The 72,089-nt window shown below is 37.4% G+C and overlaps 1 protein-coding gene across 1 annotated transcript; it reads left to right on the top strand.

Annotated features, from left to right (window-relative positions):
- The first annotated feature begins 15,488 nt into the window (after window positions 1-15,488).
- Window positions 15,489-31,362, top strand: LOC141582921 (ubiquitin-like modifier-activating enzyme 1). Its single transcript, XM_074392383.1, has 25 exons — window positions 15,489-15,605; window positions 15,757-15,815; window positions 15,916-16,084; window positions 16,174-16,308; window positions 17,248-17,354; window positions 17,611-17,701; window positions 17,809-17,941; window positions 19,702-19,799; window positions 19,889-20,035; window positions 20,682-20,858; window positions 20,973-21,077; window positions 21,161-21,241; window positions 21,594-21,749; window positions 24,426-24,591; window positions 24,705-24,901; window positions 26,595-26,659; window positions 26,968-27,163; window positions 27,756-27,830; window positions 27,947-28,136; window positions 29,796-29,884; window positions 30,092-30,184; window positions 30,309-30,500; window positions 30,774-30,875; window positions 30,988-31,088; window positions 31,227-31,362. Exons 1-25 carry the CDS (start codon window positions 15,489-15,491, stop codon window positions 31,360-31,362), a joined length of 3,177 nt encoding a protein of 1,058 aa, XP_074248484.1.
- The last annotated feature ends 40,727 nt before the right edge of the window (window positions 31,363-72,089 follow it).

Raw genomic sequence — 72,089 nt, 5'->3', positions numbered from 1 at the left:
GGGCTGTATGGCCATTTTCACAATGTTGATTACTCGTATCTATGAAGATTTTCTGATTTTCCGTTTGTTTTTGTCCTTTCTTATTTCCCTGAATAGTGGGTTGTAGTTGTCCTTCAAGAGATCTGTCATAACTTTCATTAGCTCTATTCTCATTTTCTTATCTTGTAGCAACAGTAAAAGGGATTTCACTTATAATTTGTCTGTTTGCATATTGTTAGTATATAGAAATGCTTGTAATGTTTGCACATGAATTTTGTATCCTGAGACTTTGTTGACATTGCTTATAAGCTTAAAAATACTTTTAGGTCATAATAATATAGTTTTCTAAATAGTATCATGTTATCTGAAAACAGAGACTACTTGAATATTTCTTTTCCTGTTTGAATAGTCTTTATTTCTTTTCCTTTAGAATAACCCACAATAACCCACAATGTTATGTGGAATTTCAGATCTGAGAAAAGCTGTTCTTGTCTTGTGCTGGTTTTTAAAGGAAATGCTTTAAGCTTTTGTCCTTTTAGCAAAATATCACAGAATCTAGAAGGGACCTTTGTAAGCCTATTGATGCTTGATTAAAACAAATATATATATTCACCCCAAAACCTAGAAACAGGCTATTAGTGGAAATTCTTTGTGATATGCTGCTTTATACAATGAAAGACAACCTGTGTTTTTATGAAACAGGTTCCAAATACTTATTTTGTAGAATCTCTAAAGTGACATTTCCAAGCTTATTGTGCTCTTTAGGAACATTCTCATGTTCAACCCTAATATAAAAATATTTAATATTTTAGTATTAAAAACTAAATACAACTTACTTGAAAATGCTCTCTTATGCACTGTTTTACATCAGGTAATAGAAAATAATTTATATGAAAAAGTTTTGGAGACTCTAAGAAGGAAGATTACCAAGCCTATTGAGGACTTATGAAAACATACAATTTATTCAGCCTGCAAAATAGAAATATGGTATCTGTAAAAATACTTTGTGATATGTTGTTTTACATCATGAACTGTACCTATGTTTTGATGACAGATGTTTATAGACTCTTTTTGTAGAATCTACAAAGTATCATTATGAGCCTATTAATCCCTAATAAACATAAAAATATTCAGAAAGCAAACAAAAGAAAACAAAACAACACACACACACACAAACAAAACAAAACAAAACGAAACAAAACAAAACAAAAAAACACACTTACAAATCTGTCCCTAACTCAACGTAATGTGCTGTCTTATTTCAACAACTTTAAAGCACTCTTACTGTAGAATCAAAAGATAAAGTTTCCAAACACGTAGCCCTTTTAAGACAATAAAAATATCCAGTTTTAAAAGCTAAAGGCATGCTGCACATAACAGCACTTTTGGTACACACTTTTATATCACCCAGTTAAACCTGTATTTGGATAGAAATGGTTTAAACACCCTTTTTGTAGAATCTAAGATGTGATATTTCCAAGCATATTGAGACCTTATGCAACAAATAAATATTTAGCTCCATAAATTAGAAACAATGTATCTGTGGCAATACTTTATAATGTGCTATTTACCTTAAAGAGTTAATTATTTGTTTTGATTCAACAAATTTCCTATGCTCTTTCTGTAGACTTTGAGAAGTTACATTTTTTAAAGCCTACTGAGCTCTAAGAATGAAATGCAAACATCTAGTCCTAAAATCAAGAAACAAGTTTCCAGTGACAACAGTTTGTGAAGTTTTACATCAAAGAATGAAATCTATGTTTTGATTAAAAGAGCTTAAAACACTCTTTTGTAGTACCTAAGATGTAATGTCTCTGAACCTGTTGAGAATATTCAGCCCTAAAGACAAGAATCAAGCTACATATAAAAATTATTTGTGGTGTGCTGTTTTATGTCACATAATTAAACTTGTGTTTCTGTAAAACAGCCATCCAGACAGTCTTTTTCATAGGATCTAAAAAGTTACATTTCTGAGCTTTTTGAGGCCACCTAAGCATATATGGACATTCAGTTCTACATACGAGAACCAAGCCATCCTGTGAAAACCTTTTATAATGTGCTGTTTGATATCTCAGAATAGAGCCTTTTTTTTGATTAAACAACTTTTAACCACTATTTGCAAAGTTCCTAGGAAGTAATGTTTCCATATTATTGAACCCTTATAAGAACATGAAAACATCCAGCCAAAAATGAGAAAGAAGATATCAGTCAGAATGCATTGTGATGTGTTATTTTATATTAAAGAATGCAACTTGCGTTTTGTTTCAAAAAGACCAAGATAGTCTTTGAATTTAACAGTTACAATTTTTCAACCTCTGATAAAAAATATGTAAGCATTCAGCTTCAAAATCTACATCCAAGAAATGTGTAAGAGCCACTTAGTGATATTCTGTTTCATATCAAAAAATCAAATATGCATTTTTATAAAGCAGGTTTCAAACATTTTATTTGTAGAATCTAGGAAATGACATTTCCAAGCTTATTGAGCTCTTGTAAGAACTTTTAAAATATTTACTCCTAAAAACTAGAAACAATCTATATGTGAAAACATTTTTAGGTATGTTGTTTTATGGAATATAACTTGTTATGTAATGCAAAAGTTCCCAACATCTTTTTTTCTTGTAGAAACTAACACGTGATGTTTCTTAACTGATTAAACCCTCTTAGAAACCTGTATCTTTGCAAAACCAATAACTAGAAACTAGCTCTCTATCTGTTAAAATACTTTGTAATGTGCTATGATATATCGCACGAATGAAACTGGTGTTTTGATTAAATATGTTTCCAATAATCTTTTTGTAGGATCTATGAAGTGACATTTCTGATCTCATTAAACCTTTATAGAAACACTGAAGTATCCAATTTTAAAGAATAGAAGCAAGCTCTCTGTGAAAACACTTTGTGATATGTTGTTTTATTTCAGATAACATAAACTTTTTTTTTAATTTTGACAAGTTTAAAACACACTTTTTGTCAAATCAAAAAAGTGAAGTTTTTGAAACTATTGAGTCTTTATAAGAATATATAAATTAAATGCCTGAAAGCTGGAAATAAGTTATCTCTCAATAATTTTTTGTTATGCTGTATGATCCCACAGAACTAAACCTGCATTTTGATAAGAAGAAAATAAATGGTTTCGACACTGCTTTGTAGAATATGGAAAGTGACGTTGCTGTATCTAATAAGTACTTCTAACAAAATTTAAATTTTAAAATTCAGTTGTAAAAAACCAGAAAGAAGCTATAGGCAAAAATGCTTGGTGACAAGACATTTTGTACCACAGAATGAATTATGTATTTTGATTCAACAAGTTTCAAACACTGTTTTTATACAATCTAAGAAGTAATATTTCTGAACCTATTGAACCCTTAGAATACAATATGAATATGCAGACCTTAAAAAAAGAAACTACTACTACAAATACCTTGTTATGTGCTATTACATGTAAGAGAATTTATCCAGCATTTTTATGAAACAGATTTCAAACACCTTTTTTTGTAGAACGTAAGAAATGCCATTTCCTAGCATATTGAACCCTAAGAGAAACATATAAATAGCCAGTCCTAAAAACTAGGAATAATGCATCTTTGAAAATGCTTTGTGATGCCTTTTTTATATCACAGAATCACATCCGTGCTTTGATTTAACGTTTTTGAAACACTGTCTGTTGAATCTAAGAAATCATGTTTTGAATAAAAACCCATCCATAAAAACTACAAATAAGCTATCCCTAAAAATTCTTTGTGATACAGTGTTTTACATCAAATAGTTAAACAAGTATTTGAATATAAGTTTCAAACACTTTTTGTATGTCTATAAATGGCATTATTGACACTATTGAGACACTGTAGGTATGTACAAATATCAGGTCCTAAGAACTATAAACAAGATATTTGTGAAAATGCTTATGATGTGATATGTTATATTACAGGATAAAAACTGTATTATACTGTAAGTTAGAACCAATTTAACTTGTCAGTTGGGTCTGATACTTGTCTGGAGTCTGTGTCCTTGCAGCTAGCTTGAATCCTCATTCTACAGTGGCTAAAAAGACAGTAACTTCATTGTGCTTCCATGGCTTACTACTGTGATCAGAAAGGATGTGGCTTTCAGAGCTCTGATTAATCTGCTGCCCAAGGGGCAGGTCTCCAATGCAAGAGCAAGAATGGGACAAGAAGGCTAGGAGCCCCAGGGTGGTGGCTGGTGGGCAAGAGCACACTATCTCCTGCAGATAAGTCACTTCAAGGGGACTGATAAGAATGGTCAAGCTAGAATGACGCAGGTCAGTTGGAGCAATAGGGAATTGCATGCCTAGCACATCTACCATTGCAACCTGTGTCTGGCTACTCTTCCTCCTTCTTAGGTCTAGAGTTCACAATGGCTGTCCCCACTCAGTAGCATCTGAACTTAGAATCAATTTTTCTAAAAACACAATCTAACTACATGATATCTGTATTAGACACTTGTTAGAGTAAAATAATTTTTAAGTAAAAATATGAAGAAAAGATTTCCAAACAAATTTTAACCAAAAGAGTGCTGTGGTGGCTATACTTACAAATTTTACATTGCACTTGAGTAGAAACCGTATAATAGACCAAGGAGAATATTATATTTTGATACAAAAATTAAATAGTCAAAGTCATAAACGTTATTAACATATGTACAACTAACAACAGTGACGCAAATACATGATGAATCTAGATCTGACAGAATTGAAAGGAGATGTATAATCAAGTAGTTCATTTACAATTGCTAACTAGGTTCAATTATAAATTGCACAAAATCACAAATAAAATAGAAAACATGAACTCCCATAAACCAATTGGTGCTAAGAGAAATGTCTGCCTCTAGTTCTCCTTTTTCATTAAAGAGAAATTACAGTCATTCAATTTGTGAGTAGAATAAGTTTTAGGTTCATTATACTTGGTTTGATTCCTTGCATAAAATTCAACAAGGATTGATTAGTCATATATGCTATTTTTAGCTTGCCTTTGCTGCAATATTACCTAATAATACGTTATTGTTGTCAAAGCCATCTTAAAATACCCAGTGTCTCCAATTGTTCTGTTTGAAAATAAAAGGCTCTCACCAAACTTATGCAAGAAACTATAGGGTTATAAAATCAGAATACTCATGAACAATTTCTGAATAATGGAGGACTCAGAGAGAAAGAAATATTTGCTTACAAAAACATATTTCATCTAATTGCTCTACATTATAAATTTTTTTTTAGAAAAGATTTTCTTGATGAAAGCAGTAGGCTTCAAAATAAAATGTTTTTTTCACCTTAGATCTGGTCCTCTCAAGCTAAACAACTCTTGCTAGATGAGAGTTATCAGGTACTGTAGAGTATGGCAGCTCCTCATATGGTCAGTAAGTCCTAGTACAAAAAGGATGCTCCCTGCTCAGAAGTGTAAGTAATAAATGCTGTATTTAGAAAAAATAATGACACTTTATGACAGAAAATTTTAAAAACAGTGATGGTTTGGAAAATAATAGACATCAACATTGCATTAAAATTTTACATAAAGTGTAGTAATCATTTAGAGGTGAGAATGATTCTGAGCTTAGTCCTTTGATCCACTTTTGCTTTTCCATACTTTTTTTGATCATTACTCCAATGTTTTCTTAAGCATCTGTATCACACATAGTGGACAACAAATTTGATAACACCTCTCAAATAGTGGAATACCACCATAGGAATAATATCAGTGAAGTTTCTTGTATAAAGGAAAAGCCTTGGTTCCCGAATTTACCATAACCTGAATACTAGGCATACTCTGTGGGAGAATGTCTTAGTTGTTCTAAATTAAGTACCACATAGCTTGCATATGATGCATGTAAGGTGATTCATCTGGGATGTTCCAGTTAGCATTTTATTTGGGAGGCGTTGGTAGACACTTCTAAAGGGAAACAGAACTAACAGTGGTATTTATCTGGTCCACTAGGCTGTTGGCCTCTCAGGAATAACTTGTGCATTTGGATTACAGATATATTAATTAGCAATAATGAGGTGTGCGTACTGCATCATTGGAAACAAGCTCTTTTATATTGTAATATTTATAATTAAGTAAGTATTTTTGTGATTCATTATAGTAATGGTTTCTTGGGAAGCTTATAATACTAATCTATAAAATAAAACAATTCCTATTCATCATACACTTTGATTTTAATAATTACTTGGTTTTGCTTTCCCTCTTCACTGACTATCATCTTGGTAACCACAGCACTCAGAGGAACCTTTTACTGCCTTGGATTAATATTTTCTTTAGTGGGTAGCTTTGAGGCTACTGGTCTAAGATGAGAGAGACCAATATCTTACTTGGTCCAGCCTTAGGGTCCTAGCCATCACTGTTTTACTTTCATGTTAGTTGTTACAGACAACAATAATGTCGGGGTTGACAATTTTGCATTTTCCATATAAGTATGCATGTCTGTATGCATTCAGTGAACTCACAACCCAGGGATATCATCCATCACTAAATTCTACTGAAAGTTTTGACCTTTAGTAACTGATTTCAGCTATTCGACAGCTGCTTAAGAGGGGTGACTACATGACCACCCAGAGGTCAATGGTTTCTCATTTTCTATCCTTATTTTTTTTCTTGTTGATACATTTAGTTGATCTACATTATTTTTTTCTTTATTTTACTGTGACTCTTAGTCTCCAAGCTAGAAATAAATCTTTACATTTTCTTCAATAAAAACTACCAATGTGTTTTATAAACTTCACTGAAGCCATCTTTTACCCTTTTATTATTTTAACTCATTGTAACCAAAATTCCCAGTGAAAAAATCTGAGTTTACTTAGATTAACATGATTTTAAGACTTTAAAGTATGAGAGGAAATTGTCAGATTAAATTTACCTAATTAATCTGACCAAAGATTATGAAGTTCATGTGAATTAAAAGTCATCTGAAGTAGCTTTTAGTAGCATGTTAAGCATGTACTTTTTTTTTTTTTTTTTTTTTTTTTTTGCCATTTGACTAGAACTCTTTCATACAGTTTGGTAGTGAAATGTCACTTCCACATGACACATATGTATAGATATTACCGACAAACCAACAAAATTAGTTCTAATTTTTTTTTTATTTAAACATTGTCAAAAACTCTCTCTCTCTTACTGCAGATTATCAGAAAAAATAAGTTGCAAGAGCCAACGAAACATAAAGAGAGTTGCCATCTCATGCCAACTCTAAAGAAATAAAAATATGAAGCAGCAAGGCACAGCTTCTGAGATATCTGAATAATTTCAAAAAGAAAAGGATTAGAGAACTTAAAACTTAAGAACTTCTTGCATTAAGTGAAACATTTTTGGTTGAACACGGTGGCACACACCTCTAATCCCAGCACTTTGGGAGGCTAAAGCCAGTGGATCATGAGGTCAAGAGTTTGAGATCAACCTAAAAAATATAATGAAACCATGTCTCTACTAAAAATTTTGTTAAAAAAAATCAACTGGCCATGGTGGCACACAACTGTCATCTCATCTACTCCACAGGCCGAGACAGAAGAATTACTTGAACCCAGGAGGCAGAAGTTGCAATGAGCAGAGATTGTGCCACTGCACTCCGGCCTGGGTGACAGAGTCAGACTCCTCTCAAAAACAAAAACAAAAACAAAAACAAACTACTAAAAGAGAGTAACTTAAAATATTATTTTTAACAACAACTTGTTGTAACTGGGTTTTTAGTTTTGTAATTCATGTAGTTTTAATATTAAAGTCCAATCTTAAGAAAACAATGTCTTATAATTTTCTTTAATTACAAGCAACTTAATTAAATAACAATTCTATGGATTTTCTTTTAAGCAACATTATCATGACGGACACAGTCCATTCATGACATGCATGATATTTCTAGTTTGTTGTAATTATTCCTCTTTCATGAAAAACCAGTCATTTTATTTTATGACAAAATTCACTATTCAAAATTCTGTCTCATATAAGTATTCTTACCATAAATACTGCTGTATCACATTCTTTACATTTATCTTATTTCCTGATTCCTTTTACATCGTTTCACAAATAACCTTTAAATGACAATTGAGTGAGACAAGTTATTTACTCTTTAACAAAAATAATAACTTTTAAAAGTTTTCCATAATTTTTAATTGGAAATTACAAACTTTGTTGACATTTAGTATTTAATATCGCTTTAGAATCAATTACATGAAATGCTTATTTAGAAGTATTTATTTAATTATATTTACCTCATTAATTTATACTATTAAGTTTACCTAAATTATTTATCAAACTGTAGTAATCATCCTTTAAATTACTTTTCTGTTAACCAATTAACAGCTTATGGATTTGAGGTGTTTTCACCTTATGTAAGAAATTTAAGGTTAAATATATGAGTATTTTACCAGTAAGTCAGGATTTAACTTTTAAGTAGACAATAATATTACATGTCTTACTTTTCAAAAATTATGCAAACAAAAACCATTCTGTTTTGGGATGAGTTTACAGTTTTTGAACAATTATGCCAAATATATCAACTTACAGAATTTGGCACTGATCATTCTGAAAGCACATGATCAAAAGATGCAAACAAAAATGTATACTGACAATTGTTAAGACTTTTCCAATATTGCTTTACTAATAATTTTAAGACTGATTACTTATTAAGTATTTTACTTTAGCTGCATGAACTTAAAAAGCAGTCAGGCTGGGCCGGGCGCGGTGGCTCACCCTGTAATCCCAGCACTTTGCGAGGCCCAGGCCGGGGGATCACGAGGTCGAGAGATCAAGACCATCCTGGTCAACATGGTGAAATCCCGTCTCTACTAAAAATACAAAAAATTAACTGGGCATGGTGGTGCATGCCTGTAATCCCAGCTACTTAGGAGGTTAAGGCAGGAGAATTGCCTGAACCCAGGAGGCGGAGGTTGTGGTGAGCAGAGATCATGCCATTGTACTCTAGCCTGGGTAACAAGAGCAAAATTCCATCTCAAAAAACAAACAAACAAAAAAAGCAGTTGGGCTTATTTTTAATTTATAAATACTCTTTAACGTTAAGCCAATTTGATACCTTGTATCCAGAAACATAAAATATGTGTACATACACATAATCACACACATACAGACTCATATAAACTATGATTGTAAAGCTTTCCTTAAGAACTCTAGCCAAGAAATATTAATAAAAAATCACCAGTTTGCAAAATCAAACAAATACACAAAGTGATTAGATTCCATCAGTGGTTTTTATCTCAGCTGAAAAGTAACAGCAGATGTTAAAAAAAAAAAAAAAAAGGTAAAAAAGAAAACATAGAAATAAAGATCTTAGGTATTCTTGAGTTTCAAGTGGATCTTTGGGCCCTTAATTTTCCTTGGTGTAATTTGCCCAGCAGTTTAAAATTTGCACAACAGACAATAATATGTAAACCTTCCGGAGACCTTGAAAACATGTCATGACTTCAAAATTTTCAATTGTACAAAGATGCTTTCAATTGTACAAAAATACACCAACATGAAACAGATGGGGTCCTTGAAAAGGCTCATTATCGTTTTCGTTTTCTTTACTCCTTCATAGATTGTTTCCCATGTTTTGTTGTTGTTGTTGTTGTTTGTTTGTTTGTTTTTTCTTAAAAGGAGGAAATGGCAAGAAAAAAGAAAAGGCAATGGAGATCTGTTAGAACGCACCTTAAAGTTGAATTCGGATTCAAACAAACAAACAAACAAACAAACAAAAAACAAAAAGCTGGCTGGCGGAAAATAATTAAAAAAAAAAAGTGCTAAGACCGCTTTCTATAAATGGTCCTCTGCCACTTTTAACTTTGCAGTGTATCTGCTATTACACACGCCGTAGTCAAATCTCTCACAGTATAATGTCATCTCTTACCCTCAGAGCTCAAGAAGTCAGGTCATAAAATACAGGAGAACGGACCTTTAAAATCTGCCAATAAAATTCTGCCAATAAAACTCATCACAAAATACAAAACACCCCAAAAGAGGTGAGTGGCATTTTTCTTCTGAGTTTTTCAAGGAGTATGATTTATTAGAAAACTTCTCTTGATTCTGAACATAGTGAAGGGGGAAGAAGAAATAGCATGCAAGAAAAGTAAATGGGAAAAGTTTTGTTTTGTTTTTAGATCAAAAGTGAACACATAAAGCAAGTACATATTTTTGGGTTTTTTTTTTTTTTTTTTTTTTTAGTAAAATCTTAGAAAATAAGTTGTACAGAAAAATAAACTTTAGATTTCAGTTACATTTGAAGATGAAAGATTAGTGGTCTCTTCCTGAATCCAGGTCATAGCAAATTGTTTTATTAGTTTGAGCCACAGGATAGGTCAAGTTGACACAAAGCACCCATAGAAGATTTGTCCAAAAATCAACAGCATTTCCACTCAGAATCCTTCATGGTTACCAATATGTGAACCTAAAAGTATCAGAGACAGACCTCAAGCAGTTTAGAAAGTTTATTTTCTCAACTTCTGCATATCCAAGACACAGAATCAAGAGGAGACAACATGTGCCCACGGAGGTTGGGGTACAGCTTGTTTTCATATACTTTAGGGAGATAAATACATAAACTGATACACATAAGAGCTTACATTGCTTCAAAATGGAAGGGCAGAACCACTTGAAGTGGGGACTTCCGGGTTGTAAGTCAACTTTATTAATCTTTTCAAAATCCAATTTTTGTTTTATTGGTTTTCTATACTAGGTAGATAACTTCAAAAATGCTGATTGCCAATTAGTTGAAAGAGTAATCAATGGGTTTTTTAAAAAAATATGTCTGAGTTATGATAGGTAGTTGTAGAGATTAAGGTTTTATCATGCAGATAAAGTCTCCAGGTGGCAGGCTTGAGAGATAAACTGTAAAGGTTTTTTTTTTCATTTATCAGACTTAAGGTCTATGTTGATGTTAATGCTGGTGGGCTTTTTTGAATTTCAAAAGGAAGGAGGATATGTCTCAAACTTCCCATCATGGCCTGAACTACTGTTTCCGTTAACTTTGGAATTCCCTTGGCCAATAGGAGGGGTCCATTCATTTGGCTGAATTTTAATTTTAGTTTACAAATTTATACCAAGTATGTTCTGTGACTGCATTGGAATAAAACTGTAAATTAATAACAGAAAGGAATTTTTAAAATTTGTAATGACATGGAAATTAGCACACTCCTAAGCAATCAATGGATCAAAGAAGAATTCTCAGGAGAAACTAGAAGATACTTTTAAACGAAAATGAAAGATAATATAAGAACTCATGAAATGCAGCAAAGTCAGCACTTATGGAAACTTTATGACTAGAAAGACGTACATAAAAGGAAAAACTCAAATCAATAAGCTCTCATCAAAAAAAAATAAAAAAAATAAAAAAATAAAAATAAAATAGAAAAAGTACAAACTAACCCCAAAACAAAGAAGCAAGTTTAGACTACAACCAAATATACAAAACCAAGAAAACCAAAACTGGCTATTTAATTAGATTGATAAAAATTCACAAACTTTACCTGAACAAGAAAAAACGAGACTCAATATAATCAAAAATGACTAGTAATGTTAAAGAAAGAGGACTATAGAAGACTATGGAAAACGTATACGTAAACTAAATGAAAGATTCAAATTCCTGGAGAAAGACAAAACATACTGATATTACCTGCAGGAACAAAAAAGAAAAAAGAAAATCTGATCAAATCTATAACAAAACATTGAATTAGTAATTTAAAAAATTTCCACAAAGAAATGTCAAGTATCCCAGGCCCTAGAACTGTGAGCAATATATACCTGTTGTTTATTTAAAAAAAAAAAAAAAAAAAAAAAAAAAAAAAAAAGGGCAAGGATCAAATGACTTCCCAGGTGAATTTTAGGGAAAGCTTTCTTGATGACATCTGGGAATATGCATGTGGAAACCAAGTCTACCTCTTGTTATCTATCAGATAATGATCTATAATTGTTATTAAAATAAACAGATTTAGTGTTTATTGTGTACGTTGTGTACCTGGGGCTTTCGAATGCTGGTGCCTCTGGTGACCTGGTACCTGATATTCTGTTTGTTTGTTTCTATTTCATAAGAATTGCTGGCATCAGCATTGTATGTTATAGTGTCCATCTGGGTCAGTGTTTCAAGTAAAGCACAAGTTTACTATTCCAAGTCGGAGGTTTCTTTGGTGTCTGGGTACCTTATTCATAATTACTTTTATATTAAGAAGTGAATTATATAGGTAAATATCTGTTTTATGCACGATAAACAGATATTTGCCATTTACTACATATCAGATAGTATTTGAAATTTTTCACGTAATGTTGGTTTGTTGATTCTGAAGATGGTGAATCTATATTTAATTTATAAAAGTAATTTTTTCCTTCTCTCTCTCTCTCTTACTTCTTCCCCCTCTCCGCCACCCATTTTGTTAAAGCAGTGCAGTGGCACAATGTCCGTTTAGTGCCTGCACCGCCTGGGCTCAAGAGATTCTCCTGCCTCAGCCTCCAGAGTAGCAAGTAATATTTCAAATTGTATAATTAATTTTGAGGATATGCAATGGAATCTGTTGCCACAGTTTTAGAGAAGAGTGTGGCTCTGGTACCTAGTCAAGTATTAACTACAAGAGTGAAAGGGAATGCATGCAGCCCTAGTAGCAGATTAGGAACACAGAACTCTTCAATATGGGCTAAGAGCTTAGGAACAGTTTCAGAAAACTTTATTAAATCTTTGAGATTGTCTCCCTGCTCTGCAAGTCTTCTTTCTGCTCGGGGTTTCCTCTGACTTGCCTCTGTCTGTCTTATGTGTAACTCATGACTAAAAGGAGATAACTTTTTATTTTTTGAGACAGACTCTCGCTGTGGCCTACACTTAAGGGCAAGGGCATGATCTCGGCTCACTGCAACCCCAGCCTCCCGAGTTCAGGCGGTTCTCCTCCCTCAGCCTCCAAAGTAGCTGAGACTACAGGAAGGCACTACGCCAGCCTCATTTATGGCCGTTTTTTCTAGATACAGCCACTAGAGGGAGCTGCTGTCTTCCTACCCAGCCGTGCGTAGCGCCACGCTCGGGCAAACGACGTCATACATAATTCATGAGTGGGCGTGGCCTGGTGGCCGGCCGAGCTTGGCGTTCTGTGGCGACCTCTGACTTCGTGGTCGCCATTTTTGTTCACCGCTGAAGGAAAGGCGGTACCGTGCCAAGCTGTACAGCGCAGGAAGGAGAAAGCAGCCACCGGTGGTCTCGGTGGGCCGAGTATGGGTAAAGAAGAGGAGAAGGAAGAGGGCAGTGGCCAGGTTTGCTTTCCTTTTGCGACGACGACGACGGGCGGCGGGCGGCGGGGGAGCCTGTCGCGGGCCGGGCGGGCCGACGGCGGGGGCGGGCTGCCGAGGGCGGGGCGCGGGGCCGGCGGCGGGGTCGGGGGGCTGGGGCTGGCCGACGGCGGGGGGCGGGCAGAGTGCCAGGGGCGGGCCTGTGGCGGGGTCGAGGGGCTGGCGGCGGGGGCGGGTTGCCAGGGGTGGGCCCCGCGGGGCGGGCAGCGGGCGGGGTCCGGGGGGGTCTGGGGCTGGCCGGCGGCGGGGTCTGGGGGTGTCCGGGGCTGGCCGGCGGAGAGGGCGTGTTGCCAGGGGTGGGCCGGCCGCGGGACGGGCAGCGGGCGGGGTCCGGGGGTGTCCGGGGTTGGCCGGCGGCGGGGTCCGGGGGTGTCTGGGGCTGGCCGGCGGCGGGGTCCCGAGGGTCTGGGGCTGGCTGGCGGCGGGCGGGGCGGCGGCCGGCGGCCGGCGGCCGGCGGGGCGGACAGGTGTGGGCGGACTGCCGGAGGCGGGCCTGCGGCGGGCTGGGCAGGCCGGCGGTGGGGGCAGGGGGCCGTCGGCGGAGCAGGCAGCGGAGCAGGCGGGCGGCAGGCGGCGGGCAGGCGGCGGGCAGGCGGCGGGCGGCGGGCAGGCGCTGGGTTAGGCGGGCCGGCAGCAGGGTCAGGGGGTCAGGGGGTCAGGGGGTCGGGGGGTGGGGGCTCGGGGGTCGGGGGTCGGGGGTCTGGTGCTGGCAGGCGGGCGGGCGGGGACGGGCAGGGGGACGCGGTTGAGCAGGAACAGGAGTGGGTGGGCCAGCGGGTTCGGGGCAGTGGGGCGGGGCCTGGGGAGGTGGAGTTTTGGGGGATGTGGGAACTGGCGGCGTTGGTAACTACCTTCCAGTTGCCTCGTCAGGGGGCTGGGAGCAGGGGACCGTGGAGTTTGGGGAACTCGGGAACTGGCATGGGTAACTATTTTCCAGTTGACTTGCCAGGGTTAGAGAGTTCAGAAGGCCTCTACCCTGAGCCTGAGGTGGTAGGGGTCTGGGCCGGGCTGAGGTCATAGCAGACTATTTTGAGGCTGGGTGGGGACGAGGGGATGCTGAGACAATGCCGAAGTTTCCCATCCTTTCTCAGGGTTTAGAAAGCTACTTCAAGACTGTAGATGCTCAGCGTTGCCTTTTGGAGTCACAGGCTCAACATCGCTAGCCAGAAATCTTTCCCATTCCCTGGCTTGTGTTAGACCTTTCTGAGCCAGTAGATTTTTAGCAGTTTAGCGTCTCTAGTCCATCTACTTCATTAAATTATCCCGGCTAGAATTATCCTTCAAACCTCAGATCCCCGCTCCCCCGGTTTTTTGGCCTCCAGCTTGCAAAAGGGGCTACGTCCCAGAGAGTGTCTTTGTGTCTGGTCTTCATTTTCCCCCAAAGACAACTTATCCAGCATTCTCCTTCAGACATCACTCTCTTTCCTGGCCTACTTTCCCGCAGTCAATCTTGAGAGCAAAAAAAAAAAAGATAAAAATCAGTTCTACACTTTGCCTAAGACTATTTGGACCTTGTCTCTCTGTCGTCGACACCTTTTCCACATCTCATCCTGACTGTCCTGTCTTACGTGGCAGTCTCCTTTGGGGGCTGCATTTTTTTATTTTTTATTTTTTTAATGATTTAGTGCTTGGCTTTACAGATATTTCTAGTTCCTACCATCATTTGGACCTACCACTCAAAGCATCTTCCCCAATCCAGGTATCATCTTATCTGTGAGAAAGGAATATTAAACATTGTTAGTTAGAGGTATAGTGCCAGTATCTACTTTATGGAATGCCCCTTTTTCATGATCCCGACAGTCACTTCAGATAATCCTGACTGTGTTTTCTCATAACCACTCAGAGGACCACTTACCACGTATGAGTGTTCGACTACACAGTCTTCCACTAGAAATCTATTCCCATGTCCATCAGTTTTGTTATCACAGACTCTTTTAGATTTGGTTCTAACTACCATTGTCAGAGACTCACCTCCCGAGCATTATTCTAGGCCCCACCTTTTACTTCAAAAGCAAGAGTTCAAAATGGGAAATCCAGTCCTACCTCAGTATCTATCCCATATCTGCTCACTGAGCTTATTCATCCCTTAATTGCATAAGCTCAACCTGCCCATTTTCCCCTTTAGCTTTATTACCTACTGTGTCTCTGTTTTAATAAAATAGGATTGCCACAAAACTCTCTCCCACAATTGCCACTAACAGAAAAGCCTCCCCACATTTACCTCACCTTAAACACTCCCTTTTCCTCCAGATGTCCAGCTCACTGCTCTCCAAGAAACGTCGTGTGTCTGGGTCCGGTTCAGAGTTGGATTCTGACTGTTCCTCTGCCTACTCTGTGATGTCTGAAGTGCCCTTGGGACCAAGCCAGGTGAGGATTTATTTCTGGACACCGACAGATGAGGAGGTAGAGTGACTGGTAGGAAAGTACCTCTGCCTGTTTGTCTGTCCCATTCCTGCCTGTCTCCTCTCAATCTTTTTTTTTTTTTTTTTTTTTTTTTTTTTTCCCCCTCCATCTCTAGGGAATGTCCCAAAATGGCAGTGGAATATACATAGATGAAGATCTTTATTCCCGCCAGCTGTAAGTGGGGCCATGGCTGGGGAACGACAGGTGGGAAGAGACACAGAGAATATAGGGTTGGGTTAGCCAATCCTGACCAGAGGCCTCCATAACCTGCCAGGTATGTGCTGGGTCATGAGGCAATGAAGTATCTCCAGACATCCAGTGTGCTGGTTTCAGGCCTGCAGGGGCTAGGTGTGGAGATCGCCAAGAACATCATCCTCGGTGGGGTCAAGGCTGTCACCTTACATGACCAGGGCACTGCCCAGTGGGCTGATCTCTCCTCCCAGGTAACCTGTGGACCCTTTGCTTTTCCAGGGAACCAGTCTTCCTGGGCTCTGCATTCACTTACGTTCTCTCTTCCTCCATCCTCTGATAGTTCTACCTGCGAGAAGAGGACATCGGTAAAAATCGAGCTGAAGTATCACAGTCTCGCCTTGCAGAACTCAATGGCTATGTGCGTGTCCTCAGCTACACAGGACCCTTAATTGAGGACTTCCTTAGAGGTTTTCAGGTACCTTGGGGCATTACCCACCCCCCTGCCCTGCCTGATTTTTTTCAAGTCTGGTTTGTTTGTTTAGCATTGATTTAATGGCTGCCCCTTGGTGTCACATTTCATGCTGGAGGGCTAAGGAATGCAGACAGGAATTACACTGGGGACCTATCGTTGGGGGATTCATCTCTTTTCAGGAGGGAAGATGTGGTTGTACACTGTGGTATAGTGATTGTGAACATTGACCTTGAGCTGAGCTATACTAGCTATACTTCTTAAGAGTCTTGATGTCTTTTAATGGTATGACTATAAGCAAGTCACTTAAATCTCTGCCTTAGTTACTGTCTCTAGAAAAAGGAACAATAGCACCGTCAGCCTTACAGATTTTCTGAAGGCTAAGCTTAGAATAGTAGCTGGAGAGCATTATATAGGTGTATTTAGTAAACTGTATCGGAAGGAGGAGCTGTGAGTACTGATGATCTGCCTTAAGGTGTCCCAGAAGAGAAGGGCACTGAAACTCCCGAAATAAGCATAATAACTTTTACGCCAGTGAATTAGCGGGAGAAAAAAATAAGACAATTCCCTAATACCATGGCTGGACAGGCCTTTTACTGAAATTTAAAGCCAGTGAATGTGATGGGGGCAAATAGAGGCTTTGAATGGGGCACACTGTTACTCATCTTTTTGTTTCTCAGGTCACCACAGAGCAGGCAGCAGTTTATTTGACACTTAGATGTTTGTCAAATAAATGGATTCAGTGGTCTTCAAACTCTTTCCTCCCTGTATCCCTTTATCTGACACACATAGATGCTTTACAGGTGTTTCTAAATGAGGGCCAAATCAGCAAAGCCTAGGTGAAGCTATCCAGTCCATCCCTTCCCTTTAGCCTTTATCTTCTGTTACCTCACTCCACTGTATTTCAGTACCAGGCCCTCAGCCCAGGTCTTTGGCTCTTCATAGGTGGTGGTCCTTACCAACACTCCCTTGGAGAGCCAGCTGCAAGTGGGTGAGATTTGTCACAGCCATGGAATCAAGCTCGTGGTGGCCGACACCAGGGGCCTCTTTGGGTAAGTGCCTGCCTCTTTCTTCCTCCTGCAACCCCTGCCAAACTCAGGCCAAGAGGCTCCCATTGCACTTAGGTTACATTCAGGCACCTGAATTCTAAATTCTGCATTTTTGCTCTTCCTGTTTGACCTGAGTGTCATATGATTCCTGCTATTGATAAGCTGAGTTTCCTTTGCAAGAGTTCATTGTACCTTGAGGGAAAAGGGAATACCTAAGTATATGGACCTGAGGCACCAGTTCTGTTACTCCCCTCTGCAGGCAACTCTTCTGTGATTTTGGAAAAGACATGATTCTCAGAGATTCCAATGGGGAGCAGCCTCTCAGTGCTATGGTTTCTATGATCACCAAGGTAAGGAGGCCCTCTAAGAGTTCAGGGAAACCCTGGTGAGCAACAACAGTTTTGCCTATCTACTGGCACTCTGGTCTTTCTCTAACGTCTACTCCACTTCCAACTAGGACAGCCCTGGTGTGGTCACCTGCCTGGATGAGGCCCAGCATGGGTTTGAGAGCGGCGACTTTGTCTCTTTCAGAGAAGTCCAGGGCATGAGTGAACTCAATGACATCCACCCCATAGAGATAAAAGTCCTAGGTATGTCAAGGCTGGGGATGAGAAATGATTGCCTGAAACAATGAGAAAGTTGTCCTTGATGGGGGTTTACCCAGAGGCCAAGAGATGACACGTATCCATAGTCTGAATTGAACTGAAGGCCAAAAGGAGAACTCTGGAGTATGAGGTGGGACTGAGGAGAGAGTCTTACGAGATCTTACTGAAAGGAAAGGTGGTGAACTCCCTGCTAGAGGCAATAGAGTTATATGCCAGTGTTTGATTTCATGGTTTCATTTCTCTCTCTCTAGTGATTCCATTTCTTTCTTTCTTTCTCTCTCTCTCTCTCCACACACACACACACACACACACACACACACACACACACACTAGTGTATGTTTTTATTGGCCATACTTTTAAAATTAGAATGGCTTTAGAATTTGTAGCGTACATTGGTAATATGTGTGCACAGCATGGTCTCCAGTATTTCACCACCTCACATATAAAAGAAACTTAATACAAAATATTTTCATTTCCTAGTTTATTATTTGCTATTATGATACCATTTTACTTTTTTATGTGTGGTAAGGTGCTCTACATTTTTAACAATTAAAAATTTTAAAGGCATATAAAGAGTAAAACACAGCTTTTTTACAGACATAATTACAGTTTTCAGTGTTCTTCCTTTCTGTTACCCAGATTTTTGCCCAAAAAGATGACCTTTTACATTTTTCCAAGTGTGAGTCTGCTGGTGAATATTCTGTCATCATTTTTGTGTCTGAAATTGTGTTTACTTTGCTTGTTTTTTGGATAATTTACACATCTTGTTTTTGTTCACCTGAATGTAAAGTGCTTACTTTCTCTATCACTGATTTTAAGCGATGTGATTATGATGTACCTTCATGTTTTCCTTGTGTGCCTTTTGTTTGTGGCTTTCCGATTTATGTATTCCGTATATTTATAGTTTAATACATTTGGGTTACTTTTTTAAAAATACTGTTGTAACTCCCCCTTTGCCCTACACACCTCTTCGCAGGACGTTGTCAATTATAGGTACTTTAAGCCACTTTATCTTCTACAACTCAGTTGCTTATTTCTTTTTGTTCTCTTACCTCTTTATTGTATTTTGGATGTTGGATAATGCCTTTTAATATTTTGTATTTTAAGTATCTTAATCTGATAATCTTAGCTGGTGTATAAGATTGGTAGAAAAGAACATTGAAATAAATATTGAAATAATTTCTTATGGTCCAGGAAGCTCTAGGAAATAATGAGCTGTTCAAGTTATTTGAAAAAAAGCTAAAATAAAGTGCTTATGCGTGAAAAATAGCAAGTTTGATGGAATACTCAGAATACAGGTTTGATGAAATGCTAAGGATGGAATAGGTCCAGAAAAGTTTTTGAAGAAATAATGGCCAAAAAAAATAACATGTTTGTTGAAAACTTAAGTCACAGATTTAGGAAGCTCATTGAACTGTAGCTGAAGAAATATGCTTATCTGACACTTGGTAGAGAAAGAATACTTGTGAATGTTAACATCCATGCTTCAGGGTTTCTTTGTTTCTCCAGAGTGACATTTAATTATGGGGTCTCTGTGCAGGATGAGCTAGATCTGGGGCCAAAGGAGATGCACTCTCATGTGTGAGTAGAGAGAGCTGCTGGCAGAGGCCTCCAGTGTCTTGAGCTAGGGAGAGTGTGGCTTTTTAATTCTCATTTTGATGGTGCTGTTATATCTTGAGTGGCAGGCTAAAAGGGTTACTGCATGGATAGAAAGATTACGCTGTATCCTTTTTTAATATCCTAGGTCCCTATACCTTTAGTATCTGTGATACCTCCAGCTTCTCTGACTACATTGGTGGAGGCATCGTCAGTCAGGTCAAAGTATCTAAGAAGATTAGTTTTGTGAGTAGTGGTGGTGGGATGTGGACTATGCGGTTCGTGAATTTCTAGTTTTCTCACAGCTGTGGTACTAATAACCTGGCTTTCCACAGAAATCCTTGCTTGCCTCACTGGCAGAGCCAGACTTTGTGGTAACAGACTATGCTAAGTATTCTCGCCCTGCTCATCTACATGTTGGCTTCCAGGCACTGCATCAGTTCTGTAGTCAACATAGCAGGCCACCTCGTCCCCACAACAAGGTATGTGAGTGGGCCAGCCAGCCAGGGTACTTATCCTGAAGCCTGTCATACCTCTCCATCTGTCTGCTGATCCTGCTGCTCCCGCTGCTCCTCCCACTCCTCGTCTTCATTCTTCTTCCTCTTCCTTTTCTCCTCCTCCTCCTCCTCCTTTTTCCTCTTCTTCCTCTTCTCCTCCTCCTCTTTCTTCTTCCTCTTCTTCCATTTCTTCTTCCTCTTCTCCTCTTCTTCCTCTTCCTCTTTTTCTACTCCCACTTCTTCTTCTTCCTGCTCTTCCTCTTCTTCCATTTCTTCCTCTTCTTTCACCTCTTCCTCTTCCTTTTCCTCTTCTCCTCCTCCTCCTTCCTCCTCTTCCTTTTCTTCTTCCTCTTCTTCTTCTCCTCTTCTTCCTCCTCCTCTTCTCCCTCCTTCTCTTCCTCTTTCTCCTTATTCTCCACTTCTTCTTCTTCTTCTTTTCTTCTCCTCCTCCTCCTCCTCCTCCTCCTCCTCCCCCTCCTCCCCCTCCTCCTCCCCCCTCCCCCTCCTCCTCCTCCCCCTCCTCCCCCTCCTCCCCCTCCTCCCCCTCCCCCTCCCCTTCCACCCTCTCCTTTGTCCCTCTCTTCTACCTTTTCCCTAAAAAGGCCTCTTTTGGCTTCCTCTGGCCCAACAGAAGGATGCAACAGAGGTAGTGACTCTAGCACAGGCTGTGAATGCCCAAGCCTTGCCAGCAGTGAAGCAAGGCAGCCTGGATGAGGACCTCATCCGGAAACTGGCATATGTGGCTGCTGGGGATCTGGCACCTATAAATGCTTTCATTGGAGGTCTGGCTGCCCAAGAGGTTATGAAGGTTAGCAAGGGGTGGTAAAAGGGAATGTCTGGGTGTGGTCCAGTTTCTTCCCTAAGATTATCAATTGGTGTTCATCTGTTTTAGGCCCTGATTAACCTGATCATTCTCCCTTAGGCCTGCTCTGGAAAGTTTACGCCAATCACACAGTGGCTGTACTTTGATGCCCTTGAGTGTCTCCCTGAGGAGAAAGCAGACTTCATGGAAGACCAGTATCTCCCGGTACATAGGTGGGGCCCATGGGAAAGGCACTGGGAGCGTGTCTAAGGCAAGTCCTCTCTGACCTTCCCCTTTTCACATGACAGCACCAGAATCGTTATGATGGACAGGTGGCTGTGTTTGGCTCAGACCTGCAAGAGAAGCTGGCTAAACAGAAGTACTTCCTGGTGAATGCCCCTGTTGGGCACCTGTTACTTTCACCTCCCTGTCTTCTGGCCACCTCCTCTGGGATCTCAATTTTCTGCCCCCACTAGAGCGTCTTGGTTTTTGAAACTTAACTATGTCCCCCTTTCCATTTTCTGTATGTTGAGTGAAAGCTTAATGTATGCCTTTACTTCTCTCACCTGGTGCTTCCTTCCTCAGATAATGGAAGGTTTTTTGGCCCTGGGAGCTGAATGTGTGGCAGTAGGCTCTCATGTCTTCTCTTGCTATATTCAGGGAGAGTGTGGAGTGGCAGTGGGTGACTTTGCATTGTCCTTAGTCACCCTGATGAGATGTCTCTTATTTGCTCTCTTTCAGGTGGGTGCTGGGGCCATTGGCTGTGAGCTTCTCAAGAATTTTGCCATGATTGGGCTAGGTTGTGGGGAGGGTGGTGAAATAACTGTTACAGACATGGACACCATCAAGAAGTCCAATTTGAACCGACAGTTTCTCTTTCGACCCTGGGATGTCTCGGTGAGTAGGGCAGGGTTTAGAGTTTCTCTCACTTAACTGCTCTCTCTTTCTCTCTCTCTCTCTCTCTCTCTCTCTCTCTCTTATTTTGGATCTTAATGACCCAGGTCTTTTTGTCGCTGTGTTTCAGCTCTTTTCTCGTTACTTTTTCATTCAACATGTGTTGAATACCTTGTGTGTTCTTCCATTGGTATTTTTCATAAATCTGCAATTCTTTTGTGTCTGTTGGGAGTCACTGTTAAATGTTGAAACTGAAGTTGGGGTTTAATAAAGGGATTATCTAGAAAGTTTCCTGTAAAGGTCATCGTTAATTTTGCCTGCTTACAATCTCTCATTCTTTTTATACCCAACATACTAAATATTACTTTAGACATTTGAAATTCATCAGAGGTAGCAAAAGAAAGGCTCCTGTCCTTGTCTAGTGGAAAGATGCAGAGAATGTCTCAGAATGCAGTCCCATGTCCTCTAGAGGTCCTTCAAACTCTTTTTGAGCCTGTGTGATCACTGTTATTTTAAGAATACCAAGACATTATTTGCCATCTTCCTTCTTACTCTATCAAGTAAAAATCAGATTTTAGATTAGGAAGCCTCTGTGAACTCACTGAAATGAACATTTTCCAAATGGCCAGTGCATGATGATAAAAAGTTGATCTTGGCCAGGCATGGTGTTTTACACCTGTAATCCCAGCAGTTTGGGAGGCTGAGGTGGATGGGTCACCTGAAGTCAGGAGTTTGAGGACAGCCTGGCCAACATGGTGAATTCCCATCTCTACTAAAAGTACAAAAATTAGCCAGGCATGGTGACAGGCCCTGGTAATCCCAGCTGCTTGGGCTGCCGAGGCAGGAGAATCGCTTGAACTCAGGAGGCAGAGTTTGCAGTAAGCCGAAATGGCGCCACTGCACTCTAGCCTGTTCGAGAAGACCAAAACTCTGTCTTAAACAGAAAATTATTGTTTATAGATTAATTTAAAATGCTCAACAAACCACTAGACACTGATAATGCAATTAAGGATTATGAAAATGTTTTCGTGTGTTGTCTCCCTTATATCCTTTAGCAAAATACATAGCAGGCTGAATGCAGTGGGTATGAGAATCCAGCTGTCTTTATGAGGCTACATCACTTAAAAAGAGATTTCCAAAATCCAGTATCATGTGACTCTTATTACTGAAGTTGTTTATTTTTTTAGTCTTTAGCTACCTATTTATGTTTCTTTTGGTTTTATTATTATTGGAAGACCTGAGATACATGTGCAGAATGTACAGGTTTGTTACGTATACATACATGTGCCATGGTTGTTTGCTGCACACATCATCCTGTCGTCTACATTAGGTATTTCTCTAATGCTGTCCTTTCCGTAACACTCCACCCAAGAATAGGTCCCGGTGGGCGATGTTCCCCTTCCTGTGTCCATGTGTTCTAATTGTTTAGCTTCCACTTATGATTGAGAACATGAGGTGTTATTACTGCATGATTATTCCTGAACTTCTGTATTGGAAATGTTTTATAGTAATGTTTGTATTGCACATAATGGCCGTATTGCACTTTTAAATGGACTTATTTTGAATGACCTCAATTTAAATTTCTAACTTGGAAAATAATGGTATCTGTTGCCTATATAACAGGTTATTTTAAAGATATTTTTATAGACCATTTTGTTTAACAAGTGCTGTAATAAGCAAATAAAATAGCAAAAGATACAGTTACTGTTAGAGTGTGGGAAGTACTAATGATGAATAACAAACTAAGAGGCAGTTGGAAATGCCATGAAATTGCTTTGCAGGGTAGGTAAGGAAAAGGCCTTGTTGGAAAGTTGACATTTCTGCAAACTTAAGAGAATGTAGGAGAATCAGTGGAACACCATAGGAAAAGTGTACCAGGCAAAGGTAAGGGCCTGAGATAGACTTAGAGCTGTGGCGTTTAGTAGCAGAGTTCATACGGAAGGGAACAGACTTATTTTACTCCAACTGAAATTAGCAGCCAGTGGAGAGTTTTGAGCAGAACAGGAATGTGAATTGAGCTTTGATGAAACCCTTTTTGTTCTTGTACCACTTGGTGTACATAAAACCTTGGTTTTATTTTTGATGCATGTGTCCCAACTCCAGGTGTCATTAACTTAAAAATATTAGATGTTGGGGCTGGGTGCGCTGGCTCAGGCCTGTAATTCTAGCACTTTGGGAAGCCATGGTGGACTGGATCACCTCAGGTCGGGAGTTTGAGACCAACCTGACCAACATGGAGAAACCCCCTTCTCTACTAAAATTACAAAATTAGCCAGGTGTGGTGGCACATGCCTGTAATTCCAGATACTCAGGAGGCTGAGGCAGGAAAATGGTTTGAACCTGGGAGGCAGAGGTCACGGTAAGTAGTTTGTATCATCACACTCCACCCTGGGCAACAAGAGCAAAATTTCATCTCAACAGAACAAAAAAATATTATATAGGTGAAATAACTGATACCTCATCCATTGCTTTATTTTTGTGTCAGTTTTTTTTTGTTTTGTTTTGCTTTGTTTTTTTCAGCCTCATTTGTCACAGCCCCAACCACGTGGCACCTTCGTGGGCTTCCTTTTGGCCAAACAGCAGCCCTCTGGACTCAGTTTAGGTCTTTTCATGTTGGCCCTATATAGATTTGTTGGGCTGATTTGTGCTTAACAGCTTTGTTTCTCCTTCTGCATTCAGAAATTCAAGTCTGACACAGCTGCTACAGCTGTGCATCAGATAAATCCACACATCAGAGTGATGAGCCACCAGAATCGCGTGGGCCCTGAAACAGAATGTATCTACGATGATGACTTCTTCCAAAACCTGGATGGTGTGGCCAATGCTCTGGACAATGTGGATGCCCGTGAGTTTGGGGCCGGGCGAGGATGAGGACAGAATTGTGAATATGAATATTGGAGGTTGCTGATGTTCCTGTCTGTCTCCCATTTCTAATACCACTTCCATCACTTCTCCAAGGATTGTACATGGACAGCCGCTGTGTGTATTACCGAAAGCCACTACTGGAGTCTGGAACACTGGGCACCAAGGGCAGTGTGCAGGTGGTGATTCCCTTCTTGACAGAGTCTTACAGCTCCAGCCAGGACCCCCCTGAGAAATCGATCCCCATCTGTACACTAAAGAACTTCCCCAATGCTATTGAGCATACCCTGCAGGTAATCAGCCTTAGAGGTAGCAGAAGGTGGGAGAGAGAGGCACTTACGATACGTGGTCTCTGAGTCAGGAAGCCTCTGTCATTTAAGTGTTGAAAGTCATAGCATAGCTTGTGTATTTTCTACAAACTTCTTTTGTTTTCTTAGACTCAGCGGCCTAAGTTTGTTAAAGTGATTCATTTCTTTTTGTCTCATACTTCAAATTTTTTGTTTTGGAAGAGCATCTTTATGCAAGGCAACACATCTTTATATGAGTATAGAAAGTAATTTATCATTATGTAAAAAGTAGAAATAGAATATAATTTATCATTATGTAAAAAGTGTAAACATTACCACGCTCATGTACAATATTTATTTATTTGTGTTCTGGTTTCTAAAATTACCTCTAAAACATGAATTGATAATTGTATTTTCCTGATTTTGCCTAAAATGTGTTTAGCAGCTGGCTTGTTAGGATGGTTCTGTTTCTCTGTCAACAGAACACGACATATATTACCTAGTTAGATAAAGTTAACACACCTGGATAATTGACACCTAGAATACCTAATCCTGATTTACTACCCTTTCAGCCCAAGAATAAACATTACATTTTCAAACTTAGTGTTATGTTTGAGTTAATGACTAAGGGGATTATAAAGATGGTACACTGAGAGGGAAAAAAAAACCTAATTCTCATTTCAATCAAGCAGGTACAGAATGAATATGTTTATGTTTGTGTTGTCACCGCTGTCTCTGGCTGGCTGGCTGGCTCGCGCTCTCTCTCTCTCTCTCTCTCTCTCTCTCTCTCTCTCTCTCTCTCTCTCTCTCTCTCTCCCCCTCCCCTCCCCTCCCCCCCCATCTCTCCCCTACCTGAATATGTGAATATACATAACTTTTACTAGGATGTGATATTCTACTCTTTGCCTAACATGCAGGGAGGCCCATAAAAAAGGTTTTAAAATAGATTTGCTTCATAATCTTGGACTTAATTTCTCCATGCCTCAGATTTCTTGCTTTAAAATGTACATGATGATAACATCTCTCAAAGGGCTTTTATAAAGCACTTAGCACTTAGTATGTACTTAGCACTACACTATTTTAAGTATACTTTATAATTTATGTATTTGCTCATTCCTTTATAGAAATGTCATGAGGTGTAGATTTTAGTGTTCCAGTGTGTTTTGAAATACTACCCGCTGTGCCGGAAGTCACAAAAGGTGGTTGTGTTTGGCAGACCTGGAGTCGAAACTAAATGTTCATTCTTTGGGTCCTCCAGACAGCTTCATCAATGACTGTATTGACTGCCTTTCTAAGAATCACAGGGCAAAAATAAGCACAACAATCCTTATCTGTCTTGTTTTCTGCCCAGTCCCCAAAATCTGTAGGAGGATCATCCTTATTCTCTTCAGTTGATTTTTTTTTTTTTTTTCCTTTTCACTGGGGAAACTCACACCGAAAGAGTGTACTGCACACCTTATTTAAAAATAAGTTTCCATGCATGTATACTGCATAACCGCTGTGCAGATCAAGGCTATTAGTTTTTAAGTTTGAGGTGGGAAGATGGAGAAATTTGGGCAGTCCCATTTGGGAAGCTTTTCACCTCTATTCTCCCAGAGCAGTTGTCTCTTCCTGCTTGCTCTATTTTACTGGTGGTATTTCGACTGCTGATAGAATCTCATTTTGTCTACCATTGTAATTTTATCTGCCCTGCCTATAGTGGGCTCGAGATGAGTTTGAAAGCCTCTTCAAGCAGCCCGCAGAAAACGTCAACCAGTACCTCACGTGAGTAACTCAAATGCCCCCTCTCCCTATCTCCTGCCTGCCAGCCAACACAAAGCATCTTGTGTAATTCCTAACAACTCTAAAACTCACTGTCAGGTTCACTCTGAATGAATGAATGAATGCTTGAGCCTCATATGAGGCAGGTGATTCCAGGGTCAGAGTTGTGTATTTGCATACATGGGAGGTGGCATGTCCTCCTGTCTATTCTACTCCAGTCGGGGGTCAGATGTAGCTTTCCATGAAGACAGTGCAATTTCCGTGAAGCCTAATCCTAAGGCTATTGATTAGTCCTGATGTTTGCCTCGTAGAAACCCCAAGTTTATGGAGCAGACACTGCAGCTGGCAGGCACCCAACCCTTGGAATTGCTGGAGAACGTGCAGCGCCACCTGGTGCTACAGAGACCAGAGACTTGGGCTGATTGTGTGACCTGGGCCTACCACCAGTGGCACACCCAGTATTCTCACAACATCCAGCAGCTGCTGCACAACTTTCCTCCCGACCAGGTGTAGCATGCTTTCAGTGTCTATTTGGCAGAATACACTTTCTGGAAATGTGGAGTTTACTGGAGGCTTTTGACATGGTTCATTCTAGTTAAGGCGGGTGTCACAGGCACCTTACGGCATGGGGGTTTCAGAAAAGTGGTAAGACCAGTGCTTTCTGCAGACACCTGCTTTTGCTTTGTTCCTTTTCTTTCAACCCAGAGACTTGGCCTCTGTTCTGTCTCCTGTGGTGTAGACTGAGTCAAATCCCGGTAAAGCTGTAGAGATTATCATAGGGGAGACATTTTGGAGAAAAGAGTGCAAGTGCCAGCTCTGTGTGACACTAGGGCAAATCATTTTTTTTTCTTCTCTTCAGGAGTCTCATCTGCAAAGTAGGTAATAATGCTTATCTGATAAGAATTTGGTGAGGATTAATTTGTCTGTGGGTGATACAGTTAGTAAAGTGCTTGACAACCCATAAGAGATTAAGTGCTGTATCTGGTACAACGTGAGTTTCCAGGGATAGTGAGTTTAGTCTTTTGAGACTTGAGGTAAGAAATGCCAGAGCGCCCTCTTCTCTCTGGTCTCAATCCCACAAAATGTTTTATCCTTTCAGCTTACAAGCTCTGGAGCCCTATTCTGGTCTGGGCCCAAACGCTGTCCTCATCCTCTTACCTTTGATGTCAGCAATGTGAGTCCCCTTCCTGGAATCTATGAGGGTCAGGTGGAGGCTGGGGGAATGGAAGTCAGTAGAGACTTCACTTGAAGCCTCATGTATTTACCCTTCCCTGCTCTTCCCTCTTCCAGGCCTTGCACCTGGACTATGTGATGGCTGCTGCCAACCTGTTTGCTCAGACCTATGGGCTGATAGGCTCTCGGGACCGAGCTGCTGTGGTTACATTGCTGCAGTCTATGCAGGTCCTCGAATTCACTCCCAAGTCTGGTGTCAAGATCCACATTTCTGCTCAGGAGCTGCAAAGCACCAGTGCCTCTGTTGGTGAGTGTATTTGGCCATTTGGCCATGAGTTTGTACCCGGTCCAGCTAAGCTTTTCCATTTGGTCTTTTGCCACTGGCCATCCTCTGTGACAGTAGACTTGAGATTTACCAGCGCACATCCTTTCAGCCTCATAACCTATATTTGAAATACAGAATTCTTCTCTCATTCCTTTCTTCTTTACAGTCTTGCTATCAGGAAAACTAGTACATCCCTTTCCCTGTGCATGTTTGCTTTACTTGTTCTGCTTTCGTCTATTTCTTATAGATCTGTTTGTTTAGGGGACAAAGAGGTATGATCTCCACTAGTTCTCTGTCTCACTTGATCTGTAAGCAGCTTCAGCCTGCTTTCATGTCTCCCCTTTGTCCCCATCCATATATCTAGCCTCAGCTTCTCTGAGTGCATATTTACCCTATATTCTTGCCCTTCATTTGTCTTCCCATCTTGCTTTGAAGATCTCCATCTGACAACTTCAGCTCGCTCTTTCCTCTGTCTCTCCCTGTTCGTGATCTTTGTCTCATCCCTCTATCATTTTGTCTCTGAATTTATCTTTCTACCTTATGTTCTTTTCTTTTCCAATATATACCTTCTCCTGTTCCCCTCTTCAGATTTCTTCTAGTTGTATATGTCTCTCCAGATACCCTTTTCTGCAGGTTTTTTCCCATGTTACCCTCTATACATAGTCTTACCTCTCCAGTTCTTTCCCTGTGTCTCCCTCTCGATGTTTCCTTCAACTTACTTCACACAACATTTATCCTCTTGTTTTGTCTATGAATTTGTCCACAATTCCTGTCAATGTGTCCTTTTTCCCCAACTCTGGGTCTCATGTTCCTGCACCATTTCCTCATTTACTTCTACATCATTCTTCCTCAAGATCACTCTCTCGTTTTGATTTCTCTTACGTCTTTTTACTGTCATCACAACGCAGGTGTATCCTCTTAATCACCTTCGAGTTTTCTGTTTGGTGGCATTAAATATATTTACACTGTAGTGTCGCAAATCTAGAACTTTTTCGTCTCGAACCCTTGGAACTTTGTACTCATATTTAAAATGTCTCATTTTTCTTTCCCCATGCTTTCTGGAAACTACCATATAGTTTCTGTTTCTGTGAGTTTGATTATACTAGGCATTTCATGTAACTGAAATCATACATTGTTTTGTCTTTTTTGTGATTAGTTTATTTCCCTTAGCATAATGTTCATATTGTCACGTCTTGGGATTTCCTTTCTTTTAAGTCCAAAGAGGACCAGTGCATTGCATGGACACACATACCACATTTTGTTTATCCGTTTATCTATCTATGGACATTTGGATTGCTTCTGTATTTTGGCTGTTTTGAATAGTGCTGCAATGTACATCCCTCCACACTGTCTTCATCTCCATTCTTCAGTATATGCAGTTACTCTTTTGTGTTCCTCACACATGTGTGCCTCTCTGATTCAGGGTGGTGATGTCAGTTCTACCTCTGCTTTGTCTGCTCTTTCCCAGGACATAGATTCTTTTCAAATTCTTTATCTGAAACACTTTCTTTTTTTGTGTATGTGTTTACTTTTTGTTACTAGCAAAGCAAGGCATTTGTCCACTGCCTGAACACTTTCTGCCTTAGTCTGGGCTCCTCTCTTTACATCAGACACTGGCTTGTGTTTTCTCTCTTCCTTCAGATGACAGCCGCTTAGAGGAGCTCAAGGCCACGCTTCCTAGGCCAGACAAGCTTGCTGCATTCAAGATGTATCCCATCGGTTTTGAGAAGGTGCCGGCTTGGGGTCTTGGGCAAGACAGTGGTACGGGCCTGGGCCTTTGTTAGGATTACAGAGGGAGGGAAGACAGTGAAGAGAGGCTCAGAGGAGGAAAACATTTTCTGGCAACTAGGGAGACCTGCAGGTAACTGGGTGAAAGATACTGTGTCCTAGTAGCTGGGAAATATTTTCTTATTTTGACTACCCCCAACTCACAACAGGATGATGACAGTAACTTCCATATGGATTTCATTATGGCTGCATCTAACCTCCGGGCAGAGAATTATGATATTCCCCCTGCAGACCTACATAAGGTAGTGGTGGTATAAACCTAAGCTTCCACCTTTTTTTGCTCATGCTTCAGTCTCCCACATTTGACCAATTCTGTAGATTGATCCTTTCAGTAACTATCTGTGTTGTTCAAATTCTGTCTCACAGAGTAAGCTGATTGCAGGAAAAATCATTCCAGCGATCGCAACTACCACGGCAGCTATTGTTGGCCTTGCGTGCCTGGAGCTATACAAGGTGGTACAGGGACACCGAAAGCTTCAGTCTTACAAGAATAGCTTCATCAACTTGGCCTTGCCCTTCTTCAGCTTCTCTGAGCCCCTTGCCCCACCCCATCACCAGGTATGGCCAGCATTCGTGAACACTAATGATATCTCTGAGACTGTATAATGTGGGGAGGGGATATATGTATCTTTGTATATACAGCCAGCTCTAGTCCTCATCATTTTGATTAAAGTTTTCAGGGGCTTGATTAAAATGAAATGAGCCTGTGAGATGGTTTTCAACAAAACAGGGTTGTCATCAGTCTGACTGGACATGTCAGGTTGAATGATAAGGGTAGGTAGGGCTATATGGGATGGCCTCTGTTCTACTCCCCTGACCTTTGTCCCTCAGTACTATAACCAAGAGTGGACACTGTGGGATCGCTTTGATGTACAAGGCATACAACCTAATGGTAAAGAGATGACCCTCAAGCAGTTTCTAGCCTACTTTAAGGTAAGACCACTTCCTCTCTCACTCTGCACTGCAGGAGATGGTGGTTGGGCAGGTGACCAGTACTGTCCGTCTCACTAACTCTATTCCCCAAACCTCTTCCTGTCCTCTCCAGACGGAGCACAAATTAGAAATTACCATGCTGTCACAGGGTGTATCCATGCTGTATTCCTTCTTCTTGCCAGCTACCAAGCTTAAGGAACGATTGGATCAGCCGTGAGTTGGCTGCTGGGCAGGATAGGGAAGTCCTGATGTGGGATGAGAACACACAATGGCTGTTTTCTTTCCTGACTTCTTTGCCCCTTATGTTCTTCCTCTTTTTTTCTGCCTTCTCGACTCTGTTCTCTACCTCAGGATGACAGAGCTTGTGAGCTATGTGTCAAAGCGAAAACTGAGCCGCCATGTGCGGACCCTGGTGCTTGAGATGTGCTGCAATGATGAGAGTGGTGAAGACATAGAGGTCCCTTACGTACGATACATTACCCGCTGACTCCTGGCTATCCCTTCACCCAAGGTTCCTCTCAACAACCTGTTTGCAGATTCCTTCTAGTTGAGACAGAACCTGAACTCAGCCAGACATACATGTTTTACTTTCTTCTGAGAATGTGTTTTGCTGCTGCATCCTACTCTTTGTCATTGGAATTCATAATAAAGAGTTATCAAACGCGGCATGTTATTGTTTTGTCAAAGGCCATTATCCTGTCATCTCTCAGAAGGAGTGGGCTTTTCTGCAGCTTCGTAAATCAGGATGATGTTCAGTCCAAAAGGTCCAACCCCACCCTTTATGGAACATGCCCAGAATCCAGGGTTTAAGGCAGAGAAGATTAAATCCAGTGATTCTCACAAAAGTTGGGCTTACTCACTTTTCTTTTTGTCCTCTTAGAGAAAAGTGAAGATGCTAGCAAGGCTCCAGAGCATATCTACTCTTAACCCATGTGTTACATCTGTTTGCAATTCTAATATTTTTATTCCAACTTCAAACTGCCTGCTGTAGTGGATTTCATGAGGTTGTAGAGATTCTGGACCTGGATTATTTTAAGTCTGAATGCTAACTTTTGCCAATGGATGTAACCTTTGTTAACTTGTTTTTCTCCTCCAATTTCATATGTTTAAAGTATAGACAAAAGGATTGCTAGAAGAAATAAAGGGGTTTTGTGTCTGTCAAGTGCTCAGTACTTGGTCCATAGTGAGCTTGCACAGGCACCTATTATTAGGATGGTGCAGAAGTTACTCTGGTTTTTGCTATTTATGACGTGAGCATTTGTGTTAGCTGCTTGAAAGCTTTTTTTTTTTTTTTTTTTTTTTTCCCTTCTTCCTCCCTTCCTTCCTTTCTACTTGGGCTTGGTCTTACACCATTTTTGATGCTTTCAGATTCTGGCCAAGCTTTGATAACTATGCTTCTCCTTGTACGAGGAACATATATTTTGTTGGAATGAGAAAGGCCAGTGCCTTAAGACATTCTACATGTACTTTTAAAAATTATTTTACCGCGAATAACTGTGGAAGATCAACCTTTTCTAGCTCCACACTGTTTCTCTCAACCCTAGATCTTTTTCTGTCTGTCTGAGAATTTTCAGGCTTATCACTGTCAAGAAAAGACCACGATGTGGAGGGTAAGGGTGGTTTTATCTCAGTGGAGTCTCAGTGCTGGCCCTCACAAGAACTTTAGTCCCCACACCCGGCCATTATCCCTGACCGAGATCTCCAAATAGTTAAAGGCACCAGTGTTTTTGGTCACCCTCCTATCTGTGTCTTCCTGCACTATTACCAGCACAAGATGCCAGAGGATAACACTCATACTGTTGTACCGATAAGACCTCATTTCTTTCTTCAACGTAGGAATGTATTTATTCTCCACTCACCCTGGGTATCAGGAATAGCCCGAGTGCATCCCCGAACTTGACCTGACTTACAGTGCTGCTTGTCCGTACACCTTCAGGGCTAGCTTCAGTGTCTTAGCACAGTACACTTTGGCCACCTCCTCTTTAAATGGCCAGTTATTTTGACTCCATTTTTCCAATGGTATTTTTATTTCTAGGAGGACAGTGAAATGGAGCAGAAGTTGCTTTAGAAATTGAAGATACTTAGTGTTGATGTCAGGCGTTTTAGTCCAAGTGGGGAGATTTTTTTCCCCCCATGGGCAGTTTTTCATCGTTACTATTCTTGAGTATCCCAGACACCAGCCTCTGTCCACTGTGCTTATTTTTCTGCCCTCTTTCTCTGCTATCAGAACTCCAAAATCTTCTAATTTAGCACTGTGAAATACAAATTTCTTTTTAGAAAGTGACATAATTTTACATATTCTTGGATTTCCCGCATTTTGACATATGGATGCAATGTGTAGTGATCAAATCAGGGTAATCCACTTATTTTTCAGTTACTTGTTTTGGGAATTTTCATAATTTTTCTATTTTATTTCTGCTAAAGTATACATACTGAATTTCTATAATCATGCGTTAGATCACCATGGTTCCTGAAACTGCAGAGATACCATTCACAGTTTCTCAAACTCACAGGCCAAGTAGTTTGCTTCTCCTGTAATTGCCCATCATTCCTCTTTAGTGTCTCCTCTGAAAAAGAATTTATTTTTCACAGCTACGACTCCTGAATAGAAATACCATCCACCCATCCACCCATCTGCTTTTTTTTTCTTAGTTTTTTTTTTTTTTTTTTTTTTTTCTGCACACATGTACACAGACTTGCTGAATTGTACCCAGGTTGCCAATGAGAAGCATCTGATTATGGTGTTGGTATTTGGTAAGCAACTAATGGACACTCTGATTTACTAGGAAGTACATGTCATACTTGGATACAGGCATACAGTGTGTAATGATCATGTCATTGGGATTACACTTAATTATTTTTAAGTGCACAGTGCAACCACTGTGTAGATGTTTGTGGCACTATTGTGATTCTATCTCTAATGGCTGCCATTTGCTCAGCCAGTAGCGTAGTCAACCTACAGAACTGAGCTGATGATTCACAGAAGCACAATTGGCATTTCTAATTCACTTACATCCCTAACCAGACATCTTGCCAAGCCTCAGAGCCCACCATGGCTCTGCCTAGGCAGGAAGACACCTGTTCAAGGTTAATGGAGAGATGGTTGGGGCATTAGTATTATGCTTGTATTAGTCTGGATTCTACAGAGAAATGGAACCAACAGGATATGTATGGCCATCCGTATAGATAAATGTATTTGCACTAGGCCCATCTTGCATGCTTATAAAAAATGCCTGAGGCTGGGCTATTTATAAAAGAACAGAGGTTTAATGGGCTTATGGTTCTATAGGCTGTGTAAGCATGACACGCATCTGCCAGTGGAAGGTGAAGCTGGAACAAGCATGTCATGTTGAGAGCAGAAGCAAGAGAGCTGGAGGGAAGATGGCACACATTTTTAAATAGCAATGTGCATTATAAGCCTTTCTGTTCTTGAATTTCTAATAAGACGGGCAAGAGAAAGAAATGGAAAGCATCTAATTTGGAAAGGAAGTTAAATTGTGTTTATTGATGACATGGTCATATGTGTAGAAATCACTAGAAGCTCCACCAAAAATAATTTAGAATGCGTATGAACAAATTCAGCAAAGTTGTAGGATAAAACCTTAGTATGTAAAGATCAGTAGGCCAGGCACTGTGGCTCGTGCCTGTAATCCCAGAACTTTGAAAGGCCAAGGTGGGTGGATCATGCGAGGTCAGAAGTTTGAGACCAGTCTGCCCAACATGCTAAAACCCTGTCTCTACTAAAAATATGAAGAAAAAAAAAAAATAGCCATGGTGTCTTATACGTCTAGTCTCAGCTACTTGGGAGGCTGAGGCAGGAGAATTGCTTGAACCTGGGAGGTTGATGTTGTGGTGAACCAAGACTGCCACTGCATTCCAGTCTGGGCAACAGAGTAATACTACAATTAAAAAAAATACAAAGGTAATGTTTCTATACAATAATATGCTATTGAAAAAAAAAATACAATGACAATGATATTTACAACATATTTTAAAAGGAAAGAAACTAGAAATAACTCACACCAATGATGTGAAAACTGAACTTTAAAAAAATCTCTAAAATATTGATAACCAAGTGGAAAATCATATACGAATGTTTAATGTCACAAATTGAGAGACTTAAAATTGGTAAAATATCTATGCTAAAGTGTTCTACAAACTTAATGCGATGGCTAGGAAAGTTTTATTGATACTCTTCACAGAAACAGGAAAAGGCTCCTGAAATAATACGGAGACACAAAAGACCTTGAATAGTCTTAAGTAAACAGAACATGGTTGAGGACCAAACTATATGATTTCAAAATACAATATAAACATATAAGAAATCAAAACCAGCATAGAAACATACACATTGATCAGTAAACTAGGGAAAAGCTAAGAAATAAACACACTTATTTTCCCTCGTTTTCAACAAGTATTTCTCAGACACGCATGAAGAACGAACAGTGGTCAATAAATCTGTTGAGAGAAATGGACATCTACATGTAGAAGAGTAAAATTGCCCAAAAAAACCTCCTATACAAAAACAACTCAAAATAGATTAATGTCTTAAACATAGATTCAAACTATAAAATTACTAGAACATACAGAAAAGTATTATCTCGACACTGGTCTGTGCAAGGCATGATTTTTGTATATGATTCTGAAATCATATACAAAAGTAATGGGGTTTCAGCATGTTGGTCAGACTGGTCTCAAACTCCTGACCTTTTTGTATATGTTTCTGAAAGTTCTGAGGACAATAGCAAAAATAGCAAATAAGACGACATAAAACTTAAAAGCCTATGGCACATGGAAACAAATGATAAAATCAGTTAATGGAGTAAAAGACACCCCATAGAGGAAAAGAAAATATTTTTGAACTCTACATCTGATAAGGGTTAATATCCTGACTATATAAGAAACTTAAAAACAACAAACAAAAATCTTCAATGTAAAAAAAAAAAATCCAATTAAAGAACAGAAGACAAAAGACCGTTTATATAAATGGCCATTTATATAAATGGCCAACAGGTTTATTTTATTAAAAATGCCTGCCCTTACTAGTCATTCAGAAAAATGCAAAACAAAATCATACATGCATAACACTGTACGGGAGTCAGAATGGTTGTTGCCAAAAAGAAAAATAGAGATAGCAAGTGTGGGTAAGAGTGGAGACAAAAGAGAGCACTTGTGCCTTGTGCATGGTAATGGTAATTAGTGTATTCCAAACAATATAGAAATTTCACATAAAATTAAAATAGATTTATATGATCTGTTCTCCATAAATATATAGTTATTTCTATTAATTAAAAATAGCTTACATTTAATTATGTATTTAATTTGAGAAATGAAGTTTAGCATTACAGAATATAACAGTGCTAATGCTATGTGTAATTAAATTTGTTAATGATCTTTAGATATGTCACTGAAAGATATGCTTTGGCTCTGAAAGATATGTTATGGGGTGTTCGCACCCCAATCTCATCTTGAATTGTGATCTCAGAAACCCCTCTGGTTGAGGCCAGGACCAGGTGGGAGGTGATAGAATCTAAAAAAAAAAAAAAAAAAAAAAAAAAAAAAAAAAATTACTAGAGATGTTCTAGAACTCGAATCTTGTTCATCTACCTATTTACTAATTATGGGATGGTTTCTGTTTTCTCCCATGATGTTCTCCTCACGATGAGTGTGTTCTAACAAGATTCAGTGGTTTTATAAGGCAGTTTTCCTTGCTCACGCTTATTCTTCTCTCTTCTGTCACCATGAAAGAACAGAGATTTAATGAGCTTATGGTTCTATAGGTCGTATAAGCATGCCATTGGCATCTGCCAGTGAACTGTGAAACTGGAACAAGCATGTCATGTTGAAAGCAAAAGCAAGAGAGTAAAGGTCTTTGCCTTCACTTTCCACCATGATTGTAAGTTTCCTGAGCCTTCCCCAGCCATGTAAAACTGTGGGTCAATTAAGCCTTTTCTCTTGGCTGGGAAGGTGGTTCACACATGTAATCCCAGCACCCTGGGGTGCCCAAGATGTGTGGATCACCTGAGGTCAGGAGTTCAAGACCAGCCTCCATCAAATTGTTGAAACCCCATCTCTACTAAAAATACAAAAGGTAGCCGGGTGTGGTGGCACATGATTTTAATTTCAGCTACTCAGGACACTGAGGCAGGAAAATCATTCGAACCTTGGAGGCAGAGATTGAAGTGACCTGAAATTGTGCCATTGCACTCCAGTCTTGACAACAGAGAAGAAGCTGGCTAAATAAAAAATAAAAAGAAAGAGAAAGAGAAAAGAAATTAATAAAGAAAATATTTTTTCATAAATTACCAAGTCTTGGGTGGTCATTATGGGAGTGTGATGATGAATGAATACACCGAAGGACCAACATAAAAGTACAAATTGGATTTATTTAAAAAAAAAAAAAGTAAGACTTTGCACATCAATAAAAACTGAACAGAGTAAAATACGACCCAGAAAATGACATAAAATATGTATAGATTATATAGCTGAAAAAGATTTATTCCGGAATATGTAGAGAACTCCTAAAATTCAACAAGAGAAGAAGAAACAACCTAATCAAACTTAGGTGAATTGTATTAATAGACATTTCTTCAAAGAAAATATACAAATTGCCAACAGTATACAACGGCATACAAAAAGATGCTAAAAATGTCTCTGAAGTCATTGAAGATGTAAATATCAAAGCCACAAGTTATCACTTGATAACTATTACAATATTTATTAATTTCCTATGATTTTTATTTCTTTTAAAACCTTGTTATGTAATTTGAGATTTACAACATGTCATTTTGGAATATACACATGAACATGTTGTTTTGCCTAGATACATTTTTATAAGAACAGATAAAAATCTACTTTTTTTCCATAAATATTCCTTATACTACACAATTTTATTCAAGATGTTATACAAGTCTAATCTTGCTTATTCTACATATTTACTAATTATAATATTTTGACATATTTCTCCTGATTTCCACCCTCTGGGTAAATACAAGTTAACTCCATTTGTATTTTTAACTTTCAATTTTTTTTTTAGGTTTTATATATAAGTGGGATCCTCCAATACCTTTTTCGTGTTTATTTCATTTTGTATAATGCCATTCACATCCACCTTTGTTGTGGCAAATGGCAGAATTCTATCCTTTATTGAGGCTGAATAATATTACAAATAAATATGTTATATTACACATATATGCACATATATATGCATGCATGCATGCTACCTTTTAAAATTTTAGTTTAGTTTTTTTTTTTTTAATTTATTTATTTGTAGAGGGTGGCATTTAGTTGCTTATGCTGAGGTGCAGTGGCACAATAAGAGGTCACTGAAGCCTCAATCTCCCAGGCTCAAGGGCTCCTCCCACTTCAGCTTTCCAAGTAGCCAGAACTATAGGTGCATGTCACCATGCCCAGCTTTTTTTTTTTTTCCCCCACTTTATATAGGGATGGGGTTTTACTATGTTACTCAGGATACTGTAGAACTCCTGAGCTGAAAGAATCCTCCTGCCTCCTGTGTCTCCCAAAGTGTTGAGATTACAGATTTCTGATACTGTGTCCAGCACACCTTTTCTTTATCCATTAATCTGTTTACAGGCACATAGATAGTTTCCCTTGTCTTGGCTATTGTGAAAAATGTTGCATAACACTGGAATGCAGATATCTTCTATATCTTGTTTCCGTATCTTGGCTATTGCAGATAATGATGCATAACACAGTAATGCAGATATCTTCATGAGATAGTAACTTTGTTTCTTGTTTATGTACACAGAAAATAAATTTTTGTTATATAATAGTTTTTATAGAATTTTCTTTAGAAACCTTTATACTAGCTTTCATAATGACTGAACTTAGCCTACATTCCCATCAGTAGTATACTAGGGTTTCTATTTCTTTACACCCACACCAACATTTATGTCATCTTATTATAACAGTTATTCTAATGGGTGTTAGGTTATATTTCAGAGGGTTTTAATGTGCATTAGCAATTAGTACTTTGTTGAGCACATTGTCATATACCTGTTGGCCATTTTAAAGTATGCTTTAGAGAAATGTCAGTTGTAGGACCTTTACTCAGTGTTATTGATTGGCTCTGTGTCCCCATTCAAGTCTCCTTCTCTGCTTTTCACTCTTACTGCCTTGTGAAGAAGGTACTCAATTATACACCCGTGGTCATAGATGTAAGATTCCTGAGGCCTCCTGAGCCACGCAGAATTTTGAGTCACTTAAACTTTCTTTGTAAATTAGGAGTCATTTAAGCTTTTTTTTCTTTATAAATTACACAGCCTCAGAGAAGGTTTTTATAGCAGTGTAAGAACAAACTATACACTCAGTTTTTAATTAATAATTTGTTTCTACAGTGAACTTGGAAGGGTATGCAGTTTGCAAATATTATTTGCAGTCTGCAGTCAACATTTCCACTTTTTGATCAGTTCCATTCTGTGCAGAAGCTTTTGTGTTTAATGCAGTCCCATTTATTTATCTTTGTATGCCTTTCCTGAGCTTTCTTGGTGTTATGAAAATAAGGACCTCCAAGGCCATGTCCAGGAGCTATTTCCCTATATCCTCTTCTGGCAGTTTTGGGGCTTAGGTCTTTTATTCATGTTTAGTTCACTTTTTTGTATCATTCTTCACAAGGATCACATTTCATGATTTTGCCCGTGGAAATATAGTATTCCAAGGATCATTGATTAAAGAGATGATCTTTTTTCTCTTGTGTCATCTTGTTGCCTTTGCTAAAAACTGGTAAATTGCATACATATGTTTTGGTTGATTTTAGTGGCTCTATTGTGTTCTGTTGGTCTGTTTCAGTTTTTATGACAGTGTGGTACTCTATTTGTTACATAATAGCTTTGTCATACTATTTTAAATCAGAAAGTGTGATGTTCCCACTTTGTTTGAGTTCTCAGTTTTCCTCTAGCTATCTGAGTTTTTTTGACGGTTCTATGCAGATTTTGAAAATTTTTTTTCTGCAGATTTTCAATTTTTTTTTTTTTTCAAATTTCTATTCCTGTGAAAAACATCATTCGTTGTGAATCTATATTGCCTTTGATAGTACGAACATTTTGACAATATTAATGCTTCTAATGTATGGACATTGAATATTTTTCTATTTATTGTGTCTTCTTAAATTTCTTTCATCATGCTGTATAATTTTTGATTTATATATCTTTTACCTCCTTATTTTAGCTATTGTGTTTTGATTTTATTGTAAGCGGAATTGATTTCTTGATTTTTTTTTTCAGTTTTGATATTAATTGTTGGAAATTCTGTTGATTTTGGTATGCTGATTTTTTTGTCCTTGAATCTTTTCAAACTTTTTACTAGCTCTAAAGGTTTCTTTTTGAAAAACACACACACCCACAAATCTGCTGTTTCCTACATGTAGAATCCTGTCATTGGCAAATAGATCCAATTTTACCTCTTCCTTTTTTATTTGAACATTGTTACTGTTTCTTTTCCTTGTCTGATTGCCCTTGTTAGTGATTCAGGACTACATTTAACAGAAGAAAAGAGAGTAGGTATTCCTGACTTGTACTGGATTCTAGTTAAAACTATTTTATTTGTTTTTCCTTTATGATGTTGTTTTGAGTTTTTCTGCCAAAAAAAAAAAAAAAATTATCTGAAAGAAACCTTTTCTATACCTAACCTGTAAAAAGTTATTTTATCAGCTGATCACTGTGGCTCACATCTGCAATTCCAGCACTTTGGGAGGCTTTGACAGATAGATCACCTGAAGTCAGCAGTTCAAGACCAACGTGGCCAATGTTGGGGAGCCTCCTCTCTACTAAATATTCAAAAATTAGCCAGTTGTGGGTGCTTGTAATTCCAGATACTTGGAAGGCTGAAACAGGAGAATCATTTGATCCCCAGAAGCAGAGTTTACAGTCAGCTGAGATCACACCATTGCACTCCAGCCTGGGTGCCAAGAACACAACTCCATCTAAAAATACATATATTTTATCAAAAATCACTTCTGAATTTTGTCAAATGCTTCTACATCAATTGAGATTCTGTTTCATTTGTGTGTGTGTGTGTTAATGTGCTGTATCACATAGACACCTACATGTAAAACCTGCCTTAAATGACACAGAAAAATTCCACTTGGATATAATGTGTAATTTTAAAATATTAATCTATAATAATTGTGCACATTTACAGAGAAAATATAATGACCTGACACATACTTACATATTAATATGATCAAATCAGGTTAATTGGCATATTCCTCTCCTCAAACATTTGTAACTTATTTGTGGTGAAACATACAAAATCATTCCTGATAGCTATATTTAGATATATTTTATTGTGGATTATAGTCAATCTATTGCACAATAAGACACTCAAAATTATTCTTTCTACTTGTAACTTGAGACTCATGGAATATTCTTTTCCCAGACTCCTCTCCTTTATTAACTTTAAAAGAAGTAGTCCTTTCCGACTTCAATGAAACCAACTTTTTAAGATTCCAAATATGCTTGAGAACACATGTTGTTTTCATTTGTGTACAGCTTATTTCGCTCACCATAAAGTACTCCATGAACACTCACATTGTCACAGCGACAGAATCTTGTTCTGTTTTTGGACTAAGAATAATCCATTTCATATCGATATAAACATACACATACATAAGAGAATTATATGTATATATATACACATATACATATATGCATATATATGTTTGCGTGTGTGTGTGTGTGTGTGCACGCACGCGTGTTTGTGTGTTCATGTCTTTTGACCCTATTTAAATGATGTTTCTGTTTATCTGTTACAGGAATGGAAGTGGGTTTTTTCATATCTTAGCTATTGTTACTACCACTCCATAAACATGGAATTGCAGCTATTAAGCATAAAATCAGAGAACAATGCTAATTTTAGTTTCTCTGAATGTATTCCCAGCAGTAACACTGCTGCATACAATGGTAGCTCCATTTTTAATTTTTTGATAAATCACAATTCTGTTTTCTATAATGATGTGCTAATTTACATTACCTTTTCATTACATTAAGTAGGTTATATGGAGATATTTTTATCTCCAAATTCTTGAGGTCACATTTTTTTTTTTTTAGAATAACCATTCACACTTGAATGAGGCAATGTCTCATTGTGCTTTTCCTTGATAATTGATAAGCATATTTCATATGCCATTTGAACATTTGTATAACCTCTTTAGAAAAAAAATTATAAAACTATTTTGTCCATTTATTTTATGGTTTTAATGTTTTAGTCAATTATATTATGGAATCAGGGGAACAGAAGCTAGAATCAGTTTCTGAGCTTTGAAGAGCAAATGACTGAATCCAGAAAGTAAGCATAGCAATTTTATTTATTAGTAGTTTTATCCTACTCTTACCTCCATCTCTCCATCCTGACTCTTCTATTCTCCAGTGTTCACTGATCCTAATTTTGTGATTTACCCAATGTTTAGCTCTCACTTATAAGTGAGAACATGTGGTGTTTGTGTTTTTATTTCTGAGTTACTTCACTTAGGATAATGGCTTGACAAGATTTTGTTCTTTTTAATGCTTTGTAGTATTCTGTACTGTATATATATGACAACATTTTTAATCCAATCCATCACTTACTGGAAGCTTGGTTGATACAATGTCTTTGCTCTCCTGAACAGCACAGCAATGAAAAAGTGGGTACATATGATTTTATAGCAAACTGATTTTTTAAATTTTATTTATTTATTTATTTATTTTGTTTTTATTTATTTATTTTGAGATGGAGTCTTACTCTATCACCAGGCTGGAGTGCAGTGGCATAATATTGGCTCACTGCAACCTCCACTTCCTGGGTTAAAGTTATTCTCCTGCCTCAGCCTCCCCAGCAGCTGGACTACAGGTGTGTGCCACTATGGTTGGCTAATTTTCTGTGTATTTTAGTAGAAACAAGGTTTTGCCACCTTGGCCAGGATGGTCTCCATCTCCTGACCTCATGATCCACCCAACTACGTCCTATAATGTTAGGATTACAGATGTGAGCCACAGCACCCAGTTAATTTATGTCATATATATATATATATATATATGTATATATATATGCCTATATGTGTGTATACATATATATGCCTATTAATGGGATTGCTGGCTCTAATGACTGTTCAACTCAGTTTTTTGAGAAATTTTTGAACTGCTCTTCATTTGTGGCTAAACAAATTTATACTTCCAGCAACAATCTATATAAGTTTCCCTTTTCTATGAAGCCTTGCCAAAAACTAGTGTTATTTTACTTTTTAACAAAAGCCATTCTGACTGTTATGACATGGTAACTTGTGGCTTTTGACTTCCATTTCTTTGAGAATGAGTGACAATAAGCATTTTTTTTTTTTTTTGGTATATTTGTTAACAAACTGCCGATATTTCTTTTGAAAAATGTGTGTTCATGCATTTGCCCCTATTTAAAAGATGCTGGACATTAGAACTTTGTCAGATGCATGGTTCATTAGTCCATTTTCATGCTGCTGATAAAAACATACCCATGACTGGGTAATTTATAAGGAATAAGAACTTTAATGGACTCACAATTTCTTCTGCCTGAGGTGGCCTCACAATCATGGTAGAAGGCAAAAGCCATGTTGTGTAGGGTGGCAAACTAAAAAGAATGAAAACCAAGTGATCGAGAAAACCCCTTATGAAAAATATAACATTTTGTGAGACTTATTCACCACCAACAGAACAGTATGAAGAAACCACACCCATAATTCAGTTGTCTCTCACCAAGTCTCTTGCACAAGATTCAGAAATAATGGGAGGTACAATTTAAGATAAGACGTGGGTGGGGACACAGACAAAATATATCATCCCAACCTAAGCTCTTCCCAAATTTTATGTTCTTACATTCTGAAATCAATTATATCTGTCCAACACTCTCCCAAAGTCTTAACTCATTTCAACTTTAAATCAACTATCCAATGTTACATCTGAGACAGTAAAAGTCTGTTTTGCCCATCAGCCTGTAAAATCAAAACAAATTTGTTTTTGCTGCATACAAGGTGTATGCAAGTATTGGGTAAACATGCCCATTCCATATAGGATCAACTGGCCAAAACAAAGGGTCTACGAATGCCATGCAATACCAAAATCTAGTAAGAAAATCACTAAAGTTCTCTTTTGTGACTCTGCAAGAAACAGGCTCCCTCCAGGCTAGTTTTGTAGACTGGCAGTGAGTGTCTGTGGCTTTTCCAGGTACACAGTGCAAGATATCAGTGGATCTATCATTCTAGATGACAGTGGCCCTCTACTCTTGGTTCCGCTAGGCACTTCCCCAGCAGGGACATTCTGTGGGGACCTGGACCCCAAATTTCCCTTCTTCTCTGCCTTAGCAGGGTTTCTCCATTAGGGCCCCACCCCTGCAGCAAACTTCTATATAAATATCAGATACTTCCATACATGCTCTGAAAAGTAGGTGGAGGTTCCCAAATTTTAATTTTTAACTTCCGTGCATATACAAGTGCAAAACCATGTGACAGGTGCCAAGCCTTGAGGCTTGCAGCCTCTGAAGACATGGTCCAAGCTGTGCTTTGTTGTCCCCATTTAGCCATATCTGGAGCAACTGAGACAGAGGCTGTACACAGCAACAGGACCCTGAGTCTAGCCCAGTAAACTACTTTTTCCTCCTAGGCCTCTGGGCCTGTGATGGGAGTGGCTTCTGTGAAAATTTCTGACATGCCCTGGCAATTTTTTTTTTTTTTTTTTGTATTGTCTTAGACATTATTATTTGGCTCTTTAACTCTTTAATACTTATGCATATTTGTGTTGCTAGCATGAATTTTGCCTTGAACAATAAACTTTTCTATCACATCATCAGGCTATAAACTTTTGAAATTTTATGCCTTGCTTTCCTTTTAAAACTTACTGTTTTTCGGCCAGGCGTGGTGGCTCAAGCCTGTAATCCCAGCACTTTGGGAGGCCGAGGCAGGTGGATCACGAGGTCAAGAGATCCAGACCATCCTGGTCAACATGGTGAAACCCCGTCTCTACTAAAAATACAAAAAAATTAGCTGGGCATGGTGGTGCGTGCCTGCAATCCCAGCTACTCAGGAGGCTGAGGCAGGAGAATTGCCTGAACCCAGGAGGCAGAGGTTGCAGTGAGCCGAGATTGCGCCATTGCACTCCAGCCTGGGTGCAAACAAGAGCAAAACTCCCGTCTCAAAAAAAAAAAAAAAAAAAAAAAAAAAAAACTTACTGTTTTTAAGAGCAACAAGTAACATTTTGAATACTTTGCCACTTAGAAATTTGTTCCATCAGATCCCATAAATTATCTCAAGTGAAATGCTCCTCAGCTCTCTAGGGCAGGGGCAAAATCTTGCCAGCCACTGCTAAAACACAGCACGAGTCGACTTTGCTCCAGTTTCCAGTAAGTTCCTCATTTCCATCTGAGACAATCTCAGCTAGATTTCATTGTCCATATGATTATCAGCATTTTTACCAAAGCCATTCAACACATCTCTAGGAAGTTCCACACCTTCTCACATTTTATTACCTTCTTCTGAATTCTCTAAACTATTCCAACCACTGCCTGTTGCACAGTTCCAAAGTCATTTCCATATTTCTGGGTATCTAATAGCAGTGCCCCACTCTGCTGTTACCAATTTGCCATATTAGTCTATTTTTTACAATGCTTACAAAGAATATGTATTAGAGACTGAGGAATTCATTTTTTTTAAAAATAGGTATAATTGACTTACAGTTAATTACACATAACAGGGGAGGCTCACAATCATGGTGGAAGATGAAGGAAATACCAAGAGACACCTTACATGGCAACAGGCAAGAGGTAGAGCCAAGTGAAAGTGGAAATCTTTATAGTGTCATCAGAGTTCATGAAACTTATTTGCTACCATGAGAACATTATGGGAGACAGTGCCACCAGGATTCATTCATTTCCCAGCAGGTTTCTCCCACAACATCTGGTAATTATGGGAGCCTCAATTTAATATGACATTTTGGTAGGGACACAGCCAAACCATATCACATAGTTTGCACATATTTTTCTCCTATTCCATGGGTTTTCTGTTTACTGCATCAGTTTTGTATCTGTGCAGGAGCTCTTGAGTTTAACTTAAGTTTGTCTATTTTTGTTTCTATGTATATTGCTTTTGGGGATTTAGCCATAAAAGTTTTAGCAAGATGGATTTTGAGAAAGTTATTTCCTAAGTTTTCTTGTAGGATTTTTATAGTTTGAGGTCTTACATTTAAGTCTTTAAACTAATTGTCAATTATTTTTTGTATATAGTGATAACTGGAGTCTAGTTTCATTCCTCTGAATATATTGTTCATTTTAAAGTCATGTTATCTGTCATTTGCTAATTGAGTTGTTTGAATTCATTGTGTATTCTAACTATTAATCTATTATCAGATTTTTTGGGCAAATATTTTCTCCCATTCTATATTATTTTCTTTGCTGCTGTGCAGAAGATTTTAAGTTTTCTCTTCTGAATACTGTTTTTTTTTTTCAATGTTTATTTACATTAGAAGGTAAGATAATTCTTTTGTTGCTTGAATTTTATAGTAAGGTAGTCATTTGAATGATAGAATCCTTCAGTGAGGTATCTAGGGCCCTGTCCAACAGTTTATTATTATTAATTATTATTACTATTATTATTAGCTGGCATTTCATACGCCCAAGACTGTGATTTACAGAATTAAGTAAAATATTAAATTTAATCTCAACTTTAGTCCACATTGAAATTACAGCATTAGGATAAAATGTCACAAACTGTTAGTCAAGAGATCAAGACCATCCTGGCCTACCTGGTGAAACCCCATCTCTACTAAAAAAAAAAAAAAAAAAAAAAAAAAAAAAAAAAAAAAAAAAAAAAAAATACAAAAAAAAATTAGCTTTGTGTGGTGATGTGCACCTATAGTTCCGGATACTGGGGAAGCTGAGGCAGCAGAATTGCTTGAACCTGGGAGGTGGAGGTTGCAGTGAGCCAAGATCACACTCCTGCACTCCAGCCTGGTGCCTGGTGATGAAGTAAAAAAAAAAAAAAAATGTAACAGACTGTCATCAGTCATATCAGTTGCCACAATGACTAGTCATTTTCTGACTATGTTAATTTATTCTAGGTGTTGTGGGTTCCAGGAATCTTCCAAAATAATCAGGCATGGTTTGCTATAAAAAGGCATAATTGATGTCAACACATGTGATTCCATGTGGTTCATTGCTTCTTATCCTTAGGACACTTAGATTGTCCCCCATGTGAAAAGGCAGCCTCTTTAATGGGACACTGGTAATGACTTCAGTAAGAGCTTTGCTATGTTTGTCTACTGCCCTGCATTCTAGCAGGACCGGGGTGTCAGGAATATTACATGTATTTCTTAGTTCAAATCTGGAAGCTGGTACTTTTTCACGGAGGCTGGGTCCTCTTAGTGCTCATTGCTCCTCTCCAGGTTATAATGGTCATTTTTCTAATCTTGATTCAACTATCCTTTACTGTGGCCATATATCTTGATGCTACCTTATTCTCAACTTGGATGGATTTGCCTTACAGGTCTAACAATTCCATGTTATCTCTACCAAGGACCAGGAGAAATTTCTGAAGGCCTTCATTTTTTTGGGTGCAATATTCATTTATTAAAACCCAACCAGTGATACATGGATTTACCAGTCTTTTACATATGCTTTTTAGATGGTGGTTGTTATAAAAATGCTTAGAAGCTGCCCAGGTGTTGATTGGGAATGAGAAAGCTGAGGATAAACCAGAGGAGACACGAAGGTCTTCAAGAAGAAAGGTAAAATTTCAATTTCTACCCCCAAAATCATCATAAAACTCCATTAGATAAGGGAATACAGAACGTAGAATGACCCAGATGTCAGGAAACACCAGACATGTGAAGGGTTCAGGAAAGTCACCAAACTTGTATACACATTGTTGGTGGTGACATGCAAAAGTTATCATTCCCTTGGAACTTGGGGTTCACCTCAGCACCCACAGCCGTATGATGGTTCAGTGCTGGTAGGTGTCTCCTTTTTGACTTCTCTAGTTCCTTTGTCTTTTTTTCTCTTTTTATCCTCCCCCACAGGCAGAGTTGGTCATTTCCTTCTGATCCACTGTAAAGTGGAAAGAATATTTTGGTCCTTGTGTTTTCTGGGCTTTTTGTAGACTCCTTTACTGTGAGTAAAGAGCTCTATGATGGTGCAGAAGGGATAGCCAGCTCAGATTCCAATGCAAACAGCACTTTGACATTCTGGGTGACAGGATCCTTCTAAATCATTTTCTATGTAGGATCCTGCTTCTCTTTCTTCTTTCTTGTAGGAATCTCATTCTCCTACCAAGGTACTCAGAAGAGTGTACCAATTCTGCAGTACCATAACATAGACTGAACTAGAACATCTTTGTCTCAGTCGTTTAGCTCTTAATTGGACTCCACCATGAAGGGGAACTTCCTGGCTTGCTCTGTCACTTATCACTGCAGTCCAGTTTTGTGGTATAGCTTAGAGAAATGTTATTTTATCTTTTGCCTTTGGAAAGGATTTCTTTACATTTTTGTTTCTTTACATGTTTCTGAGAGGATTATTTTCTGGTTGAGTCACAGTTCACCCTTGAGGATTGTTCTGTTTTCTGCACTGAATCTTCATTTATGTTATCATTTCCTCATTATAGACTATCAGGATAGTGGTGTTTAAGGTAGGTGTCCCCGCTTGTTCATGTTTTCTTGTATTTTCAGTTTCATACCAGAAAGTCAATGTTCAAGAGGACTCTATTAAAGTGGAACACAGACAACTCTCAGCTGTGTATTCCTGCTCCTGGGCTGCATAGTGCTGCTCACGCAGCTTGCAGTCCTGTTGCCATAGCTGCACAGCAAGAGTGGAAAGATGGTGGCAGTGCCACCTCCTAGGGCCCTCAGAGGGCCATGCAAGAGGGCCATTCTTGCTAAGATCATGCAAGAATGGATCTTGGTGGGTACAGTGCACTTTCATTAGTCCATTTGTGTCTTGTTTCATTTTGAGGTTTTATCCAATAATTATTTGCCTTGTTGAAGGCCATCAAAGTTTTACCTATGTTTTCTTCTGGAAATTTCAGGATTTAGTCTTATGCTTAAGGCTATAATTCATTTTGAGTGACTTTTTAACGTATGGTGATTGAGAGAGGTCAAAGTACATTTTTTTTCTGCAAGTGGATACCCAATTGTTTTAGCACCATTTATTGAAGAGATCTTTCTTTAATGTGTCTTTGTTTTACAACTTGGTTATAAACTATTATATATGCATGTAAATTTATGTGTGGACTCTCTGTTCCATGTTTTTATATTAATATATTGCTGCTTTGTTTACCATAGTTTTGATGTATATTTTAAAGTCAGGTACTGTGATATTGTGAGTTTTATTGTCACATTGATTGCTTTTCTTCAAAATTCCTCAATTCAAGCACTTTTACCGTGTTGAGGTTATTTTTCTAATCCAGATACATTTTAAGATTCTTTTTTCTTTATCGATATAAAGAATGTCTATGAGCCTATGGGTATTTTGATGCAGATTTTTTTTTGAATCTGTAAATCTCTCTGGTAGTGTAGAAAATTTAACAGTAAGCATTCCTCAATTTAATAAAATAAAATTTATTTTATTTATGTCTTTAATATTTTATGGTGTTTTATAGTATTCATTGTAGCGATCATTTATGTCTTATTTATATTTATTTATAGATAGCTTATGTTTTGTAACGATTGTAAATGGAATTGTTTTCTCAAACTCTTTTAAAGATTATTTACTATTAATATTTGTGTATAGAAATGCTACTGATATTTGTATGTTGATTTTGTATACTGCAATTTCACTGAACTTATTAGTTCTAGCTGTTTTTTAGTGGCATATTTCATCTTTTGGGGTTTTTATACATAAATTCATGTCTGAAAACAGGTACAATATTACTTTTTTTCCATTTGAAAACCTTTTATTTCTTTTACTTTACTGATTTCTTAGGCTAGCATTTTCAGCGCTAGGTAGAACAGAAATCGTGAAAACAGACATCTTTGTCTTATTCTACATCAGAAAGAAATGCTTTCAATTTCTTTTGTTGTAGTTATCTGTGAGTTTCTATTTATTGTGTTAATATATGCACCTTCCATATTAACTTTGTTGAGAATTTTCAAAGCGAAGTTAAGTTTTTGTCAAATGCGTCTTCTGCTTCTGTTGAAATGATCAGTTTTTTTTTTTTTTTTTTTTTTTTTTGTCTTCACTCTTAATGAATATCATTTTGCCTTTATAAAATCATTCTTGAAGACTTGGGATGAATGTGTCACTTATTTGTAGAAAATTATCTTTTGAATGTGTTTTATAATTTTTTTATCTGTTTATAATCTTAGTTGCCTCATGATAATGTTGGCATTATAGGATGGGATTGAAGTTATTTTATCTTTTTTAGTATCTGGAATAGATTGAGATAAGTTGGTATTTGTTTTCCTCTCAAGTTTAGTAGAATTTTGCAGTTATGTCTTAAGTCTTGAGTTTTACTTTAGTAGAATTTTATTTTATTATTACTATCAGTTTCCTCATTCATTGTCCTGTTCAGATTTTCTACTCTTTCTTAATGTAATCTTGGTGAAATTATGGGTCCAATATTTTATATTTCCTTGAGCATATCCAATTTGTTGGCATATAATTTTTTCACAATAATCTGTCATGATATTCTCTATCTTTTTCATGCCATTTGCTATTTCTCTTTTAATTTCCCACTAGACACTACTTTACATGTATTCCATGGATTCTGATATATTGCATCTTTGTTCTCATTGGTTTTGAAGAAGATCTTTATTTCTTCCATTTCATTATTTATCCAGTAGTCATTTAAGAGCAGGTTGTTAAGTTTCCATGCAGTTGTATGGTTTCGAGTGAGTGTCTTAATCCTGATTTCTAATTTGATTGCACCATGTCTGAGAGACTGTTTGCTATTATTTCCATTGTTTTGCATTGGTTGAGGAGTGATTTACTTCCAATTCTGTGGTCGCTTTTTGAGTAAGTGCATTGTGGTGCTGAGAAGCATGTATAATCAGTAGATTTGTGGTGGAGAGTTTTGTAAATGTCTTTTAGGTTGTCTTGGTCCAGATCTGAGTTCAAGTCCTAAATATCTGTTAATTTTCTGTCTCATTGATGTAAGATTCACACTGAGGTGTTTAAGTCTCCAATTATTATTGTGTGGGAGTCTAAATCTCTTTATAGGTCATTAAGAACGTTTATGTATCTGGATGTGCTTGTATTGGATGCATATATATTTAGGATAGTTAGCGCTTCTTGCTGTCTTGATCCCTCTACCATTACCTAATTCCCTTCTTTGAGTCTTCATTCTTGTTTGTTTTAAGTCCATTTTATCAGATACTAGCATTGCAACCCACTTTTATTTACTCTCCATTTGCTTCCTAAATATTCCTTCATCCTTTTATTTTGTGTCTATGTGTGTCTTTGCATGTGAGATGGTCTCTTAATTACAGCACAGCAATGAGTCTTGACTCTTTATCGATTTGCCAGTCTGTGTCTTTTCATTGTGGCCTTTAGTCTGTTTACCTTTAAAGTTAGTATTATGTGTAAATTTGATCCTGCCATTTTGATACTAGCTGCTTGTTTAGCACGCTAGTTGATGCAGTTTCTTCATTGTATCAGTGGTCTTTACCATTTAGTACATTTTTGCAGTGTCTGGTACTTGTTCCTTTCCATGTTTGGTGCTTCCTTCGGGAGCTCTTGTAAGACAGGCCTGATGATGATGAAATCTCTCAGCAATTGCTTCTCTGTAAAATATTTAATTCCTCCTTTACTTATAAAGCTTGATTTGGCTGGATATGAAATTCTGGTTTGAAAGTTATTTTATTCAAGGATGTTGAATATTGGCTCTCAGTTTCTTTTAGCTTGTATGGTTTTTGCTAAGAGATCTGTTCTGAGTCTAACGGGCTTCCTTTGTGGGTAACCCGATCTTTCTCTCTGGTTGTTCTTAGCAATTTTTTCTTCATTTCAACCCTGATGAATCTGACGATTATGTGTCTTGGGCTTGCTCTTCTTGAGGAATATATATGTGGCATTTTCTATATTTTCTGGATTTGTGTGTTGGCCTGCCTTGTTGTGCTGGGGAAGCTCTCCTGGATGATATCCTGAAGAGTGTTTCCAACTTGTATTCATTCTCCTCATCACACTCAGTACTCCAATCAAACATAGATTAGGTCTTTTCACACAATCCCATATTCCTTGGAGGTTTTCTTAATTTCCTTTCAATCTTTCTTCTCTAATCTTGCCCTCTTATTTTATTTCATTGAGTTAATCTGCAGTCTCTCATATCCTTTTTTTTCCACTTGATTGATTAAGCTATTGAATCTGGTGTAAGCTTTGCAAAGTTTTTGTGCTATGTATTTCAGCTGTATCAAGTGGTTAATCTTCTTCTCTAAGCTGGTTATTCTAGTTAGCATTTTATCTAACCTGTTCTCAAGGTTCTTACTTCCTTTGCATTGAATTAGAGCATACTCCTTAAGCTCAGAGAAGGCTGCTATTACACATCTTCTAAAGCCTTCTTCTCTTAATTGCTCAAACTCATTTTCCATCCAGCTTTTCTCCCTTACTGATGATGGGTGATCTCTTGGAGAAGAAACATTCTGGTTTTTGGTGTTTTCAGCCTTTTTGTGCTTCTTTCTTCTAATCTTTGTGGGTTTATCTACCTTTGGTCTTTGAAGTTGGTGACTTTCATATGGGATCTCTAGATGTTCTTTCTATGGATGTTGAAGCTATTTCTTTCTGTTTTGTTTTTCCTTCTAATAGTTATGCCCCTCTGCTGCAGGACTGCTGGAGATCCACTTCAGACCCTGCTTTCTTGGGAATCACCAGCAGGGGCTGCTACATGTTTCTTCCTCTGGTAGCTTCATGTTCCTTTCTCTGGTATCTTCATCTCAGAAGAGTGCTCACTGTATGTCAGCCAGAGCTCTCAAGTATGAGGCATTTTTTTTGGATATACAGGGGTCAGAAAGTCACTTCAGAAGACAGTTTGTCCCTTATTGGAGCTCGAGTATGGTGCTCGGAGCCCTTTAGAGCTGCAGGGCAGGGAAGTTTAAGTCTGCTGCAGTGGAACTCACAGCTGCCTCTTTTCCCAGGTGCTCTGTCCCTGGGTGGTGGGCTTTATTTATAAGTCCTTGATGGACTGCTGCCTTATTTCAGAGATGCACTGCCCAGGAAGGAGGGAGTCTAGTCACAGTCTGCCTGCAGAGGCATTGCTGAGCTCCCGCAGTCTCTGACCAGCTTCTGTGTAAACGTCCTTCTTCTTTTGTTTACACAGGTAAGGTTAGTACTGCCTCAGTAATGTCAGACTGCCTCAGTAATGGGAACCTGCCCTGGTAATGGCAGGCTGCCTCAGTAATGGTGAACACTCTCCCCCGCAGGCCCACAATATGGAACCTTCCAAGGTCCAACCCCCAAGCTTGACCTTCCAGGGTGAGATTAAACTGCTGTGCTGGCTGAGAATATTCCCAGTCACTGGGATTCAGTTTGCCGGTCTCCACGGGGGTGGAAACTTCTGAGCCAGATCACCTGGCTCCCTAGCTGTCAGGCATTTTTTCTCTCAGGTGCATGGGTTGCTCTGTCTCACAGGCACTCCAGGCGCCAGCCAAAACAGCCACTAAGATTCTACCTGAAAACTCACAGCACAAGCTGAATCAGCTGCCCAGATTTGCACTGGAAACCTACCTATCTGCCCTGAAGGAATCCCCTGGGTCTCTGTGTTGCAAAAACAGCTGGAGAAGTGCAACATCTGAACTGAAGCACTAGAGTGGCTGGAAAGGTCCTGAAAGCCTCTGTTTGGTAGGGGGAGCAGTCCTCCAACCCATTGCACTTCCCGGGTGGGGCAGCACCTCACCCTGGCTTAGTTTGCTCTTGTTGGACTACACCCACTGTCCAACCAGTCCAAATGAGATGAAGCTGGTACCTCAGTTGGAAATGTGGCAATCAGTTGCCTTAGTGTCGCTCTCACTGGGAATTGCCTATTGTGTCTTTCTTAATAATTACAGCTGTAATTATTATTGACTACTTTGGCTTTTCATGTTCATACTTGGGGTTTTAAAGACTTTCAGAGTACCATCATTGTATTCTAGTACTCTAGGTTTTATTACAAATTTATGTCTGTTAATGAGTTGTAAACTTTCTTTTGTTTGAATGACAGTAATGATCATCCTTTTACGTTCAGTTGAACTACTCATTGAACATTATTTTTCATAAGGGCAGTCCAATTGGTGATAAGTTCTATTTATTTTGGCCTGGAAATGACTCAATTTGTCTTTTAATTTTAGATGAATGCTTAAAGTCTGAAAAAAACTTGCACAGACTTCTTCTGGCTTACCAAATGAAAGAGGTGTGCATAGAATATCTGTTGTCTTTTGTATAATCAGTGTGCTTCATCACTGAAGAAGGTTTTTTCTCCTTTTGTGGTCATCAATACAGTGAGCTTCAGTGGGTTCTGGTGGGTGCTTTCCTTGCTATTATTTTTTCTTTGGACAGTGAATCTAGCCTTTATGAATTATCACAGTTATCACTTAGGCTCCTGATGATCATTTATTTCAGGTTTCAGGAGGTCCTGGGCTACCCTGAGAAGTCTCTATAAATCACCACTTCAGCCACTGATTGGTCCCAGAGCAAAGTCTTAGGCTAAGTTTTCTAACTGGTTCCAGGTCAAGGCAAGTCACATAATCTATGAGACAGCTGACAAGATAAGAACATCCCTTTCTATTCCCAGTCTCTAAAAACCCTAAACATCAGTCTCACAGTTTGCAACCCATTTGGGCTCACAACTCTGCTGGCAAAATAGTTTCTACTTTTGCACATTAAAATTTTGCTAAAAATTCATCCTTGTATTTGTGTTCCTTAATCATCTTAATTGTATATACATATACATATGTATGATATATATATAGATATAGATATTATATACCTAATATTTCTCTATATACAGCTCTCTATCTGTATCTACCTATATATAGATTAATATGTATACTCTGAGCTTCATGTATATATTTTGTATATATATATGTATATATTTTGTATATATATATATATATGTGTGTAACTAAATACACACACGTAAGCACGTGTGTGTATAGACATATACACAAATACACGCTGTATTTTTTTTAAAAAAGAATTATTACATCTTGCTATAAAACAACAACATTAACCGGGCATGTGACCTGTTTTTGCTATAGCTAGCTATATCTATATCTACCTATCTATATCTATGTATATGGATATATATATGTATTATATATACATAGATATATACATTTTGATATCAATATCTATATATAATATCTATATATGTGTCTATATATGGATTATATAGACATATATAGTACAGATTCAGTATATATAATATATATACATATCTATATCTATATATAGATTTATAAATATTGCTATCTATATGTATATCTCTGTATATAATACATATATATCCATATATAGAGATATAGACTGGTAGATATAGATATAGATAGATATAGCAAAAACAGGTCATATATCCAGTTGATATTGTAGTTTTATAGCAAGATGTAACAATTCTTTGTTTTTAAAATAATACACTGTGTATATGTATATATATATGCATACACACACACACACGTGCTTATGTGTGTGTATTTATATACACACAAACATATATATACAAAATACATACATGAAGTTCATAGTATATATATATATATATATACTATATATATATATATATATATATATGTATCTATATAGATATTGATATAGATAGAGAGTGCTGTATAGAGAGAGATTTCAGGGACTACCTGAATAATACATGTCTTTCTTAAAATTAACGTTTCCTCAACTGAATCAGAAAATATGGAGGTGTGTTTCACTCAAGGCTCTCTTGGCCTTTACTCTGTAAAGTCCAAGGGATCTTCATTATGTTTAGATCTATAATGGAGAGCTTGGAGTAATTAAGGGATTTGGCTGTCTTCTTTCATAAGTGTTTTAGTACACACATTGGAAAGTATTTTTTTCTTTTTCACCCATCTATCAAATTAGTAGGATTACAATTAAGTTTTGAAGGAGCACTTTCTTCCTATTTGGAATAAAGATTCTGCTATCTGTTCATTTTACTTTTTGATTTAATGCTTCATTTTTTTTCTATATTTCTTTCCCTTTATACTTTTAGATTGGCTGCAGGAAATATATTGTTCATCTCAAAATGATATGTTCTGCCTGTAAAACTGCCAAATATTCTGCAACATACAGGGTTTGATTTAGGAGTAATATAGCATCTCTCCACATAAAATGAAAACACCTGTGATAGATTTTGGAATGCCTATATGTATCTATCAGGGTCATCAGAGAACTCACCTAGTTTTACCTTTATATTTCTAAGGTCATTCAATGAAAAGGGAACTTGAAATCTAGTAGAATCACATTTATTTGGCATTTTCTGCTGGGTCACCAGTGAAGCTGAGGCTTATTCAGTTTCACACTGAAAGAAGGTGATGCTATGACTATGGGAAAGCCTAGAAAATTTTGGCAGGTAGGGCATTTAGAATTTTCATTTAAGGGTTTCTCAGTGTTTTATCTTTCTTACTTTGGGAAATCATCTTCTGTAGGCTTATTTGACATGACTGCCAAAAGGCCAGAATCAATCTCACAATGCTTACAAAGATCTGGGTTGTCTCCCAAGACAAATAACACTTGTACATCCTGTCTGAATAAAAGATCTAGTAATTAGATACTATTGAAATGAATACTTTTCTCAGAAGGCTGTGCTTCTCTGTCTTTGAGCTGACATAATTTCCATACCCTTTGCAATGCAATATGTGCATTTTTATTTCACACAGTCTCAGGGACAAAGAAATTGCAGTGTTTCAGCATAGACTTGAAAGTAGTGCAAACTGAAGATAGTTTGTTACCAATGCAGAAAGTAAGAAAGATAAGATGCCCCTTATTATTATTTCCTTTTTTCATCAAAGTGACTGTGTGTGGACAAAAAGAAAGGGTGCTAAGTAATATTTTTTACTTCTCATCTCCTCTGTGTCTAGTGACCAACATAGATGTCCCTCAGAAATGCAAGAATTAAATTCACTTTTGGTTTCAGATAATCTAGCTGGCAGGAGTAGGCCTGTTTACTTGTGCAAGGCCCTATCTCTCTACTAACAATCATTGTCTCCTGTGCCCACTCAACTCAAAAAGGACTTTCAGGTGTTCTGAAAGCCTGAAAGATATTATACAGTAGTCAAGTTTAAGCAAGCGCTTATAACAGGTTTTGCTTCTCTTGATACAGCCCAAGTGAAACGTTGGTATCCCACCAATATAACTGATTCACTTTGAAATTTAAAATTCTCTTTGTAAGTGTCGATGTAGCTTGATGCAGAACATGTGCCTCAAAAAAAACATATAAAGATTTAATTGCTTTCCTTCTGTTACAAAAACTTCAGTGAGATTAGAATTTGTCTCTCAAGGGTGGCTTATTTTCCACTATTTAAAGTGGACATTTTCTGCTTACAAAATGAGCATTGGGTATTATCAGAGTTAGCAAAGCATGGGAAAAGAGAAAGTGGAAAACTAGAGGTTTGGAGCGAAGGGATAACAAGTCTCCCCAAATAGAAAAATTCTATTTTACTAGGTTGTAATAGAAAATCTAAAATGTCAGATGAAAACTAATCTAAAATATTTTTTCATGAAAGTTAGAAAAAGCATGTTAATTTTTGATAGGCTTTCCCTGCAGTATGCCTCCTAGATTAATAGGGCAGTACTAAGCTCATTTTTTGGAAAAAACAAACAAACAAACAAACAAAAAATGAAGAAGAGAGTATTTATTTGAGGTAAAATAACCTTCCATAGTTATACATGTGTCATATTTGGGCAAAAGTAATTTTTATTAGCTTAAATTTTAGACTAAAATCTTGAATTTCCTTTGTGTTCAAGATATTTCAAAAACAGCTACTCAAAATTTCTGTGCTATATACATCAACTGAATTTCTCCAATAGGACTATATCCCCAGATTTCACACTACATGCAAAGACAAAATAAGAGTAATAAAAGCTACAAAACTACATCAAAATGCAATAAAGAAATGTCTGCAATTCCTGGTGGGCTCAACTGACAGTCTAAAGCATGTTCAAAAAGAAAAAGAAAAGAAAAGAGTTAAATGTAACACACTGAAGGCCCCTGTGTAAGAGGAAAAAAGATTATTTTCTGAAAGCATGAACACAAAATAGTTTTTATTCAAGTTTCTGTTAGATTAGCTGTGGATGACTTATAGGCTATATATATATATATATATATATATATATATATATATACACACACACACACACACACACACACACACGAGCTTCTTTGTTAGACTTCTTTTCAATTTTTGGAGTAGACTGCAGGCGTGTGCAGGTTTTCTTTTTTGTCTGTCTGTTTGTTTGTTTTAATCTGTGCCTGCGGCCTGACTTTTTTTTATCTGTTTCTTCGTTTGGTTTTACCAAGACCTACCCTAACTGCCTCTATGTATTGTCTCTCAATGCTATCCAACAATTAGATCTGAAGTCTCCTATGTGCTAACTTTCTTTGCCCTAAGAAACAGCCCAGATCTTTATAAACATTGTAATGTTGATTATAGACTGTAAGTTGTCATATCAAGTAAGTATATAGTTAACAACTCCCAAAAGTCAGAGGAACAAACCACCAGAAAACTCTCAGAAGAAACTAAGAGACACCAGCTCTTCTTGTTTCCCCTATCCAGAGGCTCCTTTCATCACACCATCATCCTCACTTCCTTTAGTTCTACCACCCAACCCCCCAGTCCACTGCTACCCTAAAAGAAAATGCCCAGTGGACATTGTGCCACTGAAGTCCAGATTCCCTATATTACAAAACCCTGAAGCAAACCTGAAACAAATAAAGAATTACCTAGAAAAGTATTATGGTAACCCTGATGAATACATAGAGGCTCTCCATATCTTACACATGTGTTTGATTCTGCATTGGCAAGATGTTGTTTTACCCCTAAGCCATATCCATCATACTGCTGAGAAACAAGAAGCCCCACAGGCAGCCGAGAGATTCAGAGACAGTCTCTTTTTCCTTTTCCTTTTCTTATTTTTTATTTATTATTATTATTTTTTTTTCTTTCTTGAAACTGTAGATTAGATTTTTTAATCAGGTTTTAAAATTTTCAGCGGTTTATGCTTGTATGTATTTTTTTTTCCTGCCTCTTCTTATTCTGCACTTATGAGATACATATATTGCATGAATTGGTAATTGGTAAGTTTCATTATTTTCTAAGTATCCTGTAGTTTTTTCCACTCTGAATTCGTTGTTGTTGCTGCTGTTCTGTTCTTAGACTGGGTTGTTTCAATGTTTGTGACTTCAAATTTACTGAATCTTCATCTGCTTACATATATTGTTAAACTAATTTTTAATATAAGTCATTATGCTTATCTCTATCTCTAGATATTTCATGTTTTAATTATGACTTGTTTCTCACACTCTCATGCTATTCTTTTATTGTGTGTCTTCTCTTTATTTTTTGTCGTATTTAAAACCTGAATTTTAAGAGTCTCGGACATTTTCCCTTTGTGATTTTTTTCCTTTTTTTGTTTTTCCTTTTTTTAAAAATATATAGTTTATTGCATTTTAGGCTTTAGTGTACGTGTGAAGAAAATGCAGGAGTGTTGCATATAACTGCACTTAAGGGCAAGGGCACGATCTCGGCTCACTGCAACCCCAGCCTCCCGAGTTCAGGCAGTTCTCCTCCCTCAGCCTCCAAAGTAGCTGAGACTGTGTAGTATTCCTTGGTGTATATGTGCCATATTTTCCCTTTAAAGTCTATCATTGATGGGCATTTGGGTTAATTCCAAGTCTTTGCTGTTGTAAACAGTGCTACAATGAACATTCATGTGCATGTGTCTTAATAGTAGAATGACTTATAATCCTTTGAATATATACCCAGTAATGAAATTGCTGGGTCAAATAGAATTTTTATCTCTAGATCCTTCAGGAATTACCACACTGTCTTCCACATGGTTGAACTAATTTACATGCCCATTGTGTTTTTATTTAATATTAGCTGTACTTTTATAATTTTGTTTTTAGAACATTAGATTTAAAATATTATAATATGCTTACCCTGATTGTCAGATATTCTTTATTTCTCCAAAGTCCCCTCTTCATTATTTCAGGCCTAGCTTGAATTCTATCAATCTTTTGACAAAGTATGATAGTAAAACTTAATTTTTAAAATTCACTGTCTATTCACACTCTCCTTTAACACTTAAAGAGATTGTTTATAATTCTACATTAGTCTTTACCCTCTTCTCACCTGAAAGTTAGAGATGAACAGAATTAATATTTTTAGTTTTACATAGTTTTGAGAATATTTTATGTGATGGTCACATAAATAATTGTCTAAATACTTCAGTATATTTTACTACTTTGAATATCCCCAATTTTTGAAAGAACAATCTCTTCAACTTTGTATTATTTTATAGTTTGTCTGTGTTGGGTCAACTGTATTTTTTGCTGTCAACTATTTAAATATTTGTTTCCTATGTCTAACATTCTTAACCATGAGTGAGTTCTGAGTTAGACAAAGCAAAGATAAATGGGTTTCATCACTTATGTAACCTGTAGAGAGTAGAACAAACAATAAGGTAGCACGTAAGTTCTTCTATATGACTCACAGAATCAGAAATTCAGGACATGCATTGAAAATGTGGATTTTGAATTATAAAATTTTAACTGTGCCTTGTGAGGTTGTATGACAAGAAAACAAAAATGTTCTACCAGTATAAAATTGTCTTTATTGATGAAGAGTTTGCCTGGTTGAAATAAATATTTTTTTACACGTTCTAAACAATTTTTAATTGGTTTGATAGTTTTTAGGAGTCGTAAAGCTGCCTGCCATGTACTTCTACTTTTCTTGTTACTCATAAAATACTAATGATATTCTAATCTCAGAATGTGTTTTTGTTCAGAAGATTTATAATTTTCTCTCTTAAAAATGTTGCTTAAGGTATGTTAGCCTATGAATTGGGTTCTTAAATGTTAAATGGTTATGGTGTAAATTTTTTTCTTTTCTTTCTTCTTGAATGAGGTTATCAGTCTTACAGATAATATATCAGGCAGAATTCTATATTACAAAACACATTTTTTGGTATATGATTATAAAATAATTTGTTTAAAATATGACTTTTAACTAAAATCTAAATTAAAGAATAAGAACAATCCTGTAAGTATTCATAAAGACTGAATAATATAAAGATTCTTATAGTCTGCATAGCTTGCAGGAAAAATAACAAGACATCTGTGGCTGAAGCAGAGTTAGGAAAAGAAATAATTACTGATGAGCTCATACAAATGACAAACAGTTCATGTGATTTTTTACAGTTTTATATAGATCATTAGATTTTACCTGGATTTTACTCTAAGCCTGATTTATAACTTGAATTGGTAAGATTACTTTTTAGTACCTAGTCGTGAGATGCTAGAAATGCAGATTAATATTCTGAAAGTCTAAATATTCTAATATCTAGAGTCTGAGATTACTATAAAGAATTAACAATGTTGAACTACATCTTCAGAAAATTGTGAGAATTGAATACAGGTAGAACTTCTTGCTATGGTATTTTAAAAATTTCTTAACCCAAATACACACACACACACACACACACACACACACACACACACACACATATATACATATATATATATATATATATATATATATATATATATATATTTATACACAAACACATACACACACACACACACACACACACACACACATACATATATAAATTAAAGTCCCTCTGATATACATACATATATATATCAGAGTGACTTTAAGAAGCTTTGGAAAAGTCTCTTCAAGTTTGGGTAACTAAAGCGAGGTCAGGTCTGTTAATTTGTGATTAAAGCAAAACCATATAATTTATTTTTCTCTCCTTTTCTTTCCCAATACATTTTTACTATTTATGTGCAGTGCTCAAACAAACAAACATATGTGTGTTTATTTTTTATAGTATTAGCTAGATGTATGTCACTATTTAATCAGCTAAATTATTAAAATATAACGGTCACTTTTATTCTATTATTTATAAAAATGCCTCTGAGAATACATACAGAGAAACTGTGTATTTTCATTGGTATATTGGTAACATAAATTATATAAATGTGATGGTCATGGCAAGCCATATAAAGAGGCCACTGTCATGATCTTAGCTGCACTGGGGCAGGTGCACCTGGATGTGCATACTCAACAAATCTGCCAGGAGCTGGGAACATGTGTAAGTCCTGCACACTTCTGATTTGGCACGGTGAACGTTATGCATTTTCCTGGCACAACTTCAGCCACCCATGACTGTGACTGTGACCTTAGGTCTCCCTATGCTATTGGAGCCATGTGCAGGCAATAGCCCCCACCTCATCAATGCAGCTGCAATTTTCCACATTGTAGATGTAGACATAGGCATACCTGCCCTCTTGTAATTCCTTGAAGTTTCCCCACTGGCCCTCACAGGGTCAGGAGTGTCTGCTCTCTTTCTGTGATCTCTGCCTGATTGCAGCACCTACGACAGTATCAGAACAAGTTTGGAGCAAAGTCTGGGTACCATTGTAGCCCAACCATGCAATGTGCATGCTATGGGCATTGATTCCACATCAGCCCCCTTTAGACTTTGACAAAAAAACGAACATGATAGATATTAAGAAGGTGCTTAGGGCAGCTCCACGCAGGCATGCAGACACCGGTTGATACAAACAATCTGGGTACCATAAATAATGACAGAGGTAAACAGGATCCTGGGTAAAAATATGGACTTCCTCAATGAATTCACAAGTTTGAGCCAGTTACAGCCTGAAGTCTGGGGACTGGGCTTATGAATCGGAATGGAACATGATGATTCTTTATTTAGACCCACACATGGCCACCCATGAATCAATCAGCATGCACTCTTTTTCCTATGAAGCACATTAAGTCTCCAGTCTCAGACAAACTTGAGGACATGTCACACTCTCAGGTATTTAAAGGAGCTACCCATCCCAGGGTCTCCACTCTGTGGAGAGCTGAGGAGATGTTGAAACTACCAGCTGCAGAGAAAATCTAGCTACCACATACTCTGTTTTCTGCTCAGTCCTAGTAAAACAGTGGGATGATCAGCTGCCAAGAAGAGCTACCCACTCAAGGATATCCTCTGTGATTCAAGCTGGCCAGGTGTTGGAACCACCAGCTGTGGAAAGGAGCTACCCACTTCAGGATCTCCATTCTACTGACAACTGAACATGTGATAAGACAACCAGTTGGAAAGATGAGCTACCCACGTTAGAGTTTCCTCTCAGCTGAAAGATAAGCACTCATCAGGACACCCTGCATTTGAAGCAATATGTTGTAAGAAGCTTTGCTGTGCATTGTAAGGTGCTGAGTAGCATTGCTGGCCTCTCCATTGATGCCATAGTAACCTCCTTTCCTCATGATTAAAACATGCAAATATGTTTGTGTCTTGTGGTTGAAAAAAAAATTTCATTTACTATTCTAAAGAGTTCTGAGGAAGAAATAAGAAACCACTTGAAAGTAAAGATTGGTGGACATTTTATAAGAGATCTGATATTCCTCTAACTCCTTGCTGTTATAGCTTCCTGCCCTTTTCTACCTCCATCTTATAAGCTGGGTAAATAATAATTTTCGTTTTGCCAAACAGTCTTAAAAATTCAGGGGGCATGGATTTGGAGGGTTAATACTGAAAGACCAGTTTACAGAAGAAAATCTTTATTGGTTTTTCAAACTTCTGAGAAATGTGTCACATTCATTGTAAAATGGGAAGTTCTAATCTCATTTAAGTTAAGTGTTGAAGTTTGAAACTGGAGCTATTCTTAAAAACGTGAGCCACCATGCCTGTCCCATGATTCAACTTCTAAATCAGAAAAGTATCTTGTAAATCTTAATTTCTATATTATATATCTTGATTATTTAAATGTTTCATAAGTTAGAAAATAGAACTTTCTGCAATGTGTTTTTATTTAAAATAAATCTGTGACCTAATAAATGTTTGTTATTAAATCTATCTAACTAAGCCCTGTTATGTGTTGTCCTTGAGAAATAGCCTCAAATTTTTTATTGACCTACTTTCTCTTAAGGTTTTTAAAATTATTATTATCACAAATAGCTTGCATCATTAGTTGTCAGAGAAATGCAAATCAAAATTGCTTTGAGATACCATCTCAGGACAGTCATAGTGGTGACTATTCAAAAGTCAAATAATAACAGATGCTGGCAAAACTGAGGAGAAACAGGAATGAAAGCTTCTACACTATTGGCAGTAAAGTAAATTGTACAACCATTGTGAAAGACAGGGGGGTTGATGTTTCGAGGATCTTAAAGTGGCATTGACTTATCAATGATGTTACTGTGTATATACCCCAAAATACAAATTATTCTATTATAATGTTATTTGCCTGCTATACTTATTGAAGCATACTTCACAACAGAAAAGACATGGAATTAACATAAATGCTCACTTTAGTCAGAAAATGTTATAAACTGCATAAAGAAAATATGCTAAATATACACAATATAATAGTTTGCAGCTATAAAAAGCAATGAGTTCATGTCTCTTGCAGGCAAATAGATAAAGCTGGAATCATCATCTTCAGCAAAGTAACAGGAAGAGAAAATCCCACCTCATTTTGTTAATTGTAAGTATGAGCTGAAATTTGAAAACACATGACACAGGAAAAAGAACCCCACATGCTGGGGCTTGTGAAGGAGTGGAAGAAGGGAGAGCATCAGGATAAATAACTAATGCATATGGGGCTTAATACCTAGGTGATAGATTAATAGGTGCAGCAAAACAACATTGTATGCATTTTCTTATGAAATAAACATGTATACTCTGCACATGTATCACAAAACTTAAAATAACAAAATTTAAAAACAACAAAATGAAAAATAGAAAGGCTTTAGTTTCTGAAGAAAACAGAGGAACACTAAAATGGGTGACACACATTATTTAACAGATTTTACAAAGTAATTGCAAATCAGAGTTGTACTCAATGGTTTCAAAAAACCAATAAGACTCTCAGTTGTTACTTGATTAATTTTTAAAAATTAATTTTTCTTACTTAGAATGTCATGCTGTTTCCCAGGTTGAAGTGGAGAGGTACAATATTGTTGTGCTGCAAACATCTGAGTTTCAGGTACAAGTCTTTTCTTTCTCAGCCTATCCATTAGCTGAAATTACAGGTGTGTACCTTCACACCTGGCATTTTTGTTTTTATTTTTTTAGAGATGAGGTTTCACCATATTGACAAGGCTTGTCTCAAACTCCTGAGCTAAAGTGATTCACTTTCCTTGGCCAAACAAAGTTTAAAAAAAAAAAAAAAAACAGGCATGAGCCACCATGTCTGTCCCATAATTTGACTTCAAATTAGAAAAATATCTTGCAAGTCTTAATTTTATATTATATCTGTTGATTATTTAAATGTCTCATAAGTAAAAAAATAGAATTTTCTGCAATATTCTTTTATTTAAAATAAATTTATTTCACTCTGTACACAATTAAAAGGGTAAATTTATTTAGAAGTACATTTTGTAAAATTCTCACGTTTAAAAATTACTTTAAATATGTAATTTGAAAAACTGATAACCTTTACTGATTATACTTAACATTTTATCAGGATTTTCTTTTGTAAGAAAATTCAAGATTGTTTGAAATTGTAATATGTTTAATTGTGTCAAACAAATAAAGTTCCATTTTAAATTTACTTATTGTCAGTTAGCATGTTCATTTTTTCTAATAGACATTTTTATCTAACCTATGTTCTCCACTAATATGTGATTTTTTTTCTAACTTCCTAAGATTTAATTGATGTCTTCATTTTTGTTGCGTTCAAAACTGATTTGCAATATATAAAAGAATCATGGATTTAAGCTACTTAACTCATTAGCTATTATCATAGAACTCTCAAAGAGTGTTCATTAACAATACTTCAGATTGACATTCTTGTCATTTAGGAAAAAATTAAATCATATTCATTTTTCTTTTTTTGATTAACTAATTTAACATTTTGAAAAACTCAGATACATAATTAAAACCATTTTAAAGGACATAAATTAAGAAAAAAATTGTCTTTTAAATGCTCCCCTACAGTTGGTTTTGCTAAATTACTGTAGCATGATCAGAGAACAAACCTATCAAACAGCAAACTGAGAAAGGGAGTGTTTTTTTTTTTTTTTTTTTTTTTTTTTTTTTTTTTGGCTAGGAGCTGTCAGAGGCTCATGAATTGACCACTGACATCTCCAAGAAGCAGCTTTTGTCCCTTTCTAAGGGCTTACAACTCTAAAGAGGGAGCAGCGATGAAACTGTTATTGCCCATTGGCCAGGCAGCTGACCACACAGTCTTTGGATTTCATTGATTTGCTGATTTACATGTGGCCTGTGGGAATAGGTAGAAGAAGGGCCTTATAGAGGCAAGATAAAGGAAGTAAAATATTAGTTGGCAGAGATATTTTCAAGAGGGCATCTGGGTCCTGTAAATGTGGAGGATGTGACCCAGTGCTGGGATCTGGCTGGTATGGATAACATTCTTAGCAACACTTCAAATTTTATAGACAGGCAACTGAAAAGGAGTTATCTTCCCAGTCCCTGGTCTTCATAATGGCCTGGTCAGTGGTGTCAGCAAGTCACTTGACCATGGATTATAGTTCTTTAGTGTTTTATCTCTCTTCACTCTTCTCATTCAGAGGCAGGAGGTGGAGGCCTGTGAGGAGGGGATGGGAAAGGGGGTCTCATCACTAGAGTGAGTTTTATTTAGTCATATTAAAAATGAAGCCATAATTTTAAAGTAATGTGAAGCCAAATTTTATGCTATACAAAATTTATATTTAAAATGTAATTGATGGAAATTTGATTTACATTGATTTCAATGTAAATCAATTTATAATTATTTACAAATTAAATTAATTTACAATTTACAAATTAAAATTTACAATGTAAATCAATTTACGTTGATTTCAGTGTAAATGCATTGAAAATATTTTTATAACACAAACGTTGATGTCACTTGTAATTTTATTAGAATTCTGAAAAAGATATTGTTTGGAAGATCAGTACATGGAAAGAGAACTTCTGAGACCATTTTATTCAGTTTTAAATATTCATGTGAGTCTCACAAAGTGGGTAGCTATGTTCAGATCTTACACAGAACTGAAACTAGATTATGGCATAAAATTTATTTTATTTCAAACCAAAACCAAGGGTTAAAAATATACTTAAAAATAGCATTCAACGTAAGATTTATTTTATATTTAACTTTTAAATAATAAATGTGAAATTATCTTTGCTTATGCCTTTCTCTGTGTGACAATATTTTTCACCACGTTGTAAGGGTTTCTAGCTAAACTCACTTCTTTAAAAATTAGACCTTTATTTGTCCTGTACAATCTATGAAATAAGTTTGCTTTGCAAAATTTTGCTCAAAGCTAATTTATTTAGCTATTGTAAATACATAGTAAATACACATATTCAAAATATTTTAAAAATACTTGCTAATGTGACATTTGGAATACATATTTTCAAATATAAAAGAGAATACGTACTATAATTATAAAGTTTCAGCAAATTTTATATTTTCAGTCCAAAGATTATTTCTGCATATTACCTTTTACATACATCTAGTCATTTCTTTATGCTTTTTACACAAATGAGAATATATGATATACAGTATTATTATTATTTTTATTTTTATTTTATTTATTTATTTATTTTTTTTGAGACGGAGTTTCGCTCTTTTTACCCAGGCTGGAGTGCAATACCCTATCTCGGCTCTCCGCAACCTCCGCCTCTTGGGTTCAAGCAATTCTCCTGCCTCAGCCTCCTGAGTAGCTGGGATTGCAGGCAAGTGCCACCATGCCCAGCTAATTTTTTGTATTTTTAGTAGAGACGGGGTTTCACCATGTTGACCAGGATGGTCTCGATCTCTCGACCTCGTGATCCACCCGCCTCGGCCTCCCAAAGTGCTGGGATTACAGGCTCGAGCCACCGCGCCTGGCCCTGATATACAGTATTGTTAAGCTAGTTTTCTATTAGCATCAAATCTTGTCAGTACATTAGGGTCTATTTAATTTTTTTTAAAGCTATGTAACCTGCAGTTTAATGTTACATAATTTATGTAACCCACCTCTAATATTGATAAATGTTTACTTTTTATTCAGTTTACAAAAGATAGAGGAATTTATAGTTATGAAATAATTTTAAATACACTCTCATTGGTTTTATTTCACAGTAAAACTGGGAATATAGGTAAAGCATTTATTAAACTTCACTGAGGATAGAAACAGATATTTCTGTGAAGGTTATAATCTTAGGAGCCAGGAGCAGGACTTAAACTGAAGGGGTTAATTAAAACTGAAAAAAAAAAACTGTAATGTTTTATTTATATAAGTTATGACCACAGTAAACTAAATGCACTTAAGTACAACCTTTATTAATGGTAAATTTATAATGATTATATTTGAGTCTTTGTTTCACACACAAATTTTTTTTTTTTTTTTTTTTTTTTTTTTTTTTTTTTTTGAGACGGAGTTTCACTCGTGTTATCCAGGCTGGAGTGCAATGGCGCGATCTCGGCTCACCACAACCTCCGCCTCCTGGGTTCAGGCAATTCTCCTGCCTCAGCCTCCTGAGTAGCTGGGATTACAGGCACGTGCCACCATGACCAGCTAATTTTTTTTTTTTTTTTTTTGTATTTTTAGTAGAGATGGGGTTTCACCATGTTGACCAGGATGCTCTCGATCTCTTGACCTCTTGATCCACCCGCCTGGGCCTCCCAAAGTGCTGGGATTACAGGCTTGAGCCACTGCACCCGGCCGCACACATAAAAAATTTTAAACCCACCTTAGAAGACTCTATCTAAAAAAAGCTGTTACAGTTGTAATGTCATTACAATATAGACTTAAGGGGTATATAATTAGAGATCTGTATAGTGACTCATGTTGTTAATGTGAAAATTTAAAGCAATGTTTTAAACTGGCTGTTCTGGCAAAGGGATTGTTGTACTATTAATTTGTCAGCTTGATGGAGAGAATAGTTGACAAAATTAATATTTTCATAGTACAAGCATTATTTTTTTCTTCATAGGTCATTAAGGACTTTTTGAGTAGGATATCTATTTCCTGGTAGACCCCACCCACAAGAAAATTCTGTGGGACTAAAAAATGCTGGTGCCACATATCACATAAATTCTATGATCCAGCAGTTGTACATTTTTTCCCACCAGGAAAATTATTATTGCAATTGAATCAGAAGGTAGTAATATAGACATTGATTTTTCAAAGTTAAGAAGAAGGACAGTGAAATAGATTTTATTATTATTGTTATTACGTGTTAGTTTCTGGGGTACATGTGCAGATCATGCAAAGTTGTTTCATAGGTACATATATGGTAATGTGGTTTACTACCTCCATTCCCCGATCACCTATATGTGGTATTTCTCACCATATTTCCCTCCCCAAAAACCCTTCTCCATGTTGTTTCTCATCTAGTACCCACCAACACCCCAGTGTGTGATACTTTCCTCCCTGTGATTATGTGTTCCCATTGTTCAACACCCACTTAGAAGAGAGAATATGAGATGTTTGATTTTCTGTTCTTGTGCCAGTTTGCTGAGAGTGATGGTTTTCAGATTTATCCATGTCCCTACAGAGGACACAAACTAACATTTTTATGGCTACATAGTATTTCGTGGTGTATTTGTGCCACATTTTCCTTGTCCAGTCTATCATCCATGGGCATTTGTTTTGGTTCCAAGTCTTTGATATTGTAAACGGTGTCACAGTGAACATAAATGTGTATGTCACTTTATAATAGAATGATTTATAATCCTTTGAATATATACTCAGTAATGGGATTGCTGGTTCAAATGGAATTTCTATTTCTAGGTGCTTGAGGAATCACCACACTGTCTTCCACAATGGTTGAACCAATTTACTTTCCCATCAAGAATGTAAAAGTGTTCCGATTTCTCCACATCCTCTCCAGCATCTGTGGTCTCCAGTCTTTTAATGATTTTCATTCTAACAGGTATGAGATGGTATCTCAATGTGGTTTTGGTATGCATTTCTCTAATGACCAGTGATGATGAGCATTTTATCTGTTTGTTGGCCTCCTATATGTCTTCTTTTGAAAACTGTTTGTTAATGTCCTTTGCCCAATTTCATTTTTTTTCTTGTAAATCATTTTAGTTCTTTGTAGATTCCAGATATTAGCCTTCTGTCAGATGGGTAGATTTCAAAAATTTTTTCTATTCTGTTGGTTGCCTGTTCACTCTGATTGTTTCTTTTGCTGTATAGAAAGTCTGGAGTTTAATTAGATCCCATTTGTCTGTTTTGACTTTTGTTGCCAATACTTTTGGAGTTCTAGTTATGAAGTCCTTGCCTATGCTGATGTCCTGAATGGTTTTGCCTAGGTTTTCGTTAAGGGTTTTCTATAGTGTTAGGTCTTATGTTTAAGTCTTTAATCCATTTTTATGTAAAGTGTCAGTAAGGGGTCCAGTTTCTATTTTCTGTACTTTTATTAAACAGGGAATTCCCTCCCCATTGCTTGTTTTGTGAAGTTTGTCAAAGAACAGATGGTTGTGGATGTGTGGCATTGCCTCTGAGGCTTCTGTTCAGTTCCATTGGTCTATATCTCTGTGTTGGTGCCGGTACCATGTAGATTTAATTACTGTAGCTTTGTAGAATAGTTTGAAGTCAGGTAGAGTGATGCTTCCATATATGTCTTGTTTCTTACAATTGTCTTGGCTATGTGGACTCTCCATTGGTTTCATATGAAGCTCAAGTTGTTTTTTGTTTTTTTTGTTTTTTTTTTCTTCCTTTTATTTCAGTTCTGTTAAGAGGGTCATAGGTAGCTTGATGGGGATAGCATTGAATTTATAAATTACTTTGGGCAGCATAGCCATTTTCATGATATTGATTGTTTCTATCCATGAGCATGGAATGTTTTTCCCTCTCTTTGTGTCCTTTACTATTTTTTTAAGCAGTAGTTTGTAGTTCTTCTTGAAGAGGTTCTTTACATTGTTTGTTAGTTGTATTCCTAGGTATTTTATTCTCTTCGTAGCAATTGTGAAGGGGAGCTCACTCTTGATTTGTCTTCTTTTAGTCTGTTATTGGTGTATAGGAAAGCTTGTAATTTCTTTACATTGATTTTGCATCCTGAGAGTTTGCTGAAGTTGCTTTTCAGCTTACGAAGATTTTGGGTTGAGATGATGGGGTCTTCTAAATATACAATCATGTCATCTGCAAATAGAGACAATTTGGCTTTCTCCTTACCTAATTTAATACCTTTTATTTCTTTCTTGCCTGAATGTTCTGGTGAGAACTTCCGACACTATATTGAATAGGAGAGGTGAGAGAGGGCATCCTTGTCTGGTGCCATATTTTAAAGAGAATACTTCCAGTTTTTGCCCATTCAGCATGATATCAGCTGTGGGGTTGTCATAAATAATTTTATTACTTTGATACCTAGTTTATTAAAGATTTTTAGCATGAAGGGCTGTTGAAGTTTGTTGAAGGCCTTCTCTGAATTTGTTGAGATAATTATGTGGTTTTTGTCTTTGGTTCTGTTGATGTGGTGGATTACATTTATAGACTTGCATAGATTGAATCAGGCTTGCATTCCTGGGATGAAGCCTGGTTGATCATAATGGAGAAGTTTTTGATGTGCTGTTGCAATTGGTTTGCCAGTTTTTTATTGAAGATAAGCATTTATGTTCATCACGGATATTGGCCTGAAGTTTTCTGTTTTTTTTTTTTTTTTTTTTTTTTTTTTTTTTTAATTGAGTCTGTATAGTTTTGATGTCAGGATGATGTTGGTCTCATAAAATGCTTTGGGAAGTATTCTCTCTTTTCGTATTGTTTGTACTAGATTCAGTAGGGGTGATATCAGCTCCTCTTTATACATCTTGTAGAATTCGTCTGTGAACCCATCTGGACCTGGGCTTTCTTTGGTTTGTAGGCTATTCATTGCTGCCTCAAATTCAGCTCTTGTTATTGGTCTATTCAGGATTTCAGCTTTTTTTCTGTTTTAGGCTTGGAAGGGTGCAAATGTCCAGGAATTTATCTATTTTACCAGATTTACTGGTATATGTGCATAGAGTTCTTTGTGGTAATGCCTGATGTTAGTTTGTATTTATGTGGAATAATTGCTGATATCCCTTTTGTCATTGTGCCTATCTGATTCTTCTCTCTTCTCTTTTTTATTAATCTGGCTAGTGTT

The sequence above is a fragment of the Saimiri boliviensis genome, chromosome Y, assembly GCF_048565385.1.
Source record: "Saimiri boliviensis isolate mSaiBol1 chromosome Y, mSaiBol1.pri, whole genome shotgun sequence".
Taxonomy (NCBI): domain Eukaryota; kingdom Metazoa; phylum Chordata; class Mammalia; order Primates; family Cebidae; genus Saimiri; species Saimiri boliviensis.
The sequence above is the reverse complement of the archived record's forward strand: the minus strand, read 5'-3'. Positions and strand labels throughout refer to the sequence as shown.

Excerpts from the sequence above, each read along its gene's own strand:
- LOC141582921 (XM_074392383.1), top strand. The coding sequence starts at position 15,489 with ATGTCCAGCTCACTGCTCTCCAAGAAACGTCGTGTGTCTGGGTCCGGT. Across the intron at positions 21,078-21,160 it reads TGGAAGACCAGTATCTCCCG|CACCAGAATCGTTATGATGG; the intron begins GTACATAGGTGG and ends TTCACATGACAG. Across the intron at positions 29,885-30,091 it reads ATCCCATCGGTTTTGAGAAG|GATGATGACAGTAACTTCCA; the intron begins GTGCCGGCTTGG and ends AACTCACAACAG.